This window comes from Schistocerca cancellata, chromosome 8, assembly GCF_023864275.1.
Source record: "Schistocerca cancellata isolate TAMUIC-IGC-003103 chromosome 8, iqSchCanc2.1, whole genome shotgun sequence".
NCBI lineage: Eukaryota > Metazoa > Arthropoda > Insecta > Orthoptera > Acrididae > Schistocerca > Schistocerca cancellata.
This window is the reverse complement of record NC_064633.1, coordinates 157,600,702-157,672,790: the sequence shown is the minus strand read 5'-3', so window position 1 is coordinate 157,672,790 and position 72,089 is coordinate 157,600,702.

Below are 72,089 nucleotides of genomic sequence, written 5' to 3'. Positions count from 1 at the left end.
GCGGATAGATATGTTTTGCGCCTTCCTCTTAGGAGGCCAATAGTGGCTAGAATTCGTAAAACGCTATTTACAGGACGAGATTAGTTGCGATTGCCACGTTCAATGACTTTGTTGGGCTGAAAACCGTAAATTTACAATCTTCTGTTACACCTCAAGCGATAACACCTCAGGTTATTCATTGGAAATGACAGGAAAAATCAAGTGAACTTTGAGGCTTAATTCCATGCGCAGCAGGAAGTAACTCGTCGATCACAGAGTTGCCAAACATACCTTGCGTTGTTGCCAAATCTCAGTTCCATTACGAGCAGGAAGAAGACGTACCGATGCGATCCTACAGCGGGCTGGGATGTGACCATAGGTGGCGCCTCAAAGACGCTGCTGCTACCGCCTGGAATACATAATGCGTCTGATTCGCATTTCTGTAACTAGGTTTAGGGACTGGAGCTTAGTTACTAATACTCAGAACTGACTGCTACTAAGCATCACAAATCAGTAACTCTCATAGTTGTTTTTATATTTCTTTCGTAACTGTACTCAAAACTAAGAAACTCATTCAGGGACGTTTTCGTGCCTCGCCGATAGTCAAGCATAACAAACAAATAAAAATAAAAAGAGAATGAGTGTGTGTGTGTGTGTGTGTGTGTGTGTGTGTGTGTGTGTGAGTAAAAAATTGTTGTAAAGAAATTGAATACTGGTATGTAAGGAAATCTTTCATTTAAATGACTCGTTCCACATCATTACGAAATGTCGTATTCATGATCTATGGAACAAGTATTAATCTAATCTAATCATATCATATTGCTGACTATCCATGAAGAGTCTTGTAGTACCGAAATTTTCGCCTACATCAGTAACCAAATCTAAACTTGAAAATAAAAGACGACAGTTTTTGTAATAAATCGGGATTCCTATCAAGACCCTTTCATCCCTGTTAACTAACCATGAATGATGTCTGATATACCTCAATTCAGAAGTAACGAAGTGTGTATGAATTTAAAGATGAAGCGCATGATGTGAAGTTCTGCTACGGAGATGCGAACCCAAGACGTAATCGGACTGTTAACTAAGTAAAATCAAATGTTACGTATCGGCTTTTCTTGCCAGCTGCTAGGTGTTTAATCTGAAATAAGGACACAAATTTGTGTGCTGAGCGACAATCGCACCGCACTCCTATCGTTCTTCTTTATTGTCCACGAATGTCGCTTAAGTATCAATTGCTTACTCACCAACAGTAAGATGTGTGCGTGTTTGTCCAGAAATTGTTGGCAACATGAACAGACATTAAAAATGCACGTTAATTTTCACTAGCAGGCCGGTGTGAACGTGATAGGGCTTGAAATGAAATTATGAATATTTTTGTACTGGATCAGGATTCGGACCCACATATTTACCTTTAGAGGAGACGTAGAGAAGACTGCAGTCTTGGGAAAAGGAATGAAATGATTGAACTATACTATTCCCAGAGATTCAGATCCTCGAAAGAGGAGATACGAATTCGAATCCCAGTCCAGCACCAAATTTTTCAACGTCTCTGGTTCAATCAAGTAAAAGTAAAATAAAATTTTCTAATGTAAGTAAGTTTACTGGTGACAGCTGACCTCCACCTATGTCATTTTCCAACGTAAACCGGCTCTGCCCAGTTTGGAATGAAGGAACGTGATGTTTAATGTGGATTCTGGATTATAACAGCTTTCTCTTGAGGTTACCAGAGGTAAAGTAAATCTGTTTGTGTCTCTTAAAAGTAAATGCCTGAACCCACGCATTGCACTTGTGAAAGTTCGTTCCACCAGACCATTGTGACCACTTTTCCCAGCCCCAGGAGTGTGCTGTAATGGATGATGTGCTTAGCTTACTAAACTAGTCACAGTGGAAAAAAACGCGAGTCTATTAAATGGTTAAGTAGAAGCAAGCTACTGACGTGGAGATTATGCTTTCTCATGTCAGCAGGATGTAAAGACTCTTCTAGGCGTCATAGCCTCGATTTGAAGCCATTTTGGCCGGCCGATGTGGCCGTGCGGTTCTAGGCGCTTGAGTCCGGAACCGCGCTGCTGCAACGGTCGCAGGTTCGAATCCTGCCTCGGGCATTGCTGTGTGTGATGTCCTTAGGTTAGTTAAGTTTAAGTAGATCTAAGTCTAGGGGACTGATGACCTCAGATGTTAAGTCCCATAGTGCTGAGAGCCATTTGAACCATTTTTGAAGCCATTTTGCGATTTTCACTAAATAAGGAAATTTCTTAGTTCCAGAAAATCCACTGTGAAGTGTGAAGTTACCGGATAATTCGATTATCACCGTCATTATTACTATCATTTTCTTCATACCACTGCTGGAACTCATGTGCTTGAAGATCATTTAAGTCGTTTTTGTCATTATAGAAGTAGTTGCCCAAGAACAAGTTCTTTCCCTGTCTACGGAATCCTTTTCATGTTAATATCAAACATCAGCAATTACTCGTAGATCACATTAAAACTAAAGTAATTGATGAAGACGTTACTTGATAACGAAAACGCGCTGCCTTTCTTCATGTACTTGCGCCTAGAAATGGCTGTCGAATACTGCCAAACCAAAAGCCAAGGGATCTTACTGCCTTCCAATATACGTCACAGTCGGTTCTTCCATATGATTTGGTTCACTTGACCTGTTTCAAGTTGTGTATGACACATAATGTTTTAGAAAATCAATTGTTTTCCTTTGCAATAACCAGAAAGATTTTCATTCTAAGCTATCCAAGTCCAAAATTTTCACAATATTAGTTCAAATTTAATATTCGCTTCCATAATGTAAGGATAGTATTCCACAGTTGCAAAACCCGCATCCGACTCACTGTCCTTACACTTAGTCGCTAGCCATAAATTCTAGCTCAAAGTGACGGCAGTTTAAGTAACCGAATGTAGCGAAGACTGTTTGCCAGTGCTCTTTCTCACCGGAAAATATGCAATTCACTCATTGGGCTAAATAAGTACACTGTAACAGTAATTTCAGTGTGTATGCAATGCATACGGATTGTAGAATTTAGTGGTGCCATCTCTTCCACTTCTGTGTACAATATGCCTGACCTAAACGGGCCCTTTATCATTACAGGCCCTGGGCGGTGCAACATCATATTGACAACTGTAATGTGCTTATACTGACAACCTCATTGTTCGTTTTACCCGATTTTTTTATCATTTAAGAAAAACAACATGACCTTCGAGTGGGAGACATTTCGTCCCCCTTTTCCTTCTGTGAAATTTGTCAGTAAGCTTTTTGCCTTCGAACCAGCGAAATGCGGCAGTGTACGGCTGGTAAACGATTTACAAACCACGATTTAGAGCCGTTAGCACGATTTCTTTAAACATTGGTGTAGCTGAAGGAATTAAGTTTCTTCTTAAATCGTCTTATGCAGCAACGTTCACAGATATCTCAAATATGAAAAGCTCTTTATCCAGGTACGAAGGTTGTAAAACAAACTTCCCACAGTTTGTGTCAGGTTGATCTTTTCGTCTGATAGCACTGCGTAAGTATTTTGTGTAAGAGGTATTAAAGTAGTGTTCCTGTAGCTGTGGGAATCATTGGTAGAAAACGAGTTTCACACCAATGGGTACAGTACTGATAAATATTCGAAATGATTATCAACCTAAGTCGGCGTTCATCCACAAACAGAGGCGTATTTGTAATATTGAAGCTAGACTGTGTATCCTTGTCTTCCCTGAGTGGGCACTGGAAGGCGTTTACACACTTATACGAGGGTAATCCCAAAGGTAAGGTCGCCTAAGGGACACGCAAGTGCCAACGCAGGCACAAACGAGAGATCCTTAATTTTAATGGCAAGCAGAAACCACAATGTTGGCTGCATGGTGGCAAGGTGATAAAGAGCAAGACTATCGATACGAAGGTCTCAGGTTCGATCCCTCACAAGTCCCACGATTTTTATGTGCCGTTTTACACATATTTCCCCTGGGGCAGTGTTTGTTGATGTGAAAAATGCCGAGTTGCACTGTGGTCCGAAAGCCACGTAAAACTGTAGGTTCTCCTATTAACTGGCTAGTTAAGTCAACTCAAAGGTCGGATGAAAGCAGCAGCATACCACCTCCAAGAAGACCGTGTCTATTAAAGCACTGTGGTATTCAAACCACTCTTGCGACTGATGACTGCTTTACTTTCTATGGGTTCCAAAACTAATGATCTTCGGGTTATTAACATAACTAATGATCTTCGGGTTATTAACATTTTTGTGTTTTCATACTGTAGCATTGATACCAGTAAACGTAAGTAACCGGCCGAGCACTGTCACCGTTCGAGCTGTCAAGGTGGTAGACGACGATGCTGTCGACCCCAGTTACAATTTTGGTCACGACTATGTTTCAGTCGAATACCTCTATGGGCCTTTCTGCGTATTTCAAGATATACTTTTATACAGTTGGTCGCTTCCAAATTGATATCTGATAGAGCTGTATTTAGCAACATGAATCAGATATGTTTTCCGTGCAATATATCGGACAACACGTCAGTGCAGCGAGATTTCGTTTATGTGTTGCGCATGGTGCAAGAAATATTTGTGTTTTGCTTGCTTCTGTGATAGGTTTCACCCCACTGAATGCGAGCAAGCTCACGAATAGACTGTCAATAACTGGAATTACGCAATAACACACTTAAAAAATGTATTTTTGCATTATGTATCCCGATGAAAATAACTGTAAACAGGTTATATGCCTACTTGCTTATTATCGCGCTTCTCGATGCTTTCCTCAAAAAATTAAAATAAAAATAGAGAGAGAGAGAGAGAGAGAGAGACAGAGAGAGAAAACAGAAATGTATTTCAAATATCAGCTCAGTGACGCCATGTTCGTCTCGTGATGTAAAGCAAGGATAGTTGATAGGCAATATCTCGTTGTACTAGCGATATGTATGGCTAAGGGGTTCTTTGTTTTCTCTCTGCAAACAACTAGAACAGAATTCAGTAACAAAGTGGTAAGAACACCTACTCAGTGCGCCAATTAAACACTCAGCCATTCTTGGTTATTTTGTTAATCGTCTGTAATGCAGTAAACATCCTTGATTATTGATTTGTAATTACTACCATTGTTATTGTTATTCGTCACCCCCACAAAAGCTTTCCTATCACTCATTGCCGCCGATGCGCATAACGAATGGATCAGGATGAATGGAATGTGGGATGTTTCGTCACGGAGAATATACACATTTATCACGGCGTCTTGTGTCAGGGTAATATGAAAATCTCAATAAGAAAAGACGACAATAACACCCAACTATTTCTGTCCACTTAACACCATGACGTGTTAGCCTTTTTCGTCCTCATTTTAATACCTCGTCGGAACAGGCATAATATTTTGCTTTTTGAACACCGAACAATAACACACAAAGATAGTAGATGGAAGGATACAAAGAAAATGCAGATTCATGGGTGTGGATCCATTTCATCATAAGAAGACTAAACAAGAGGGAAACATTACGAAAGCAATGAATACGCTGGTCAGTATACATTATTTGTATAGATCTGAAGATGAAAAAGCGCAGATCTGCACAGTGCCCGCATCTGCACTTTAGTTTCTGTCTTAATGGGCATAATTTTTAGTACCTTCTCTTCTGAATTATCAAATGAATTGATTATTACGTGGTACAGAATAATTAGGTAACTGTGTTTCTTACAGCTTCCATTCGCACCAACATTTTTCTACGTTCTCGTGAAATTAATGGAATTCTACTTGTATGATCACAAGACTGCACATAGATTCAATCGGTTTCGAGGTGCAAAGTGTTTATTATCTTACTTTTCGTGACAGGTTGGCAAAGTTGATTTCCAAAGGCTTTTTATTGTACTGAAATAATCTTGTGTAACAAAGTAACAAGGTAAGTGTTTTATTCGTATATATTTTGTGGGAAACAGTAATCTTGATGGAAGATTACACACCTGAATGTTTGACACAGCTGGTAGGAGAAAACGCTGCATATTAACCAAACCCCGCACCTCCTCTCCGTATCCTCCTAATAGGACACGAGCACAGGATTCTCCTCCTATAACGCTACAGAGCTGTTCCTAGCACAGCTGAGAATTGGCAACATCGTCACAAACATTTGGCAACACTGTGACAGTACAATCACTTCTGCGTATGGTACTGAACTGACTCGTTAAATTCACTTGATATTCCCTTTCCATTTGAATGACTTGTGGTATATAATCCTCACATGAACTAAGACACTGAGTCAGAAATTCAATTTTTTGGCTAAAGAAATGTTATTCTTCACATAAGTGACAACTTCTAATATCTTTCACGATGCGTTATGAGGCTGAGCGACCAATACTATGACGAGAGTGGGGTGCTTGCAGCAGTTTGTCCGTAGCCCCGTGGTACCGCCTGTGTCTCGTATTCCAACGGTTAAGAAAATCGTGAATTCTAACTGTGGTAGGGGCAGCGCGTGCGAGGTTTTTTTTTGTGTATTATTTCATGGAACTGCGAATTCGCAGAAAAAATTCTCTAACAGAATCATAAGAAATCCTTTACACATCAAATCCTCTTGGCAGCTCGACTGAGTAAGTTGTGTTAACGGTCGTAGAGCTCGGCTTTCTGACTGCCAAGCTGCTATACAATACAAGCGTCCATGAAGAAATTCGAATCGACAGTCAACGATACGAAATTCAATAATGTTCTTCACTTAAGACTCCCATGCCAGGGTGATAAGTATGAAGGAAATAAATTGATTAGCAAATCGCAAGAAAATACTTTCAGCTCAAAGTACAATGGTGAAAAACTTACAATGCTGCACAACAGGTAACGCCTCTTTCCGCTGCTGACAAGCAATTTTTGGGTTTCTAGGAATACGTAACTTTATTTATGAAATGCCACATTTGCATACCTGTTGAGTATGACACAGCATACCATTTAAACACAGACCCAATCGAAATCTAAGTGAGTAGTATTTTACTAATTCGTGCAGATAGAGGCACGCTTGTGTACAGATACTTAGTTTTGTTAAAACATACTTACTTTCGTAGTAAGGTTATCGTGGGTAGTTTTATTTCATTTCTTACAATACAGTGCATAGTTTTCGTAAGATTTCTTTTAGTGTTGTTAAAACAATACTAAACATGAGAGAGAAATTAATCATCAACGATATATGCGAATTCTCTGATGTTATCTATAACAGTCTGACAACGCACATGCAGTTTATTGATTACATGCATGTAGAAAACTTGTTCTGAGTTAAAGCTGTCAAACAAGGTTTGAAGAAGAATGAAATGCCACTACCAGACGACAGCTAATGTAGAAAATACTTTTCTGACTATTTTGGCACGATGCGCTCTCCCCATACATAATACAAAAGCTTCTAGCGCATCTGCTGCCTGGCCGTCTATTAAACCTGAAAAGAACAAAATTACGCAGAAGTTAGCCTTTTTTCCACATGCGACTATTTTGGGTTGAGAAGTGAAGAGAATTATGTTCAAAGTTCCATTAAATTGATAACTTCAGCAGACAGCAGAATTGCGTTTAAAAATGTAGTAGCGAATGTAATAGAACACGCGACGTCTTATCAACAGTGCGCGACGCTTACCGTTACGCTACTAGCTGTGACATAGCTACAGCACCTCTGGAAGTGAACAACAGTTCCTCCAGAACTTCGGCATTCCACAGTGCTGTGAGATAATGCATATGGCCGGATATAGACTTCTGAGAGACAGACAGTTACAGCATTTCTTTTGCACTGCACGATGGTTTCAACAAACAGATAGCGCAATAGAGTAGCTCAAATGGAAAGGAACACTTCCTATTTAAATTTCTGCGTCCTACACTGTTGGTAGTTCTGTGTAGGTGGTACTTACGTTATTTTATTTTGGTGATTACGCCAAGTGCATAAGGTATAATGGCATTGTGGTCTGAAAATCACAATAAACATGATATTCCTTCTCTACCAAGTAGACCTTAGGTGGAACAACATTAAAGTAAGGAATGGCGACAAGTAGAAACTCTATCATCAGTAACCTTTCATATACTAGTTATTTATTTCTAGTGACGAAACAAACCCTGTGTATGGTCACAGGATACTTATTCCATCTTTTATTTGAGCTTCTGTATGTCGATAAAATTGGTTCTGAACTGGGAATGCAACTCAGACCGCCCTTAAAGCGGAATTTGATCCCTTCGTGACAATACAACTCGACTACAACTTGTTGTTTGTTCAAAACTGCAGATTCCTCAACATATCCACATATTGCGCATGAATGGGTTGGAATCCTGGTCCAGCACTAAACTTTTCACTATTTATTATCGAGCTCTACCATGAGAACACTACCGGCCGCGGTGGTCTAGTGGTTCTGGCGCTGCAGTCCGGAACCGCGGGACTGCTACGGTCGCAGGTTCGAATCCTGCCTCGGGCATGGGTGTGTTTGATGTCCTTAGGTTAGTTAGGTTTAAGTAGTTCTAAGTTCTAGGGGACTTATGACCTAAGATGTTGAGTCCCATAGTGCTCAGAGCCATTTGAACCATGAGAACACCTATCTCCCGGTATATAATAATTTTTATTTTTAATGCATTTTCATTCGTTGTCAACACTAACGATATCTGACGTTTTTGACTCCCAGTGAGACACAGAACTATTTGCGAGATCACTTTAAGTTCAAGGATGTTATTCCGAGCTGCTGATGGAGAAAAATTGGTTAAGTGTCGTCCCTTTGTGGGTAGTCAACAACGATATGTTTGAGGTTCGATTCTCAGTCAGCGCTGAACACTTCGTCACATAATTTCTAGTTCAAACATGCTCACATGTCGCTGCTGGTATAACAAACCCATACTTAACGTTCCTTTTCTCTAGAATATAACAGCGATACGTGCCGGGTTGGAGTCCTGGGAAGGAAAAAATAATGTTACGTCTTGTCATTTCATTTAATACATCTGGCTACTGCGGAGAAAATCCGATATGTCAAAGTTGATTGTGCTTCGATAACAATCCGATTATGTTCTGGGTTCGAATCCCTGTCCAACACAAAGCTTTACCTCACTGCATTTCAAGTAAGTCACTTGTGAAGTAGCAATATTTAACATATCTCGTAGTTCGTTAACAGGGACAACAGATGCTGGGTAGGAAGTCGCGTCCGTTAACAATGTGTACGTTATGTAATTTAAAGTTGATATTTGCTAACTGATACTGTCCAAAAATGAGGCACATCACTCTCTTTATGCCTAGTCATGAATGATTGTTAATGTCCGTCAGTCACGAAATCTTAGTCTGCATGATTGGTTCAAATGGCTCTGAGCACTATGGGACAACATCTGATGTCATCAGTCCCCTAGAACCTAGAACTACGTAAACCTAACTAATGTAAGGACATCACACACATCCATGCCCGAGGCAGGATTCGAACCTGCGACCGTAGCAGTCACGCGGTTCCGGACTGAAGTGCCTAGAACTGCACGGCCACCGTGGCCTAGCCTGCATGACCTGGGTTTGAGTCCATATGCAGAACGAGTCGGTTCGTCGTTTCATTTGAAGTTCATACATATTCTCAACTAGCTGTTCGTGAATAACGTAAATTTTTAATGACTTTTGTATTAAATAACAAGTGTGGTGTGTTACTTTGAAGAGGAAGTCATGAATACGACGAACTTACTACGTGCGGTCGTGCGGTAGCGTTCTCGCTTCCCGCGCCCGGGTTCCCGGGTTCGATTCCCGGCGGGGTTAGAGATTTTCTCTGCCTCTTGATGACTGGGTGTTGTGTGTTGTCCTTAGGTTAGTTAGGTTTAAGTATTTCTAAGTTCTAGGGGACTGATGACCATAGATGTTAAGTCCCATAGTGCTCAGAGCCATTTGAACCATTTTTTGAACTTACTACGTGCATTACCTATCTGACGTAATAATGAGAGTGCTAACATTTCAGGTATGTCATTTTTTGCAGTAAATGTGAGCTTACAAGCCTTAAGGACAGTCTTATCTGTGATGAGGTGTTCCCTGATATTTGTAGTATCGTGGTATTACTTTACATCTTTAGTTATTGCGGTACAGAGCAGTGTTTTCTAGTGGTGATTTGTTGGAACCATTTTCAATAGTCAAACGATTGTACCAAGGAGCAATTAGAGGACCTGCTAGGCAGCTGCGTTATGTAGGTCGCATGGGAATCAGGTGAAATGCAATTCAGGTCGTTCGGATACTTTTGAGCACGGCTGTACATAAAATTAGAAGTTAAATATCAAATGTTTTCACCAATAGCGAAATGCTGGAACCTTAATTGACGATAGAATTGTTTTTGCCTGACTGGGATTCGAACCCAGCATCTAGCACCGTCGTTTTCTATCCAAGAACAGACGATAAATAGCTATTGTTGGTTCACCAGTAGCGAGATGGGCGCATATTTAGCTAGACATCAGGCGACGAAATGTTCTGTGCTGAATGGAATTCAAACTCCGCACACGTGGTCATGAAGAAACTTTAACTATCAAATTCGTTTCCAATAATAGCTAGGAATGGCATTTTTGTACTTTCAATGATCTGATGGAAAATACTCTGCTGGCTAGAAGTTGAATCCACAACATGTCGTCGTTGGTGATCACAACGAACATAACGTCAAACCCAAATCCGTTTTCACCTGTAGGATTGAGAGGAATGTTTGAACTTGAAAAGATGTAAGGAAACGTTTGATCTTGTAATGTTGTGATAAAAAGCTCATCATGTGGCTGTGAGTTGAACGAACACGTTACAGCTGACAACGCACGAAGAGACGTTGAAAATGCAACTATTTTTCACCAGTAGTTCGGAGTGCACATGCTAGGGCTTGAAATGAAATAATGAATATTTTGTGCTGATCAGGATTCGAAACCAGATAGGTGCCTTTCGAGGACGCCTAGAAGAGTTTGCAATCTTCGGGAACACAGTGAAATCGAATTCTAATCCCAGACCAGCACCACAATTTTCAACGTCTCAGTTTCAAATAAAGTAAGAGCCTTGTGAACTTACATGGCCATTGGTTCATTAAATGAAATACGTTTTCTAGTTCACGACGGTTTGCTGGTGACAGAGTCTTTGCCTTACGGGGTTTCTCCATCTGTCACAGCTCAAACGAATGCCCAGTCGGCATCGAAGGGATGTTATCTTTACTGCGGACGTTGAACTACGGAGCTTACTGGCGTTCTGCACTTGGCGTTACTAGGGGTGAAGGAGAGCTACTAGTGTGTGTTAAAAATCTACGCCTGACGTGAGATGTGAACCTGAGGTTTTACACATCAATACTAGCTTGGCAGACTTCCCAATCACAATTAGTTTTAGTTTGTGGTTTCCAGTTGCATTTGAAGTTGCGATAACTGTGAGCCGCTCTTTGCTTTTTTTGTGCCCAGGAGCACTTTTTTCTTCACAAGAAGCAAATGTTCTCGCTGGTAACATTTTAAAATTTAGCCCAGTTTCGTCACAGTTATATATTTGTTCATTAGACAAATTTTCGTCAGTTATGATTTTTTTAAACTCGACGATAAATTTTGAAACGACCTGAGCGTTACCAGAGAGTTTTTCTCCACATACGTCTAGTTGACGCACTCCATGCCTCTTCTTCCACTTGCCAAGCCAGCCGACACTAGCGGCGAAATTGTCATCTCCTTCCTGCAGCTGGTTTCTGAAAAAGGAAAGCTTTTTCTTACAAGATTGGGCCAGAAATCGGAGCACCCTTCTGTCTCTGTTGGGTAAAGCACGTGAACAATGCCTCACTTGTTTTTTCGAAGTCTGACTTCTTTATACGTCTTCGACTGAGAGATTCGTGTCCAATTTAAGTCGGTTTCTTCGCCAGTCACCAACAGTAACTTCACCGACACCATATTCGAGAGCAATTTTTTTATTGTTTCTCCTTTGTCAAGTCATCTTAGTGCTTCTAATTTTAGATGCAAAGGCACACATTTCCTCTTTTTTCTTACAGCACTCAGCAGCCGGCAGCAGTCGGGGTATTTCGTGCCATACTGACCACAGATGTTCGTGCAACAGGGCAGCGAGCTAATCGTCGGGCTCGGATTATTGGAAACTCGAACTATCGAGACTCGAACTATAGGACTACTGTACCGTAATTATTTGCTTGTAGTGGTTCATTGTTTCTCCTCTGTTTCCCTTGAATCTATACCTCCAGGTCGTCTCCTTAATACGTTTTCGACAAATCTATTTAAATTGTGACGATTTGGTTCCTCTCGTTTGATGATGTATACGGTCGTTTCACCTTTTCATATTCGACTACGTTTATGAATTCAGTGTTGTCCGGCATTTCAATTTCTCCAGCGTTAAGTGGACGTCCTATTGTGCTCAGACATGCGGGGTAAGGCTCATATCGTCCGAAGGTAATTAATCATGCCCCTCTAGCGTGGAACATATTGGTCTGGAGCGTAAGTTCGTAGCGTTTTGGCATCAGTTTAATAAACGCAACAGATGCACGTAACAAAGACATTAGTCATCAATAACATATTCTCCTTCACTACTTACAAGAGTCTAGCAACACTGGGATAACTTCTCGATTCGGCGACTGTAGAAGTCAAATGCTTTGAGGCGAAGAACTCGTCTAGCCATGTTCTTAGCGCATTTTCATCCGGAAAGGAAGTTCCTTGAAGGTTGTTCGACAGAGTGCGGAAAAGGTGAAAATCTGAGGGCGAAAGACCAGGTGAATAAGGTGGGTGACTTTTGAAACCAACTCCTATACGTACGTTTTTGTCAGTCTAGCAGAATGCGGGTGGGCGTTATAGTGGAGTAGTATCGCTTCACCCAGGCTTCATGGTTGTTGTTCTTGGTTGCGTCTGCAAGACGCCTCAGTTGTTGACGATAAATGTTATAAGTTATGGTTACATCTCCGGGAAGTAATTCGTAGTGCACCACACCGTGCATGTTCCACAAGATGCATAACATTATCGTTTACGGATGCGCGCAGGTCTTCGTACGGTTTGATTGGAATCAACCATTCCTCTGTTTTCCTTGCGTCAGCATAAAGCCACCATGTTTCGTCACCAGTAACGATACAGGATACGAATAGTCGGTGTTGTTCACAAGTTGGTTGATGACGAGCAAGCATAAATGCGCCCCCTGATTTTTGTGATTTTGGCTTAGATCATGCGGTACCTATGCTCCCGAATTGTGAACCTTTTCCATTGCATGCAAGTGTCGTACGACGGTGGAATGATCACAGTTCATCACATTTGCCTGTTATCATGTACACTGACGGGCATCATTGTGGACTAACGCGTTTAAACGACCTTCCTCAAACCCTGAAGGTCATCCTGAACATGGAGAGTCACTAACGTCAAAACGATCGTTCTTAAAACGAGAAAACAATTTTCTTGCCGTACTTTATTCAAAGGCATTATCCCCATACATGGCACAAATATTTCTGGGTGCCTCCGCTTTTGTACCCCTCAACTGAACTCTGACAGAAGAATATGTCGTAAATGTTTCTATTTCTCGTCTTAGTACTCCATTTTCTAGCATCCACTAGTCCTATTACTAGCTCCAAATGATAAGATGAAAATATGTAAACTCAAATAGCAACAGTGAACTAGAAATAAAAAATGACACTCGATAAATAAACCCATAGCAACCGGAATACAAACGTGCAAAACAAAAACACTACGTCCTTATGCACCAACTTTATAAACGAGTTTCTACGAATGTTGTTCTCATACGACAACATTTTGAAAGGAATGTTATCAGGGTACCAGAGTGGCACTGGACAATTGCCGCTACACCCCGTATACCTTGCTGCGTGTAAGTTGGACAATTCACAGCTGAAACCAGATTGTAACAACCTAACAAGTTTTCCAGCTCGTTTTTTTCTGTCTGTATATTTTAAGAAATCTACATTGAAAACTTCGTAAACTATTATTTCTTTCTTCTTGTCTATCAGGTAGCTCAGCAATGAATGTATATTTATCATATATAGTTGAAAGATTCATAGTGGAAGCTTGAAAAAGAAACATATATTTCTAGCTTCTTATTTTCAAAATTTTTGACTTGGTGTCCCAGGTTTTTCGTATGTTACAGCTCCTCCTATTCCGCATTGTCCTTATACGAAAATACTGCTAGTCTATAAGCATTTTATTTAACTCATCATCACTACATTTACAGTGTGTTCGAAAAGGCACAGAACGTCTATCTGTTCAGAATGCTCCAAATGTTCTAAACATACAAGATGTTCATCAATGTTTTTTCCACACCTTTAATGTTCCTATACAACCAATTAACTTTAATTTTCTGGAAATTGTTAGATACGAGTATCTCGTGGGTGTACTCTCTTCTGATATGTTTCAAAATTGCCTATGTGTAACGTGACTGTAACCTAGAAAGTATGCCACTCTGACACCCATAAGAAAGGGGGTATGGCCTTGTATGCTTGTGCCCCATTTCCACTTCCAGCATTAATCTCAGCCAATCCGTATGTTACCGTCGTCGTTACGTCAGGTCGTCTGAATCGGTTAACATTTGAAATGCTTATAAAATGACGAAAAAATAGCAATGACTCATTTTAAATTCTGTAAAGGATTCCGTACCTCTCATTGTTTCAAGGCACACTTGATTTCCTGTTGTTTGCAACATTTATATCATTTGCAGTGCAAAAATTTAGTAACTGTTAATGTAACTTACAGGAGGTCATTACTACACATTATAAAACGTAGGGAACAATTATGGAACCGTGTGGGACACCATTTATGTTTATTTATGAGTGAAGGATTCATGAGTTTCTCGTGAGATTTTCTCACGACTTTTTCTTATTGACGAGCGTTATTTTCTACTTGTCTGAAAACAATTGTTATAAAATCTAAATATTGGAACAACGGCAGCATACTTTCGCGCAAGCTCTGTCGTAACTGAGAGAAGAACGTATGTCTTTCGTTATACTACGAAGTATGAAGTGTCACTGATAGCAGACCTACAGAAACATGGTACAGATATGAAATTAGAGGTGGAATTTCAGATCGAGACGAACTACGTCCCTGCGACGGGAAAATAACGTAATAAATCAGTCTGACAGAGACGGCTTCATTACTCATCCTCCTGAATGGCCTGGAAATGTTTTATGTTCACGGCATATCAGACATCACGCTGCTCGATGACGTTAACGCCTCCCCCCTCCTCCCCCCCCCCCCCGTCCATGTCGTTTATAACCACCACGTCTAGTCTCGTGTACCTGTAATTTCAATAATTTGTTATCACATTGCAATGATAAATGGCGATGCTCTGCTGACAGCTAACAGTATGCGCGGAACGCGCATTTCCACAGGGAATAGTCGCCTATCGATTAGTTTTAGAACTGTATGCATAGCGGATTATAAAACGTTAGTACTTGAGTTAACGGCGACGCAGTAAAACGACAAAGAAGTCTCATGCTGTCTATACTATATCGTTGCATGGGTTAATTAAGAATATTCGACTGGAAACGAACGGAAGAGAGTTATCTAAAAGAGGAGCAAAGTCAGCCCTTAGTAAAGAAAGTAGTTAGGTAACGTCAAGAAGAGTAATACGACGGGACTTCAAAAAAATTGTTTTGGCTAGTTAAGTAACGTTTATTTGATAATGCACTAAACATCAAAGAGGCACAGATGCAGGACACTGCTTTTCAACAAAGTCTCCGTAAACGACAGTAGGAACGTTCTACTAATGTTTCAGTTCCTCGACGACAGAAATCCATTCTTTCATCATCGAGCCATTCGGGGATCATTGCGTGAATGTCATCATCGTCAGAAAACCTGTGATTGTTGCGAATCAGTTCCTAGACTGCCTGGACATTATCTTCCGTGGCCAATGCCGATGGTCTTACCCTATCAACATCTCCCGCGTCTGAGCGGCCACGATCAAATTGTTGACACCAATTCGCTGCGACTAGACGCGACACTGGCTTTGCTCCATATATCGTCAGAGTTTCGTGGTGAATCTGTGCGCGATTTATACGTTTTGACCACAAGAATCGTACCATCACTCGTATTTCCACTTTGGAGTACGTTTCCAGTTGCTGCAACATTTCCCTCCCACACTGTAATGGACCTGTTATCTGTACCACAGCTAAACTTGTCTGTGGTAACCCAGAACATGTACCCTCTTCTCGTAATGTGCCGTCCTTGGTGAGCGATGGTCGTAGCGTGGGACGACATATGTTAGTTACTTTTTTTAGTCCCCTCGTAGTAGTTAACGTTTGATGAGGTGCTTCCTAAAATGAAAGTACGGAGAAAAACACATAGACCAACCTCTCTGACAGCCAAGTACTTGCCTCAATGCTTGCTAAATCATTGTGAAACATCACAAGGTAGCTGATAGCAGAAGTTCAGATCCATAGATATGTGTTGTTAATAATCTTGGAAGAGTATATCCCGTTACTATAATCCAAGTGAATGTAAATCACCAACAAGGTAAGGAGCACAGGACACATCCCAACTAACAACATGTACACACGAATGAAGACATGATCCACTGTACGTTACCTATGCGGTAGAAGTTCTGCCAGTGGGCTCTGCCACATGAACTTCCGCCATCAGCTACCTTGCGATGTTTCATCTTATCTGCAATGATTTGGCAAGCTTTGGGGTAAGTATTTGCCATTCTGTTCCGCTAAGCTGTTGATGCTTTGGATGTCATTTGGAGGCACACAGCGTCACTGGACACTTGATCGCCGTTCATTCTTCTGAGTTTGGTAAGTATATTCTAACTTTATTAATATACAGCAATTGTAGAAGTTTTTAAATCGTTTGCCATTAATTTTATTTGATTCTTATTTGGTATAAGAAAAAACTGCCATCATCTCAGTGCTCAAGACCCAGTCCTCTCCTGAGATTTGTATTCTTTAATTTTCAATCATGTCCATACACACACACACACACACACACACACACACACACACACACACACACACACACACAGTAAACACAACATTCAGAATCCTAGTTGGAGCTCGAACCTGCCGTCTCTAACTCCGGTGAAAGAAAACTGCAACAAAAAGTAGATTGCCTCGAAATCATGAAAAATCTACTGCAAAGAGGTAGAGTAGTTACAAATAAGATATTAAACAAAATATGAAGCAAATATTACATAATTCCTTGTTCATCGACCGTCAGTGGACACTACAATAATGTTTTCGGTAACGAATCATCGATGTGTTAATTTAAATCATTGTAAACATACTTTTGCTGCTGCAATGCGCAACAACTAATAAAGATTTAAAGTCATTTTCATATAACAACACAAGCGGCTATTAAACAGACCTTTATTTCCAACGCGTTTAAATCTTTCTGGTGATGTAAGCAGTAATAAAAATAAAACTATAAGGAGTTATTATCAATCAGTACCGCCGAAACGGTAAAGCTCGAAATACTTGCTGTATACCTTGTGACAATGTTTACTTTCAAATTAGCTGCTGTTCTCTGGAGCATACTCGGCCTTCTCTTTACTTTTGTCATTGATAATGTGATTTTTTTAGCATACTCCCATGTCTTTCTGTCTATCCCAGGCCCGCCGTGGTGGGCGAGCGGTTCTAGGCGCTTCAGTCCGGAACCGCGTGACTGCTACGGTCGCAGGTTCGAATCCTGCCTTGGGCATGGATGTGTGTGATGCCGTTAGGTTTAAGTAGTTCTAAGTTCTAGGGGACTGATGACCTGAGATGTTAAGTCCCATAGTGCTGAGAGCGATTTGAACCATTGTTTATCCCATAGCCCAACGTTATTCTCGTTATCTCCTTCGCCAGTGGCTCTCTTTCTCATTCCTCTAGATTACTTTCTTGCAGTTTAAATGTTCGTAGTAAGTGTCTGCTGGCTACGGCCTTGCCGCAGTGGATACACCGGTTCCCGTCAGATCACTGAAGTTCAGCGCTGTCGGGCGTGGCCGGCACTTGGATGGCTCATGCGCTGTTGCCGTTTTTCGGGGTGCACTCAGCCTCGTAATGCCAATTGAGGAGTTACTCGAACGAATAGTAGCGGCTCCTGTCTAAGAAAACCATCGTAACGACCGGTAGAGCGGTGTGCTGACCGCACGCCCCTCCTATCTGCATCCTTAGCTGAGGATGTCACGGCGGTCGGATGGTCCCGATGGGTCACTTGCGGACTGAAGACAGAGATCTGCTTTTTTTTAAGTTTTTTATTTTTTTTATTTTAGTAAGTGTATGCTGCACCTGCCGGACAGCCATGCGTGTTAAATGGCCATTTCCGGCACGGGGAGATGCGTCGGCCTCGGACCGCATCCTCTCGGTGGATTAACGACGAGGGTCGATGTCAAGCCAGCCTGGATGTGGTTTTTAGGTGGTCTCCCATATACCACTAAATGAATACCGGTTTGAAACCAGAGTCCCGCGCCTCATTTACGTAATTTGCCAACATATAGATAAATCTCGTCCACTTTCATGAGAATAACACTGCACCAGGGGGTAACGGCGTGGCCACAAGGATACTGCCACTCTCGAAACTAACTACGCCAAATCCGTAAATAACCATGCCTATCCTGCTCCGATGCGGGCAAATGGGCAAGAAAAAGAAGAAGAATGGTAACTGCCGGAAAATTATTGTTATTCCTGGAAAGACGTCGTCGATTTCGATCCTTTAATATTGGTGGACAAATGGTTCTAATGGCTCTGAGCACTATGGGACTTAACATCTGAGGTCATCAATGCCGTAGAACTTAGAACTCCTTAAAACTCACGAGCCTAAGGACATCACACACATCCATGCTCGAGGCAGGATTCGATCCTGCGACCGTAGCGGTCGCGCGGTTCCAGACTGAAACGCCTAGAACCGCTCTCCCACACTGGCCGGCTACTGGTGGGCAGTAGATGTGTTGATAATTGTTTCAACATCGTCCGCCAACAGATAGCGTAGTGGCATAGCTACCAGAGTGCCATCTGTGTCTACGTTTCAATAGGTAATGCTTGCAGCGAGAGAGCTCAGTATGGTGTAAAAGTGTGCAGCAAGCTGTCAACCGTTGCACTGAGACACACCCGTGCTTCTTGCAGCAAACTGAGCGAGTTTGAAAGGGATCAAACCGTGGCTTTCTGAGTGGTGGTATGGTCCTTTCGGAGAATTGCCATAAAAATTGGACGTACTGCGTCACTTGTGCACTATTCACGTGAACATTCTCACAGCCATAGATGATGTTATGGGTGTCCATGCGGGTCAGCATCGGCGTGCACGGTTTCACTGGTGCCGTGAGAGGATCACTTGGAATGGCGCGCCGTGGTCTTCCGTGATGAAAGCAGATTCTGCCTGCATGCAAGTGATGGTTTACGACGTGGACCTGGTGAGGGCTTTCTTGTACAGATCGCTCATCCAAGACACACTTGCCCACCCCAGGCCTTGTGGTCGGGGGTGCGATAAGCTACAGCACGATCTCCAGATTTGTCTCCAGTCAATCACGTCTGTAATGTGATAGGACGAGACGTGACTTGTGCTACTCGACAACCAGCAAATCTTACAGAACTACGTGAACAGGACGATGAGACGTGGAATAATGCATCCCGGGACAGTATTCGCCATCTGTACGATCGACTGGATGCAAGCGTCAGCGCCTGCATTGTCTCTCGTGAAAGCTACACCATGTACGACAATGGGTGTTTCAGCATGGGTCGACACCTACTACCTCTGAACCGCTGGTACTATTGATCTCTAAATGTAGTCATTTCGTGTGATCAAATGGTTCAAATGGCTCTGAGCACTATGGGACTTAACCTCTGAAGTCATCATTCCCCTAGACCTACTTAAACCTAACCTAAGGACATCACACACATCCATGCCCGAGGCAGGATTCTAACCTGCGACCGTAGCGGTCTTGCTGTTCCAGACTGTAGCGCCTAGAACCGCTCGGCCACACCGGCCGGATCGTGTGATCCATACTGACATAAAACAACCCTTTTGTTTTACATCCCTGTTTTGAGAGTTCTGTAATTCCAGTGGTATCTAATAAGTGATTTCGCGTAATACATTAAATCTCATAAAATATATTATTCCATTTGGTTGCTAGTAGGTCATGTTTGTCCAATATACACTCCTGGAAATGGAAAAAAGAACACATTGACACCGGTGTGTCAGACCCACCATACTTGCTCAGTACACTGCGAGAGGGCTGTACAAGCAATGATCACACGCACGGCACAGCGGACACACCAGGAACCGCGGTGTTGGCCGTCGAATGGCGCTAGCTGCGCAGCATTTGTGCACCGCCGCCGTCAGTGTCAGCCAGTTTGCCGTGGCATACGGAGCTCCATCGCAGTCTTTAACACTGGTAGCATGCCGCGACAACGTGGACGTGAACCGTATGTGCAGTTGACTGACTTTGAGCGAGGGCGTATAGTGGGCATGCGGGAGGCCAGGTGGACGTACCGCCGAATTGCTCAACACGTGGGGCGTGAGGTCTCCACAGTACATCGATGTTGTCGCCAGTGGTCGGCGGAAGGTGCACGTGCCCGTCGACCTGGGACCGGACCGCAGCGACGCACGGATGCACGCCAAGACCGTAGGATCCTACGCAGTGCCGTAGGGGACCGCACCGCCACTTCCCAGCAAATTAGGGACACTGTTGCTCCTGGAGTATCGGCGAGGACCATTCGCAACCGTCTCCATGAAGCTGGGCTACGGTCCCGCACACCGTTAGGCCGTCTTCCGCTCACGCCCCAACATCGTGCAGCCCGCCTCCAGTGGTGTCGCGACAGGCGTGAATGGAGGGACGAATGGAGACGTGTCGTCTTCAGCGATGAGAGTTGCTTCTGCCTTGGTACCAATGATGGTCGTATGCGTGTTTGGCGCCGTGCAGGTGAGCGCCACAATCAGGACTGCATACGACCGAGGCACACAGGGCCAACACCCGGCATCATGGTGTGGGGAGCGATCTCCTACACTGGCCGTACACCACTGGTGATCGTCGAGGGGACACTGAATAGTGCACGGTACATCCAAACCGTCATCGAACCCATCGTTCTACCACTCCTAGACCGGCAAGGGAACTTGCTGTTCCAACAGGACAATGCACGTCCGCATGTGTCCCGTGCCACCCAACGTGCTCTAGAAGGTGTAAGTCAACTACCCTGGCCAGCAAGATCTCCGGATCTGTCCCCCATTGGGCATGTTTGGGACTGGATGAAGCGTCGTCTCACGCGGTCTGCACGTCCAGCACGAACGCTGGTCCAACTGAGGCGCCAGGTGGAAATGGCATGGCAAGCCGTTCCACAGGACTACATCCAGCATCTCTACGATCGTCTCCATGGGAGAATAGCAGCCTGCATTGCTGCGAAAGGTGGATATACACTGTACTAGTGCCGACATTGTGCATGCTGTGTTGCCTGTGTCTATGTGCCTGTGGTTCTGTCAGTGTGATCATGTGATGTATCTGACCCCAGGAATGTGTCAATAAAGTTTCCCCTTCCTGGGACAATGAATTCACGGTGTTCTTATTTCAATTTCCAGGAGTGTATGTTCGCAATATTTTGCATTTACAATGAAGCCGTAATTAAGAAAATTTATGTTAGCTTTGTTATCTTTCAGTATTTTATATCATATCGTGTATATCCTATGTAAAAGTCTTTTCTATTGTATACGCCAGTTTCAGCATAAAATAAGCAAGGTTTTGTGGTTAGTTACTCATAAAAATATTAAATTTGTAATTGTTAATTTAATAAATCTACACTGTAGTTTTGTTGACTTGATTGTTAACAAACGTATAAATAAGATGAGCACAAGACTTACGGTTGGTCAGTTGGAGACAGTTTTGAGACGCAACCACTGTGTCGCACGTCTGTGCAATAATGTAATTGTTGTAATACAGTATTGTGACTATGTAGCCTGTTACGTGGCGTGGGCTCCCACTAAGAAGAAATGGTGCAGCTTGTCAGAAATAAACCACTTGGTACCTGGAGTATTTCATGGAATTCACGTAACTTGATCCACTTAGCACATGAAATGGACCGAGGCAAAGACTACTTCAGTAGCAGCAGCAGCAGCAATAGGAAGCAGATTACTCCGAGTTACACCGAACTAAGTTACGTATAAAAAATCAACTGAACTACATAAGTGTCACTGCAGAACTAATTATTAAAGTGTAATATTTTGGAAACTGTTCTAGCAGTATACATTTGCATTTGTATCAAAGTAATTCTTTGAGTGGTGGAGGTCAATGTGATCAGTAAGAAACATCCCCATGATCACACGTTTCATGATGTCTACGGAACACAAGAATAACAACAAATTTTTGAGGGTTTTTGTTTAAATCAAATAGTCTCTTTTCGATGTTGAAAATTTTCGTCCCAGCAAAATTTAACTGTCTTCCCCACGTATTAATAATAGTAGTTTCGTTACAAAAAATGGTTGAAATGGCTCTGAGCACTATGGGACTCAACTGCTGAGGTCATTAGTCCCCTAGAACTTAGAACTAGTTAAACCTAACTAACCTAAGGACATCACAAACATCCATGCCCGAGGCAGGATTCGAACCTGCGACCGTAGCGGTCTTGCGGTTCCAGACTGCAGCGCGTAGAACCGCACGGCCACCTCGGCCGGCTAGTTTCGTTACAATATGCACTGTTGCAACAATGAATGTTGAGTTAACTGGAAACCTCTAAAAGGGGGTACTAATTTTTTCCCAGCAGTGTATTTGAGAAAGATTAGAACGATTTATTAATGTTTTGTGGTTCTTACAAATAATAACTGAGAACCACGGTCTGCAGTATATTATAGGCTTTAAGTCGTATGTATAAAGAGAATCTAGCGAAAATTAAAAAAAAAATGGACTGTGGGAATGGGTCCGTTGTAGTCTTGTCTGAAGACTGGTTTGATACAGCTCTCCACAATACCGTATTTTTTGCCAGCCTTTTCGTTGCAACATAAATACTTCACCTCACATCCAGCTGAACCTTGTTACTGCAGGCAAGCCTCGATCTCTATTTGCAGTTTTTAAACCTCCACTCCTGCCTCCCGTATCTAGTGAGTGAAAGAGCAACAGTTTCTGTATATGTAACCCAGTAGTTAATCTACAAGGTGATTCTGAATGACGTTCAAACTTTCAGAGATGGTGGAAAAAGGTAATGTATCAATTTCAGATAAGGAAACCTGGTCCAGAAATAATAAGCCTAATTTGTTCTGGTACCTCCGCATGGGTACCTCTTCTACTGCAAGCTATTTTCTTTCCGTATTTTAGAGGCGGTAGTATGGAAGAAACAAGAAAAGAAGTCCATCTCAGTAGTGCATACCTTAAGAGCTATCAGCAGTTGCTCAGTAGCAGCAGAAGTGATTTGTTTCACAATAGCAAAGATGAACAAGTGCACATAGCTCTTAAGGTATACTGATTACAGCCCGTTTTTAATGGACTTCTTTCTCTTGTTTTGGTCTACACCACGTCCTCGCAAATTATGGAATGCAAAGAGTTTACAGTACAGGAGCAGAGATCCAGTGTCAAAAGTATCAGAATGAGTTTCGCTTGTACTGTCGACTCGGTCGTTTCCGCTCCAGGGTCCCTTACCTCAAATTGATACCTTTACCTCTCTCCATAATACCTGAAAGTTTCTAGCACGATCACGAAATCACCCTGTAGAAACATCGTCCAGTGTAAAAAGACGTACGGTACCCTCTGTTACCTAAAACAATTCCTGTCTTTTCTCCTACTGCTACCTTTACGAGATATTTTGAACTCATAAAACAATTGATTAAGAATGTAATAGCTATGAAACACAAATTAAATCCCTGTTGTTGAGTCATCCAACAATTCGGCAGAATTTAACTCGCTGATGTTGTTGTCGTGGAGAGAAGGTGGATTTTTCTACGTGGGTCGCTGTTCAAAATATTATCCACCCTGCATCGTCCTTACGTCGTAGGAATTTATAAGCAGGAATGGGAAAAACTACCGGTTAAAGCGGATTTCGGTATTTTAGTTCTCAATAACAGGTATTTGTCGGTATTTGTTTGGTCTCGGCTATGACAGGTGTTTTTATTTTTCTACAATAACCGAGTAAAAAACCGAAATATATATTAGCGATTGCAGCTCTGTTATAACTTTCCGTTTTCAAGTATATCTTTTTTTTTGAAAAAAAAGGTGACTTTTTATTCGTAAAATTTGCATTGCATTGAAATAATGTGTCATTTTAGAAAATGTGATAAGTGCTCTTGCAATGAAGTGCCAACAGAAACGACTAAAACCACAAGGCATAAGAATTGTTAAAACATTACTGAGATAATAATGTACCTGATACCATGTGGAATGGTCTATTAGATGGTTCACGTGTAACGCAATGTGCAACACTTGCTCCCATCTGGTCTATATGATAGTTTCTCAACGTCAGTTGCATTACAGAGTGTTGTATCCGTGAAGTACAATGTTCCATTTGCTTTAAAAGATTTAAAACGGGAGAATCCACAACAAACTTGTGACATCATGTAAGGAGAAAACTTAAAACTTAACAGTTCATTCGTAGTTACAACAAAAATAGAGAGCCTCTGATCTGCTGCTTGTGTCTACATAATATGCCTCCATCTATTAGTAGCCCTTGAATACGGACAAATTAACACGAAAAATAGAGTTCTTTAACCTAACTTTTCACCTTCTACCACTGACTTCGTAATTTCCAATAGTGGTGTGGTTCCCGATTGTAATATGATTTCTGAGCAGAGCTTCAAAAAATTAGAACCAGTAGAAGGATACTAGTGATTTCTTGCAGTAATCAACCGTTATCAATGTTCGAAAAAAACAGGGAACAATGGACGGAATATGTTTCCTTCTATTTGCCTATTTAATTTGACTTCTTGATTCTATCTGTCTTGAAACTGAGGGAATTAAAATTTTTCAATTTTTTTTCGATTTCAGCATTTATTACAGGAAATAATAGTTATAAAAAACCGAAAATCGGTTATTTCAGAAACTGGTTATTCTAAGCGATTTTAAAAGTCTGCTTAATCTAACTTTGAGAAAAAACCGGTTGTTTCCACGATAACCGCCATCCCTATTTATGAGGAAGGTTAAAGAAATCAGTATTTCCTTTCCTGAATACTGAAAACTGTCTGAAAATTCCCTATTTGTTCGCCAAAGTGGCATTTAGTTTTGACTGAGTTTCAGCGCCAGACAAACGACAACGTGCCAGGTTCGTGCAAGAGAAGTCAAGCACGTAACACCACTAACAGAAGGGCACGATGCCACAGTAACAACAGTATTATTCATTGTCGTTAGCAACAATAAATACACAATGGTGCGCTGATATTATCAACTCGGAGCCCATATTGAGGTTAATGTGTGAACTGAGACGTGCTCGCTTTGGCGCACCGCGGAGGCCGGACAAAAGGGTGTGGCCGTTGAGGCGTGGAGGCGGCGGGGGCGTTTGTCACTGCCGCAGCGCCATTGTCTGCACCAACACTCTGCAGCTCAACTAATTTGCGAGTCCGACCCGTATTTCACGCTCTATGAATTACTGAACCAACACAAAGCATGAGAATTCTGTGATTTGCTCTCACTATCTATGAAACGATGTCTGACCTGACTGTCAGGATACACGGGTGGCTGTGCATTAGGCTCTTACAATACCGGTTTCAATCACGATACATACATAAACTTATTATGTAACCCCCATTTTTATGTTAATATATCACGATGTGCTCATTCGTAAGCTGGTCGCAAGATGATCATTTAGAGTGCTTTAATACATTACTGTATCAATCCTAATATTAATTTCTATACGTAAGTGATACACCATTATTGATGTTTTGTTCCTGGTATACGACGTAGCCTACTGGTTAAGTGGAGGACGAAGTATTACTGTCGTCTGATGACTGACATCTGACATCTTACTTCAGTAGTCCTCTGTTGTGGCTTATGGCGCTACCACCTGCCAGTATTGTTCAGTCTTGGTCACTCTGAAAAATAGATTCTATTTATTAATCACCTAACGTGCTGGACGGTGGGACGATGGATGTTTAATCCTTCTAAGTGGACGACACACATCGTCGTATTACGTTCTTGAAGTCCAGACTACGACCGAAAAATCCAAAAATCTTTCTTATATAGGAGTGTAAGTTCATATCTAATAGATTTCTTTTTTGCTGATATTCGCAGCTCACTACTCACGTGAGCGCAATGAACGAGGCCGCGCGGAATTAGCCGAGCGGTCTGAGACGCTACAGTCATAGACTGTGCGTCTGATCCCGGCGGAGGTTCGAGTCCTCCCTCGGGCATGGGTGTGTATGTTTGTCCTTAGGGTAATTTAGGTTAAGTAGTGTGTAAGCTTAGGGACTGATGACCTTAGCAGTTAAGTCTCATAAGATTTCACACACATCTGAACATTTTTTTGCAATGAACGAACATTAGGCTGTGCCTGTAATGCCTCAGGAACGAACTAAACAAAATATATGAAATGTATTCGCAGATGCGGGTTTGAACAACTATCAGCTGTATAAGGGAATGACGACAATAAAAATTTGTGCCGGACCTGGAATCGAATCCGGATTTCCCACTTTATGCCAACGGTAGCCTTCACCGTTTTGGATATATTTTTTGTTATTTTTTTCAAAGGAACGTGAGGGCAAAGTAGGCAGGGCCACCATGTCACGTTCCCACACTCCAGGAAACAAGGAAAGCGTAGGGAACGTGAAAGAACATTCCGATGACCGAAGAATATATCTGTTCCAAGTGTGGAAGCGGAGCGGATCAACGCTGCATGACAAGAAAACCCCAACTCTGGCGTGGGTTGAAGAAGATACTGCGAAGGCAAATGGAGAAAAATTGCCTGTGTTTTGGAATTTGGACAACTGCACAATGGCGTTCATTAAGGAACTGCCAAAAACCAAGGATACTTTTCTCACAATCAGCAAACAAGTATTGAGCTGCGTGTCCACAAATCCACTTCACAGAGTTTATCTTCGCTTGCGGGAAGTATCCCGCGTCCGGAAAGAGGACAGTTGAGTAGGAATCTGCTGAAGAGTCGTACGGGTAATTAGGGACAACATCTGTCGCACTAATAACCAGACACCTCTTGCCGATCCGCACACCAGGCGATGCTCGCTGTGTTCATAACATCACAGTCGACACACACAATGAGGTGTCTGCGAGATGAATCCCGTGAAGGTGTTACCGACATAGTTACTTCCCACTGACAGTAAGATACTGTGCAGACTGGGTGTCCGTGTCAAAACAAGGATCGCACACCAATCGCCAAACGGCACGCCAGTAGACGTGGGAATGCTTCCCTTCAACCACATTCAGTGACCTGTTTTACTGAAGAAAGCCATAGATCGCCTTAGTGGATATCAAGTGCGCTGGCATTGTCGCAGTATGGAAGTGGCTCAGGTTTAAGAGAAAGTGGCTGGAGCAAAATAAGGTGGCGGAACACCCCGTAAGCGGTATAGGTGCTGAGAGCGAGCATGATGCAAGGGCCTCCAGCAACAGACTGGTTAGGCATGTAGGACTACGTCGCCACAACGCCATGTGACACCCAATGAAAAGGGCTATTCTTCTGGCAGGTACATGACACCGACCTGAACCGCTAAATCACCCCTGCACCGCGGAAGGTTGAGTATCTTGTACCTTATCTTGAACAGGAAGCCGTGGCAAACAAATGAATCCAATACCGCAAGCATGCAGCGGGCCATGGATTGCGGAACAGGAAGAGTCTGTGCCACATGGGGGGTTATGTGGCGCCAAATACACATTTACATACTGTGTCCGTTGCAGGAGATCAAGTGCTCGTAAATGGTCATCTAAGAGCCCAGCTCGTAGTTGGAAAAGTGGGCGCCGGCAGCTGAAGTTAATAGTGTGCAGCAGATCACTAGCGAAATCGAGTCCTAAGCACGAGATAGTATCAGCTACATGCGAAGGAACAGCGCTGACCGCAGGAAGCCCTGCACCTATAGCCATAGCGCTTGATTTGCGGACGTTAAGGCAGCTACCAGAAGCCTCGCCGTAGGTGGTAACCCACGCCAATGACTACTTGATCTAAGCACCGCTACGGAGAACGATGACGAGATCGTCCGCATTAGCAGTGCAGCTGAATACATGGTCACCAAGAGACATCCCAGACAGGCATTCATGGACACTGCAGAGCAGCGGTTCCATGGTGAAAGCATACAACATTGCCGAGAGCGGACAGCCTTGACGCACTAATCGGCCGATCGAGATGGGAAGAGTGAGACGGCCATTGTAGAGTACCAGAGACGGAGCTCCACGAGGGAGACGCATTACGACGTCGACGGTAGTATCAGGGTATCCCATATTATGGAGCACCACTTATACGTAGACGCGATCTGTCCGATCGAAAGCATGGCTGAAGTCAAGAGCGACCAAAAGTCCAGGCATATGACGAGCGTGAGCAAGAGCGATTATGCCCCGATAGCGACAGAAGGCGGTCTGGATCTTACTTGCACCTCCCAAAGAAATTTGATCGGGGGAAACCACGTACTGGGCAGTCCATTTAAACCGCTCATCCTACAGCCAGGTAAAGATCTTCCTGTCACTGTTGAGTAACGTCAAGGGGCGGTAATCGCATATCTGTGAGGTACCCTGAGACTTGTGGATGGGAATGAGGGAACCAACGAGGAAACCATCTGAAATCCGTGCGACAGATGACATAAGGTCCTGACCAATTTCCGTCCACGCTGGCGCACGAAGGAGGCGAAGTGTCTGACACAACTCCAATGGAAAGCCGTCAGGCCCATGCGGCCTGTTCGTACAACCCGCCTGTACAGCATCATGGACTTCGTCCTCTGTGACGCTAGCGAGCAGACACATTGTCAGATCCATGGGAACTGAGCCACAGGAGAATCTGGAAACCGCCGTAATGTTGTGAAGGTGGTGACGTTCTTCACAGTACAGCATAACTTAATGTGCGTAAAGGGCAACCCTAAATCCCGTCGGGTGTCAAAACGCCGCCCATCATCAATCATATGAACATTAACCAAAGTCCTCCGACTGTGGCGTCGTTCCGCAACGACATGATACATAGATGTATGCTCCTGCACTAACCCGTCATGTATGCGTGCCCTGACCATAGCTCCTTCAAGGCGGTGGCGAGAGAGGGATATGAGCTGTGCCTTGGCACAATGCACCATCGCCTGGCGCTCTGGCGAATACAGCATCATAGTACATTCCCCGAGAATACTAAAATAGAATTACTGAGTTCGTCGCCGCCTCGAGGCAACCTTCCTTCTGCAACCAGTCAAGGCCTTGTGGAGGGCAGGCTTTTCACAGGCTACCTAAAAAGACAGGGCCGACTGAGAGGCATCACGGCGTCGACGACAAACTGTCTACATGGTCTCGATGAGTTGCCGGCAGTTGGGTGGAGTAAGGTGGATCGCGTCCAGTCTCCACGGTCCACGCCCGCGTCCTAACATTTGATGGAAGATATGTGCGTCGTGGTCAGAGAACGCAATGGGCCAGACGTCAGCACCCTGCACCCCACTGCCAACATCACGCGAAATGTAAACACTATCGAAGCGGCTGGAAGAATGGCTAGCGAAATGTATAAACCCTGTATGATTAGCATAACATGCTCCCAAGAATCCACAAGTCTGAGGTGCTGGAGAACTGTTGCTTGCACTGCGCACGGAAAGTGACGTGGTAGTTGGTCTTTGCGTGCCTGGGTGCAGTTGAAATCGCCTCCCACGATCAATGCATCCTATCGATCCAGGGAAAGAGGGTGACTGTCTCCGAAGGTGGAACGTTCACAGTGGCGATCGAACCAGGTGGCGGGTAGACATTGACGGTCCTGACGCCAATAATCGTTAGAGCCAAACCTCTGGCACCAGGGAGGTAGACAACTGCATCAGCGAGGGTACCGTCACGTAAGGGGTTCGCCACCCCTTTGCCTGTAGGGAAAGCATGAGAGCGATGTGCTGTAAAACCCTGGGGAGCACAGAAAGTTGTAATGTGCAACTACTGAAGGAGAGCAACGTCAACGTCCGCGCCATACAGAATATCATGGAGTAAAGCCATTTTGTGGTGCCAGCAAATGATATTGAGATTGACCGTGGCTATGGAATAAGTCTGGGAAGCTGTCATCGCCAGGAAGATGGGCGATACAAACACGGGGCAAGCACAGGGAACTCTCTGTTAGGTCCCTCTGGGAGGGAGCCGATCCCATCAAGGGGGATCCATTACTCGGTACACCTCCAGAATATCTATCGACGTCGCCGCCCAGGAGACAGACGTCTCAACAGACCATTTCAGTGGCACACTATCAGACGTGCACCCACAGCTAGAATCAGCCACTGAAGGGGAGGCAACCGCGTCAGACGAAGACGGGGGAAGGTCGGTGTCCAGAAGTGGACGCTGGCTGGAGATGGAAACGTGGAAGGACATCGCGTCGTCATGTGTCACGGCGTCAGATGACAACGCACCATCAGTAGCAGGGTCGTCACCTGTGCACACATCCGTTGGAAGCAGTTATCAGAATGCGTACAGCGCTGTCTCTTCGGTTTCCTCAGCGACTGTCGCTTCCTAACATGCTGTTCCGTGTCGGATGGCGGGTGGCTATCGTCCGACCTGTGGCCAGATGGCAGAAAAGAGGAGGAAGGTACAGCTCCATGATGACCAACCATGGGGTCGGGACAGACAGCTCGTCCCTGCTGTCGGTCATCGTTCATTTGCATTGCCTCAGGCAGGTGTGTAGGAGAGACATGCGAAACGTCCGCCGGCCGAAGTGGCCGTGCGGTTAAGGGCGCTGCAGTCTGGAACCGCAAGACCGCTACGGTCGCAGGTTCGAATCCTGCCTCGGGCATGGATATTTGTGATGTCCTTAGGTTAGTTAGGTTTAACTAGTTCTAAGTTCTAGGGGACTAATGACCTCAGCAGTTGAGTCCCATAGTGCACAGAGCCATTTTAACCATGCGAAACGTCCGTCGCGTCGTCGAGAGGAGTCGACGCCGGTACCGACTGATTCAGAGGGGGCGCAGTAGGCAGGCAGTGTAACGTCCCCTTAGAAAAATTATGAATTACTATGCCGGTAAACCTCTTACGTTATTTGATTTTCAAACAGTTGAGCAAAACTGAACGTACTCAGACATTTCTCTCTTTACTTATTCTGATCATCACTAAACTGACACACAATATTTTTAGCGCAACGCAATCTGACTTCCAATAATCCCTACAAAAGAATGGCCCCGACTAACATGTTCCTATACCTTTCATGAATCACTTACCTCGCAAAAATCTTCGTTACTCGAACTACTGCAATACAGCGAGCGCCAATACTGCCAGCTAAATAAAAGATTCTAACTACTGAACGCACTAACTACTGATAGGCATAGTTAGTGAAAGATTTTGCTAGAGAACAAACAATCTATTTGCCTTAATAGTGTTCAGAAGTCATAATATATATATCAGTTCATGACAAATTTCCTTTTTCTGACGGACACACGTCCAGATCGTCCGCTCTCAAAATTCCGCCATCTCTCTCCCCACATCCACCACTGCTGGCGGCTCACCTCCAACTGCGCAACGCTACGCTCTGTTCACATCCAACTACCCAACACTGCAATAGCGAATATTCCAACAATCAGTTCAACCAGCCACAGACTGCACACAGCACAGTCAGCGATTTTCATACAGAGCGCTACGTGGCGTTACCAACATAAAAACCTAAACAGCCTACTTACAGCAGTACCGCCTCAATGCGGAAGACAAGAGGTAAAGCATTGGGCGCCGTAGGAAGAGTCTACGTCGGAGACACTCAGAATAGCTGTAGCTTCCTCGGCCACAACCTGAACAGGTACGCTGCTGGTCATCGCACATGACGACGATCATGCAGCCGGCAATAACCAAGAAAGAAGGCACGAGTTTCCATAGTTCAATTTAGATCTGACTGACACCACTGAGGACACGGTATGTTCCGAACGTCTTCCACGTTTTAGCAAGGTGACTGAAGACGTTTCGGTAAGGTTTAAAGGCGTCCACAGCAACGTCAGACGGTACCGCAAACGGGAGTTCGAAAACCCGCAACGTTCAGAGGCCGAAACCAGCGTGATCAATCACGACAGTCCCTGTATGTCCGTCAGAGTATCGGAACCTGAGAGCGTTAGCGTGGCACAGCACAATGTCGATGCACAGCTCGTCATTCGCCAGCTTTATGTACACAGTAGTACTGAGGACTGAATAATGAATTCCGAAAACATCTTGTGGCGGGAGACGCATAAAACGTTCTATTTCATACGCCTTCGGTCGTTCGTCTTCCAAAGCAAAAGTTAATTCAATTGTACCCTGGCAGTACAAAAACGCCATGATGGCCGATGAAGTCGGACTCTGAGGCATGCCTCTACGCAACCAGCACAGCCGACGAGACGCAAACAAGGTGTGGGCGCCTCACCACTGCCGAAAACAAACTGCTTGCTATCTGTCCCCGACCTAAGGACAAACGCAAACTTTCGTGTGTTGTCGTTCCTGCATCACAACCTGTACGCGTACACACATAATGTAATTCCCTATACGAAAGGACATTTTAATTGAATGTCGCCGTACTGTATCGGCGGGTAAACACGATATTGCAATGCCTGTGTTGTTAAGAAGAACAATTTCGGTTACACGATAAATCAGTCTAATCTAAAAGCCGTAAATTCAACTAAATACCTAGGTATTACAATTACGAACAACTTAAATTGGAAAGAACACATAGAAAATGTTGTGGGGAACGCTAACCGAAGACTGTTTTATTGGCAGGACACTTAGAAAATGTAACAGACCTACTAAAGAGACTGCCTGCACTACGCTTGTCCGTCCTCTTTTTACAATACTGCTGCACGGTGTGCGATCCTTACCAGGTACCACTGACGGAGTACATCGAAAGAGTTCAAAGAAAGGCAGTACGTTTTGTGTTATCGCGAAATATGGGAGAGAGAGTGTCACAGAAATGATACAGGATTTGGGCTGGAAATCATTAAAAGAAAGGCGTTTTTCGTTGCTACGGAATCTTCTCACGAACTTCCAATCATCAAATTTCTCCTCAGAATGCGAAAATATTTTGTTGACACCGATCGACATAGGGCGGAACGATCACCACGATAAAATGAGGGAAATCAGAGCTCGTACGGAAAGATATAGGTGTTCATTCTTTCCGCGCTCTGTACGAGATTGGAATAATAGGGAATTGTGAAGTTGGTTCGATGAACCCTCTGCCAGGCACTTAAATGTGATTTGCAAAGTATCCATGTAGATGTAGAAGTAGAAACAGTGTTTTAACTCGCCGCCAAGTACCTGGATACACGTATAAAACGCTCACTAGCGTCTACTTACCACGAGTGAAATTAACCAAATCGAGCGCAAGTTCACAAAACGTCAGTGAAATGCTATTACACGCTAATAATTTTACAAGTTAGCTCAAGCCCCAGTGAAAAATAATACAGTTCACAACGGTTACCACATGATCAAATCAGCAGTTTTTGAAATACTGGTGGATTTCTTCTTATTCCCCTCACTAGAGTATGTTGAAGAAGCTGCATATTAAAAACGATGTTCCAGAAACGTTACAATATTCACTACTGTCAACGTATTAGTTCAGCAAATATGTTGATGTTTAAAATTTTTATTTTATTTTTCCGGCTCAGTAGCACATTTATCTTTATGACACCGCTAGTTTCGATCACAACAGGTCATTTTCAAGTCTATGTAGTTGCGTAGTCAACCTGCCGAATCTACATCTAAAAAATGGTTCAAATGGCTCTGAGCACTATGGGACTTAACTGCTGTGGTCATCAGTCCCCTAGAACTTAGAACTACTTAAACCTAACTAACCTAAGGACATGAGACACATCCATGCCCGAGGCAGGATTCGAACCTGCGACCGTAGCGGCCGTGCGGTTCCAGACTGTAGCGCCTAGAACCGCTCGGCCACTCTGGCCGGCAATCTACATCTACACAGATATGACATGTTCCCAGCGCAGCTACATTGATCTGAAGATGACCATCTGTGATCGAAACTAGTCATGTCAGAGGCAGAAAATTAAGTGATATAAGTTTTACGGATCTTATGCCACCGACAAATCTAAGTCGTAAAACATTCGCGCAGAGGCACACTCCCAAACCGCCGCACTTTCAGTGATTTTTAGCGTCCACCTGCACGGCGGATGGGCTTCGTAGAAGCCCGTCTAGCTACAGACTTCCGATCGTGAATAAAAGAAATTTAATTTCAAATGCCAAATGTCCTGAGTTATTGTGATACAGTGCTCATCGATAGCTCAATAAGGTCGTCATTCGCGCTTTTTAAAATCTATCTTGAGTCGTATTTTATTACAAATATGACTGAAGACATAGCTTTGTAAATACCTTGATCTTTGGGATATAAATGATAGAAAGAAGAACACTTAGTTCTAATGTCTACTGGGCAAGTAAGATATTAATGTTACAAGATTCTTCTTCCTGTTACCGCGGGTGTGTCAAGACTACGCTAACATACATAGTTTCCTCGTTATTACGTTCATTAGATTTATGATTTAAGAGAAAATTACTTATTATCTACGAAGACGTCAGCATCCAAATCTAGTTAAGCCTTTATTGCAGGCTGTTGCATATGTTTGTTTATTTTAATTCTCGTGTATTTTTGTTTCGCGACTAAATACGAGCAAATGTGTATATTATATGGAAACTCATATTCTGGTAGGTTCATATGTGTGTGAAATCTTATGGGACTTAACGGCTAAGGTCATCAGTCCCTAAGCTTACACACTACTTAACCTAAATTATCCTAAGGACAAACACACACACCCATGCCCGAGGGAGGACTCGAACCTCCGCCGGGACCAGCGGCACAGTCCATGACTGTAGCGCCTAAGACCGCTCGGCTAATTCAGCGCGGCCATTCTGGTAGGTCTTGTCATACGTTATCCAGCGACATCTTTTTGCATGGTGGTTATTAATATTCATAGATGTTTCGTATATATTCAGCTTGGTCTCATCATAACGTCTAAAGTATGAAATGAAGTGACGAGTCTTATTGATAGTAATTTCGGCGTTAAATTCTGTACCTAGTCATGGAAATGGATATTGTGAAATTCTGTTGTTCTAACAGTTTTTTACCATTTTGTCTCCCGTCCCTCTCGTTTACTCCAGGAGCCTTGTTTCTTGTTAGGTCGTTCAGTGATCTGTCAAATTCTTCTCACAGTATCATATCTTCCATCCCTTCTCCGACCACTTCTTTTCCCTTTCTATAATACTGACTTACAGTTCATTTCCCTTGTAGAGCCCCCCCCCCCCCCCCCATATATATCTTCCATCTTTGAGCTTTCGCTTCTTTCCTTAGTACTGGTTTGCCCTCGATATTGACGAAATGCTTCTGTTTTCTCGAAACGTCTCTTTTGTCTTCCTACTGGCGGTATCTATCTTTTCCCTGATTATCCATTCTTCACAATCTTGCATTTATTTTCCAGTTATTTCCATTTAAACATTTTGCAGATTCTGCAATTCGCATTTTTCAGACGACTGTATTTTTTTTCAGCTGCTCTGTTTGCAGCATTTTTGACATTTTGTCCTTTAGTCAGTATCTCAAGTGCTGCCCAAGGATTTCTGCTACCCGTTTTACCTATCTGATCATATGCTGCTCTCACCATTTTATTTTTCCGAACTGCCTGTTCATCTTCTACTTATTCGTTATCCCAGTTTCAGCTAGACATTGTCTATGCTCCCTCTCAATAATCTCTCGTTCTTTCATCTTATCCTCGCCTCATCGCCTTAATTTCCTACCTCTTTGCTACTTCTTAAATTTATATTTACAGTTCATAAGCAATGAACTGTGGTCAGAGACCGCCTCTCATCTCCCACTGGAAACGCCTTACAGTTTAAAACCATGTTCTGAAATCTCTGTCCTAGCATTATACAATGAAGCGCCAAAGAAACTGGTATAGGCATGCGTATTCAAATGCAGAGAGATGTAAACAGGCAGAACACAGCTCTGCGGTCGGCAACGCCTGTATAAGACAAGAAGTGTCTGGCGCATTTGTTAGATCGGTTACTGCTGCTACAATGGCAAGTTATCAAGATTTAAGTAAGTCTGAACGTGGTGTTATAGTTGGCGCACGAGCGCTGGGACACTGCATCTCCGAGGTAGCGATGAAGTGGGGATTTTCCCGTACGACCATTGCACGAGTGTACCATGAATATGAGAAATCCGGTAAAACATCAAATCTCCGACATCGCTGAGGCCGAAGAAAGACCCTGCAAGAGCGGGACCAACGACGACTGAAGAGAATCGTTCAACGTGACGGAAGTGCAACCCTTCCGCAAATTGCTGGGCCATCAACAAGTGTCAACGTGCGAACCATTCAACGAAACATCATCGATACGGGCCCACTCGTATACCCTTGATGACAGCACGACACAAAGTTTCACGATTCGCCTGGGCCCGTCAACACCGACCTTGGACTGTTGATGACTGCAAACATGGAAACGTGACTGGAAACTCCTTAAAGCGTTTTAAACAAAACAAATTTTATTAACATTATACGTCTTTATTCTTCATGTCTGCATATTCATTTCTCAACATAGTCACTTTGACGACGGACAGATGTCTCCTAACGAGAAGCCAGTTTGTTGATACCGTCACTGTAGAATGTTCGACTTAGTTGACGGAGCCATAGCCACACATCTGCTTGCACTGCTTCATCACTACCAGAGTGAAGTTCTCGAAGGTAGTCTGTAAGTTTTGAAAATAGATGAAAATAGGATGGAGCCAAGTCAGTGCTATATGGGGAAGGATCGATGGCAGTGAACCCGGATTGTTGTAGATGTCGCAGTGCTCGTATGTGATCTGGCTTTGTCATGCTCAAGGAAAGATGTTTCATATGTGGAAAAACTCTTCGGGTACAACACTCAATTACAGTGCTTTTTTTCTCACACACCGACGTCGTTACTTTACACGCCACCATGTTGTACACTACGATTCGGAGACCCGTAACATGGAGGCCCGTAAATATACAGAAATGAAGAATAAGAAGAATAAACATGTAGAAGAATAGATATGTAGAAGTTAAAAACGTATGTTTTATTTAAAAAAGCTTTAAGAACTATCTCATTAAAAATGCGCAGGCATTACTTTTCAGAAGTCCCTAGTAAAATGACTCGTGATTGCAGATGTCTGCGAGATGTACAGTAAGGTGACAAGAGTCATGGGATAGCGATATGTACATACTCGTATACAGATGGCGGTAGTATCGCGTACACGAGATATAAAAGGGCAGTGCATTGAAAGTGCATTGACTTAGATTCTTTTGTACTGAGGTGATTTATGTGATTCCAAGGTTTCCAACGTGATTATGGCAGCACGACGGGAATCAACAGCCTTTGAACACGGAATGGTTGTTGGAGCTAGACGCACAGCACACTCCATTTCAGAAATCGGCAGGGAATTCAGTGTTCCTAGAACCACTGTGTCAAGAGTGTGCCGAGAACACCACATTTCAGGCATTATATCTCACAATGGTCAATGTAGTGACCGATGGACTTCACTTCAAAACCGAGTGCAGCGGCGTTTGCGTAGAGTTGTCAGTGCTAACAGAAAAGTGACACTGCGGGAAATAACCGCAGTAATCAATGTGGGACGTACTATGATACTGACGCCAGTGCTTTTCGTAACAGCATGATATCGCCTACATCGCCTCTCCTTGTCTCACGACCATACTGTAAGAGCAAGACTGGAATTCGGGACAGTTCCCGCGAAAGGCAGGTCCCGAGTTTGAGTCTCGGTCCGGCACACACTTTTAATCTCCCAGGAAGTTTCATATCAGCGCACACTACGCTGCAGAGTGAAAATTTCATTCTGGAAACAGCCTCGAGGCTGTGGCTAAGCCACAGAGTTCTAGTTCTAGTTCTGCAAGGTTCGCAGGAGAGCTTCTGTGAAGTTTGGAAGGTAGGAGACGAGGTTGTGGCAGAATTGAAGCTGTGAGGACGGGTCGTGAGTCGTGTTTGGATAGCTCAAATGGTAGAGCACTTGCCCGCAAAAGCAATAGATCCCGAGTTCGAGTCTCGGTCCGGCACACAGTTTTAATCTGCCAGGAATTTCCACATCAGCGCACACTCCTTGCAGAGTAAAAATTTCATTCTGGAAACATCCCCGAGGCTGTGGCTAAGCCATGTCTCCGCAATATCCTTTCTTCCAGGAGTTCTAGTCCTACAAGGTATGCAGGAGAGCTTCTGCGAAATTTGGAAGGTAGGAGACGAGGTAGTGGCGGAGTTGAAGCTGTGAGGACGGGTCGTGAGTCGTGCTTGGGTAGCTCAGTTGGTAGAGCTCTTGCCTGCGAAAGGCAATAGGTCCCGAGTTCGAGTCTCGGTCCGGCACATAGCTATAATCTGCCAGGAAGTTTCATATCAGCGCACACTCCGCTGCAGAGTGAAAATTTCATAACGTGACGCAGTGGTTAGCCCACTGGACTCGTATTCGGGAGGACTGCCGTTCAAACACGCGTCCGGTCATTCAGATTTAGGTTTTCCGTGATTCCTCTAAATGGTTCTAGGCAAATGCCGAGATCGGTCCTTTCAAAGGTCATAGCCGATTTCCTTTCCATGTTTGATGTGTCACCGTCTGTGATGAGCTAGATGTCGACGGGACGTTAAACTCAATCTTTCTTCCTTTCTTTACCATATCGGTTGGACATCAGACCACTGGAAAACCGTGAACTAGTCAGATGAGTCTCGATTTCAGTTGGTAAGAGCTGATGATATGGTTCAAGTGTGGCACAGGCCCCACGAAGCCAGGGGCCCAAGCTGTCAACAAGGCATTGTGCAGGATGGTGGTGGCTTCGTAATGGAGCGGGGTGTGGTTAAAGGGAACGGAATGCGTCCTCTGCTCCAGCTGAACCGATCATTGACTCGAAATGGTTATGTTTGGCTACCAGGAGCCCATTTTCAGCAATTCGCTTGCTTCATATTCCCGAATAACGATGGAATTTTTATGGATGACGATGCGCCATATCAGCGGGCTATAATTGTTTGCTATTGGTTTGAAGAACGTTCTGGACAGTTGGAGCGATTGATCTGTCCACCCACATCGCACTGTGTGAATGCCAGAGTTCTTATGTGGGACATAATCGAGAGGTCAGTTCGGGCAAAAAATCCTCAGTGGGAACACTTTCGCAATTATGGACGGCTACAGAAGGAGCATGGCTCAGTATTTCTCCATGGGGGGTTCCAACGACTCGTAGTGTCCATTCCACATCGCGTTTCTGCACAACTCCGGGCAAAAGGAGGTCCGACGCGATATTAGGAGGTATCCCATGACTTCTGTCACCCCACTGTAATGCCATTGGATATTCGGAATCGAATATTACAAGAAGAATTTGACAGAGCTCTAAAAGAACTACGGGACAACAAAGCAACGGGTATTGATGACATCACTGCAGAACTAATAAAGAATGCTGGTGACAGCATGAAAATTATGCTGCTTAAACTTATTAGATCCATCTATAACACAGGAGATATACCGACAGACTTCCAGAGATGTGTAATTGTTCCTATACCAAAGAAGGCAGCAGCTACAAAATGTGAACAGTACCGAACTCTACGCCTAATATCACATGCATCAAAAGTTCTCATAAAAATAATTCTGAAGAGAATTGAAGGGAAGGTGGAGGATATGATGAGTGAAGATCAGTTTGGTTTCAGAAGGGGATTGGGAGCAAGGGAGGCAATTCTGGCACTGAGACTCGTTATCGAAAATCAATTAGAGAAAAATAGAGGAATTTACTTACCTGGGAAGCAAAATCACAAAGCATGGTAGAAGCCGGAAAGAAATTGCGAGCAGAATACAAAAGGCCAAATTTGCATTTAATCGGAGAAGGAACTTATTCACCAGCAAAATCAGTATTAAAATAAGGAAACGTATCATGAAAGGTTTCGTCTGGAGTGTGGCCCTATACGGATGTGAAACTTGGACAACTGGAAGAGAAGAGAGAAGACGGATAGAGGCCCTGGAGATGTGGTGCTATAAAAGGATGATGATCAGCTGGAGAGACAGAGTAGCAAATGAAGAGGTGCTTAGAAGAGTACAGGAAACCAGATCTCTTTGGAGGCACATCCAAACAAGACGAGACAAACTTGAGGGCACGTCCTACGACACAACCAAATTGGGACAATAGCACAAGGAGCTATTGAGGGAAGGGATCGGCGGGGGCGACCAAGGATATCATACATGCAGCAGATCATGAATGACGTTGGATGTAACGCATACGTGGAAATGAACAGGAAGGCAGACAGAAGAGTAGAATGGCACTCTGGTGCAAACCAACCTCAGGGTTGAACACTAAAAGAAAGAAAAAAGAACATTACAAAACTATATTGTGGAATATGCACAACCTGATCCGGTGGCAAACCCGTGAAGACTATTTACAACACATCCGCCGGGAAAACTTGAAGAGTCACATTACAAAACTAATTCAAAAGCATTAATTGTTTTCTGTTCTTTTTCAGCTATCTGTCTGAAATTATGAACGATACGGCTATGCTATTCAGTTTGAATGATTTGTCTACTGCTGTTGCCTTGTTGCCAATCGAATTTTCATTCCCATCAAAAGTTGATTGTTTACATGAAGTTAACTTTCTACAGTAGATAAATTACTACTATATCTTTCTTGTCTTTTAAAATTTCTAACGAATTCTTTCTAGAAAGTGATAACCTTGTTACCTTTTTGCTAGCTTTAATTCTGATCCCAAATTAGCAGTTATAAGGTTCGTACTCATAAATAAACATTGACTTACAAGATTTTCAGTAGCTGCATCGTCTTTTCTTGTAACCGCTAAGTTCCGTCAAAGACGAGAAAGGTCTGAGAGAAGACATATATTGGGGTGACGTAGCCTCACTGATGCTCCAATAAAATCTGCGACCGCTGCTATACCAAGCCAAAAGGGACGATTTTGATAATAGCGTACCACCAAGGTTTTATTGCGGCAAACAGCAGATTAAAACTCAGCGTGATGGAGTTCTGCGCTGGTGGTCTACCGTTTGACAATTTGCGACATTCTGAAGTCCCAACAGTCACGAAAGGATGCTGGGATGGAAGTTTGGTGACCACATTGGGCAATACACAGTTATTACAGTCAACAGTACACGTCCGTTCCAAGTTTATTTTATCAGTGCGGGAGCATTCATATTGTTCCAACACACAAACACATAAAATGCGAAATTATATATACATATGGGGTCAGCTTTTGTCTCTTTAAATGCCACTCTGCCGTACAATACGACCCTAAAGAACAGATCACAGTTCCATACGCTTCAGCATCTAAATGTTACAGTTCGCAGTTGTTCAGTTTTTATAGGGAAGTCTCGCTTATTAAACTACCACTTCCTACACAGTTCAAACCTACGAGCGCTATCTTTCATAATCTTCGGCCTTAACGCAGCATTAATCTCCGTTGTCATAATGATACGAAGTAGGAAATTTATGTACATCAGCTTCCATGTTGCATTCACTTAGAAAAGTGCAACCCAAAGGTCTCTGAGAAAGAACTCCGGAAAGTACTTACAGTCCAAGTTCACATCCGTTACCAACATTTTTCACATTCAAAATAAAATGTCCATGCAACGCTTACGCACCTCTCCCGCATCCTCCTCCCGACACGGCAACTTCGTTCTCTTGTTTCAACAACAAAATCTCTTGAGTCATTGCAATATTTTGCTTGGACAAAATGTATGTCTTATCGGTTGATCATATTACCTAACCTACACAATAATGTTTTCAAGTCATGTTATAATTAGGTGAAGACAAGAAAAATAGAACATAATTCTACAGTTTATGGAAGGCATATACTTATAGCTTAAGGGATATTTTACACAATAAAAATGGAGGAGGAATAAATGACTGCATATACAGATTAGTGCAAAAACGTTAAAGAAAGCCTTTGTTTCAGGTACCCATCAATGGTTGGTGTGAATAAGCCAACGCAACAAATATGGATTAAACAACTATTTTGCAATGTCAATCATTGCCGTTATTTTTCAATACAAATTATTTTTAGCGGTCATTAATAGTTCTTGGTTATCTCTGATGTGATTGACTGAGAGAGAACAGACTGTGGTGGGTGCCATATTTGACTGTATAGTGATGAAGGCAATGAGCTGTGTTTCATGGTCTAGTGTCGTAACTCGTGAGCAAAGAAAAACTGGTTTTTCAAGCAGCTGGTGTATAAAAAATCTGTAAAGACGATGCCATTTTTGGGCATTATCTTAAAACAAAGTGGGGGGAAACAGTATGACGGTTTACAGTGTTTCCGTTCTCGTACCTTACAACTGAACGCAACATGGCGAGTGTAGTTGAACGTATCGCTTCGTAGTATCGTACAGAGTTTAGTATCCCAGATAAGTAATTACTGCGGCTATGAGCAAGTTCCATGAATGTGTATATGCAACGTATGTGTCTTGTTACACATTTCGCACATCACATATAAAACTTATAGCGTGCATGCTTATGTTATGGAAGTGAATAGTAAAATTACTTCACATTAGTTGACCGCAACAATGTAACAGACTTTCAGAAAAGCATGTGATATTTAACAACATTTGTGACTAAAAGGCAAAATCCACTACTGAACGCAAGATTGTTGAGGGTAAATACAACGACTCTCAAGTTAGGCTTTATATTCTTGCGCAAAAACTAATAATAATAAGCTGTCATTAGTAACGAAATTGAAAACATACATGAATAACAAAGTAAACATCTTTTTTCTGCACAAGCAATATTTATTCGCGAACGCCTTGTGATATGATACTCACCACGAGTTCCAAGCTATAATCGCCACAACGTAATTAAGGTAGATATAAACTAACAAGCCTTCAAGGAAACAATTGTACTCATTATTTTCCTATAATTTGATGTGTAATTTTATGTGTGCTGCTGAGAGTAGAAACCAAATAGACAGTAACGTTGCCCCGATTAGAGGTATTGTGTATAATTTTCGCTGGTCGCAATGGCAGTGAATTCAGAAGTTAGTCATTTTCGCCAAGATGGCAATGTAAGGAAGACCTTTGTGGTGTTAGAACGTTCTACGTGCATGAATAAATCACAGAGGCGCCAGGGAAGTGGTTCTGACCATTAGCAGAAGACAGCGTCCGGCATCTAACGCAAGTAATCAGCCCGCCCAAAACTGTGCAGGAAAACAGAGTTAGGTTGGCTATGAAAAGTAGTTCCCTCTGCGAAGTCGTCCGTTTTTCCGGTACATGAGCAGTTCAAAAATGGTTCAAATGGCTCTGAGCACTATGGGATTCAACTGCTGTGGCCATCAGTCCCCTAGAACTTAGAACTACTTAAACCTAACTAACCTAAGGACATCACACACACCCATGCCCAAGGCAGGATTCGAACCTGCGACCGTAGCAGCAGCGCGGCCCCGGACTGGAGCGCCTAGAACCGCACGGCCGCCGCGGCCGGCCATGAGCAGTTAAAGAACCTCCAGAGCAGGAGCTCTGCCGCACGGGGACCCAGGTTCTTGTGCAGCGTCGGTGCCTTTCCGTGGCTGCTACAGTCAGTCTCAGTCAACATGGTTCTATCGTTCAGGCGCCATGTTGAAAAAAAAAGTGACAAGGGGTAGGTTTTACGGCCAACCGGTTCGGCTAATATTTGGCACATCGTCTGTGTACAAAATAAAATGAAAGACTCGATGATATTTTGGACAGTACCCCTCCGGTGTTTTGAGAAAACCATCCCTAAATTACACGACACGAATAATAAAAAAATTAGACAAAAAATTTCTGAAAGGACTTTGTTTATTAAACAATTAAAATTTTAAGCCTTGGTGATTGAAAACAATTTCGAGTAAGACGCTGCGAATTTGTCGCGAGGGACCACAGACAGCCAGTAGCGCTAGGCTTGTTAACAGTCAGGTGCCGGACAGAATCTAATTTCGAGGCTTCAAAATTGCATAGTGCTTCCGGAAACCCTGCGGGAATTGCGCAGCCGCGCGGATGCAAAACTATTCATAGCATAATTCACTGTCAACTGTCGGCAACGATTTTTCAGCCGATGTTGTTGTATGTCTGGTCCGCATCAAAGTTAATTCCCAAAAATAAATATTTTAAATGTAAACCAAGACTGTTTTCCTTTAAATCTTCAGAATTTACGCGAAGATTTGATTCGTTAAATGTTCTTGTTGCCGCGAGTATCTTTATTTCCAGTGTATAAGTGCCGAGTCCATTCAGATAACTGTTCGAAGAAAAGTGAGGATTTGTAACAGAGTGAGTGAAATAAGCGATGTAAAGTGACCACCATTAAAATTTTAATTATTTACTGATCAAAGTCATTTCGGAAATCTATTTGCCTTCTTTCTATTTTTTTATGATTTTTTTACCCCCGTTTTAACCCTGCTATTCCTACCAGATTCGATATGGAAAACAATTTCAATCAAAGTTGGTGAATTTGTTTGGGACTCGAAAAGGATTTCTGTGCCCCCCCCCCCCCCCCCCCCCAAGTCCTTGCTTCCCACCCCAGAGGTGCTTTCGTTCACGAGCGTCTACCCTTTGTGTATATGCCTTTGATGACTCCATTTGCGACGAGAAAAATGTTCATTTGTCAATTAACTATCAATTATCAATTCCGTCGATTTTGAGATGACTGCGCATACTGCAGTTAAAAAAAGAAAAGAAAATATCGCATCACGAAGTAATTACCGGAATGTGGTGGAAATCAGTTAATGCGATGTACATATACAGGCAAACAAACGATTAGAGTTTTTAGAATTTCCGAAAAATTGGAAGATTTAGTCATGAGAAAGAGCTTCACCAACTAAGAAAGTCATTTATTTGTTGGTCCAACTCTGGCCGTTATGCAAGCATTTATTCGGCCAGGCCTTGATTGATAGAGTTGTTATATGTCCCAAACTTTCTAATAGCTCATTTTCCGGCGGAGGAAGCGTCTTATATACAGTCTAACGTACAATACTCAACAGTACGGTCCGTCTTCAGTTATCCGAACTACAGAAGTGCAGTTATATGTGGCCATCAGATTTATTGTTACACCTTTACACCTGAACTAAAACTCAAGGCAACTTATTAATTAAGTGACACGCGTATCAAGACACCTACAGAGTGAGCAAAGATGCCGGATTTTATTTAATTATTGTCTTAGTTTAAAAATTTATTGTTATCGAGATGGACTAGGCTGAGCAATAATGACGTAATAAAGTGGTGAAGAGACTTGGGAATGTGTATCCCTCTTGTTTAATTCGCTCTATGTTGAGAACTCAAAACAGACTCACGTCGTTAGGCATCATTGCATTGAAGATCAGCAAGCAATGAAGTAATTTTTTCACGATAAAGAATGACAGCCAAAACAGTTGCAAGATAGAAATTTATTAAAATTCTTGACCAAGGTTTCGGTATATATAAATATACCTTCATCAGAAGTAAAAATCCTGAAGAGGAAGACACTTTCATTAGAAAAACCTTAGCATCAGAAGTGATTTTTTTTTTCTTTATTGACTTTCAATTCCCCCCGAAGGGGGCGGGCCGGCAGCAGCTTACTACGCTGCTCTACAGCCTACAGACTTTTTTTAAATAAAGGAAGAAGAAAGAAACAAGGAAAAACAGGCGATAAAATGGCGATTTAAAGTGAAAAATGGCGCAAAATTGCGGAAAGTTAAAACAGAAAGCAAACGGGGTTGGCAATGTAGATAAAAGACACAGGAATCAGACAAGTAACACAGTAGACACACAATTAAAAAACATGGCGACAGTCTGGTTTCTGTTCGCAAGTAATAAAAAGCACACCCAGCGATAATATGATGGCTGTTCGCTACACTTCCCAAAAGACACAACACGGAGCACGCACTGGAAAAACACACTGTAAAACACTGCACGAAAAAGGCGGTACAAAGATGGCACTCCCGACCCAAGGCAGATGGGGGGGGGGGGGACCTGGAGTAGGGGGAAAAACAGGGAGGGAGGAGAGGAAAAAACGAAAAGGGGGGGAACCAAGGAGGGAGAGGACTAATAAAGGGGGAGAAGGACAGACGCGAGAGGGAATGAGAGGAGGCAGAGGAGGGAAATGTAAAAGGGCGCGGGGGAGAGAAGGGGGCAAAGAGAGGGGAGGTGGGGAAGAAAGAGGATGGAAGGGGGGAGAGGGAGCCCAGGAAAAGGACAGAGGAAAGGAGGGGGAGTGAGGATCAGAGTTGATAGGAGGGATAAATGGAGGGAGAGAGGGCATCATCTGGGAGGGGGAGTTGATGGAAGCCACCTTGGGAAAGGAGATGTAGGGTGTAGAGATGGAGGGTAGGGGGGACACAACGGTGAAGACGGGGCAGGGGGTGGGGATCGGAGAGGGGAGGAGCAACCAGGGGGTGAAGGGGTTCAAGATGGCGGGAGGTGTAGAGGATGCGGATATGTTCAAGGAATAGGAGCAGATGGGGGAAAGGAATGAGATCATAGAGGATCCGCATGGGGGACGGGAGATGTATACGGAAGGCGAGGCGGAGTGCATCACGCTCAAGGATCTGGAGGGACTTATAGAATTTGGGGGGGGGCAGATATCCAGGCAGGACTGGCATGACAGAGGATGGGACGGATTAAGGATTTGTAGGTGTGGAGGATGGTAGAGGGGTGCAACCCCCATGTCCGGCCGGAGAGGAGTTTGAGGAGTCGGAGGCGGGTGTGGGCTTTGGATTGGATGGAGCGGAGATGAGGGATCCAGGTGAGGTGACGGTCAATGGTGAGGCCTAGGTAGGTGAGGGTGGGGGTGAGGCGGACAGGACGGGCACAGACAGTAAGGGAGAAATCCAGGAGCCGGAAGGAGCGAGTGGTATGACCTACGATGATTGCTTGGGCCTTGGAAGGGTAGTGTTTCAGGAGCCACTGGTTACACCATGCAGCAAAAAGGTCAAGGTGATTCTGGAGAAGGCGTTGGGACCGTTGGAGGGTAGGAGCGAGGGCGAGGAATGCGGTGTCATCCGCATATTGCAAGAGGTGTACTGGAGGGGCGGGTTGGGGCATATCTGCCGTGTACAGGAGGTAGAGGAGAGGGGAGAGGACAGAGCCCTGGGGCACACCTGCAGAGGGGTAGAATGTGTAGGAAGTGGCATCATGGATAGTAACATAGGAGGGGAGGTGGGAGAGGAAGGAGGCCACCAGGCGGATGTAGTTGATAGGAAGGGCGTAGGTTTGGAGTTTAAACAGGAGACCGGGATGCCAGACACGGTCGTAGGCCTTTTCGAGGTCAAGGGAGACAAAAATGGCGGAGCGAAGGGAGTTAAGCTGGAGGGAGAGGAGATGAGTGAGGAGGAGGAGTTGGTCATCAGCAGAGAAGGAAGGTCGAAAGCCACATTGGGTGTTTGGGAGGAGGTGGTTTTGGCGGAGGTGGTGACGGATGCGCCGGGAAAGGATGGATTCCAAGAGCTTGCTGAACATCGATGTGAGACAGATAGGACGATAGGAAGAGGCATCAGATGGAGGCTTGTTGCGTTTGGAGAACATCAGGATACGGGAGGCTTTCCACACGTCAGGACAGAAGCCAGTGGCAAGGATGACATTGTAGAGGGTGGCAAGGAGTGAAAGGAACGAGGGAGGGCAGTGTTTGAGGTGGCGGTAGGTAACGCAGTCGTGGCCGGGAGCAGTGTTGCGTTTGGTGCGGAGTGTGAGGCTGATGTCCTGGGTAGTGATGGGAGTGTTAAGTTCAGATGGTGGTGTGTGGCCCAAGTACTGGAAGCTAGGAGCAAGGGGAGGAACAGAGGTATTCGTACGGTCCATGACATCAGGGAAGAGGGAATAATCAAAGTGGGGATCATCTGGGATGGAAAAAACATCAGAGAGGTGGGAGGCAAAGTGGTTGGCCTTACTGAGGTTGTCAGGAAAGGGATGGTCATTAAGGGTACTGGGGGGTGGGGCGGTTCCCAGTAAGGCGGTGGAAAGCAGACCAATACTTGGAAGAGTTTATGGGGAGCGTGGTGTTGAGTTGTGTACATGTCTGGCGCCAGCCACGGCGTTTCTTCGCAGTAAGCAGGTTGCGGATATGTCGTTGTAATTGCCGGTGGCGGGTAAGTGTATCCCGGTCACGAGTGCGGAGAAAAGACCGGTAGAGGCGGAGTGACTCTCAGAAGTGAGAAACTCAAAGTCTTAAGTAACAGTGAAACTACCAGCGTAATACAGGCACAAAATCTTTTAGTTACTTACTAAAATTACATCATGCAATTGAGATTAATAAAACAATTGTGCCAAAGGCGTCGTCAATAATTAAGACATCTTCTCCATTTGTACAACATGACTATGTGCACAGGGTCAATGCGAACAGTTTAGCACCAGTACTTAGCCTATGAACTATCGAGACAAGAGTGTGAAAGCACTAGGGCAGATGGTTTCGCCGAGAGAGGGCACTTGTGGTATGTGCCAGACACTCGCGCATATTAAAATCCATGAATACCTACATAAGCGCATCAAAATTATTAAAAGTTGTGCTAATTCAAACTTTCTATCTTGGTAAATAAAACATATCAGACCATTTAAAAACATTTATGTAAAATAGAAAATATGGAACCAATTTACCTGTGTCCTAGTGTCAAACAGATGAAGCTTGCGCTATGGAGCACATCTAACGAGAGAGGGCACTAGTGTAATGCGCGAGAATCTCGCGTAAGGTAGGTGGTGAAATACATACTAGCGAAAAGAACCAAAATGTTACAATAAAACGAAACCATCTGTCGTTGTGAATAAAACATACTAGTCAATTAACACACATACACATCGAAAATCACAAACAGCAAACATAATAAAATATTTTTTGATGTTTGCCGCGTACGCGGCAATAGCAGCAGCAGCAGCAGCAGCAGCAGCTGCGGCATTCCTGCCAGCCGTCGTCAGCATCAGCGCCAGCGCCAGCAGCGTGGGACTCTGGTCTTCGTCCGTCTTCGTCTTCATCCGTCTTCGTCTTCATCCGTCTTCGCCTGTCCCCAGTTTTTTTTTCCTTTCCTTTTCATTCTGTGCATTTTTGTTTATCCCTGTCGTCATGTCAGCCCCCACCACCACCACCACCACCACCACCACCACCACCACTACCACCACAGCCATAGTTTATACTTTTTATACTTCCCCCTCCGCCGCCACCACCGCCATTACATGGTGTCCACAGTCACCCTCCCCCTCTTTCCATCCCTCCTCTTCTCACTCTCCCTTCGCCCTCGCTCTTTACCGCTCCCTCTCCAGCTTCTTCCTCCCGCTCCTCTCCCTCTGATCCTATCTCCCCCCTCCCGCAGCCTGTCATTGCAGCTCCAGCTAGGGTGGTGGCCTGTCGGGCCACTGCCCATGCCCAACTCTCCCCATCGCCTTCGCCATCACCACCACCACCGTCGCCGTCGCCATGCCTTCACCGTCACCATCTCCGGCGCCGACTGCTGTGTCCACGCCAGGACCTGCCCCTTCCCGCCACCTCCCTATACCTCCCGTCCCTCATATCACCACCCACCCTTCTGCCGCCGTTAAACGCCCTAGTGGCACCACCACCTCCTCCGCTCCCAAAAAGGCCCCGCCCCGTCCTCCCCCCCAGGATGCCATGGATGTCTCTCCTCCTGGACCTACTCCCTCCACCTCCTCCTCATCCTCCCCCCCTCTTTATACAAATACCTCCTCTCCTGTCCCAATCCTTCCCTTCTTGAGGCCTGGAATCTCTCCTTCCTCCTCCGCCAACACTTCCCTGCTGCCCCCATCTCCCTCCTCACTCCCAGACGGGAATCCATTCTCATCTCCTCCCCCAGCCCCACCCTCCATACTGACATCCTCTTCTGCCTCCCCATCACCTGTTTTGGCCCCAACGCCTCCCTCACCCCTGCTCCTTCTCCAACTCCTACTCGCCAACCCCAACCCCCTCGTCGCCCACCGACCCTTACCGCCGTGATCACTCGGCTCAGTCCAACGATCACAGAGGAGGAGGTGTTGGCGGACCACCAGCACTGGAGGTGCGGGTGGTCTGCCACATTTTCAACTCGGGCAGCCCCACCCGCCTTATGCGGGTTTTCTCCGAGGACGACCCCTCCGTTGACTGTCTCCTGAAGGTTGGTGCCCTCCCCTTCAACCAGCGCTATAGGGTCGACCCCTCTCGTTCCCCTCCTCAATCCCTGCGCTGCCAGAGGTGTCTGTGCTATAACGCACACCCAACAGCCGAGTGCTGCGAGGCCCCCACCTGCCCGCATTGTAGGCAAGTGCACTTCCTCCGGCAGTGCCCTAACCTTCAATCCCCTCCCTCCTGTAATACCTGCAATCTCTCCCATCCCACCTACTCCCAGAAGTGTAAAGCTCGACCTCCTCTGACCACTCCTGAACTCACCATCCCTGTCCGTCCTCTGGACGCCCCCACCCCTCCTGGCAATTCCCTTCGTCCCCCCCACCGCTTAGGACATCGTCAGGTTCCTCACCATTGTGCTACAAAACGTCCACCCTTTCCAGCGCCCTCACACCCTCCAACAGGTCTCCCTCGCCACCCGTTCCATTTTCCACTTAAATATGTATGCCACCTACTCCAACAACCAGGCCCATTTCACCTTCTCCCGTCTTGACACCCTTGTCTAAATTCCTGTCATGGCGCGACAGCACCGTAACCTTTTCAACAACATCCACTCCCTTCCCCCCCCTCCCCCAGAAGAACCTCTTCCTGCACACCCTTACCACCCACCGTGTAGATGCCTTCCTCCTCAATGAAACCTTCCTCAAACCCCACCACACTGTCCACACGTCGCCCTAACTCCTTCACCGCTCCGATAATCCCCTCCCAATTGCGCGTGGAGGAGTTGCCATTGGTCACCACTGCCAGATCCCAGTTTGGCTCCAACCTCTCCTTCCCAACCCCACCGAACACCTGATCCTCATTCTTCCCTGGCCTTACCATCACCTGCCTCACCATCTATGTCCATACTAACGCCCCTGTTCCCTTCGACTTCCTCTACCACATTAACCATACCTTCTCCTCCTATGTGATCGCCGCCGACCTCAACATCCATAGTCGTTCCGCCGCGCAGTTACGGCGGTGGCATTGGTTCCTCTCATCCCTTCAAGGCGACCTCATCCCCATCCCCCAGCACACCCGTCCCAAATCCAACTCCACTCCCGATGTTATCCTTTCCTCCCCTAACCTCATTGGCAACATAACGGTGGATGTCCTGGAGCCTATTGGTAGCGACCATCTCCCTGTCCTCCTCACCGTTTCAGACGGTCGTCGCCCCCGCCCCGACCCTCATACTGACCCTCCCCCAAAGTATGTCCATGACTATTCCCGTGCCAACTGGAATGCCTACCGGTATACCCTCTCCACCCAGGTCGATAACCACCCCTTCACCTACTGCCACCCTGACGATGTAACCCATGGCGCCTCCTTTCTCCAGCAGACCTTGTCTGAGGCCGTCGAGGCCCATGTCCCTACTGTCGCCATCCACCTCCACCGTCCTACCCTACCCCCACAGGCTGTCCTCCTCCTCCGTGAATCCCATCGTCTCTACCGTGCCTTTCTCCACACGCGTGACCCAGACACACTCCGACGCCACCGGCAACTCCAGCGACACATTCATAATTTGCTCGCGGTTAAGAAAGGCTGGGACTGGCGACAGACATGCACTCGTTTAAATGATACCCTACCTATAAACTGATCCAAGTTCTGGTCATCCTTCCGTCGCCTTACCAGAACTAAACCCTCCCCCTACTATCCTCTTCTCCATAATGATCATCCCTTCCCTGACACCCTTAGTAAGGCCAATCACTTTGCCTCTTACCTCTCCGATGTCTTTTCCATCCCCGATGATCCCCAGTTCGATTACTCCCTCTTCCTGGATGTCCGCGATCGAATTGACACCTCTGTCCCTCCCCTCGCACCTGGTTTCCAGTACTTGGACAACATGGCACACACGGAACTCAATGCCCCTATCACTACATAGGATCTCATTGCTACCCTCCGCACAAAATGCAACACCGCTCCTGGTCACGATTGAGTCACCTACCATCACCTTCATGAAGCTTCTGTCTCTTTCCTCTCCACCCTGGCCAGGCTCTACAATGTAGTCCTATCCACCGGTTACTACCCCGACCTGTGGAAAACCTCCCGTATCCTGATGTTCCTTAAACCTGGTAAACCGCCGTCCGCCATCTCCTCCTACCATCCCATCAGCCTTACCGCAGTCTTCAGCAAGGTCCTGGAATCCATCCTCACCCGCCGCATCCACCAGCATCTCCGCCAGCACCACCTCCTTCCCGTTACCCAGTGTGGCTTTTGGCCATCCTTCACTTCCGATGACCTTCTCCTTCACCTCACTCATCTCCATTCTGAACAGCTTAATTCCCGTCACTCTGCAATCTTCCTCTCCCTGGACCTTGAACGTGCTTATGACCGCGTATGGCATTCTGGTCTCCTCTTCAAGCTCCAAACCTTCGCCCTTCCCATTAATTACGTCCGTCTGATCGGCTCCTTTCTCTCCCACCGTCCTTCCTACATCACCATCCATAACACGGATTCCTACACCTTTTTTCCCTCCGCCGGTGTGCCCCAAGGCTCCGTCCTCTCCCCCCTTCTGTACCTTTTATATACGGCGGACATGCCACCGCCGTCACCCCCCGTCCACCTTCTCCAGTTTGCCGATGACACCGCCTTCCTTGCCCTTGCCCTCACCCTGCAGCGCTCCCAACACCTTCTCCAATCCCATCTTGACTGGTTCACCGCTTGGTGCAACCAGTGGTTGCTCAAGGTCAATCCCTCCAAAACCCAGGCGATCATTGTAGGCAAAACCACCCCTTCCTTCCGCCTCCTTGATTCCTATCTCACCATCTATGGCCGTCCTATCGCCGTCACCCCCATCCTTAAGTACTTGGCGTCACCCTTGACCGTCGACTCTCCTGGACCCCCCCCCCATATCCAGACAATCCAAGTCAAGGCACACTCCCGACTCCGTCTCCTCAAGCTCCTTTCCGGCCGTACATGGGGTCTGGACCCCTCCACCATACTCCACACTTATCAATCCCTCATCCGCCCTATCCTTTGTTACGCCCATCTGGCCTGGATCTCCGCCCCCCCCCCCACCTTTTATAAATCCCTTCAAATCCTTGAACGCTTTGCTCTCCGCCTCATCTATTGCATCTGTCTCCCCTCCCCCACATGGATCCTGTAGGATCTCATTCCGTTCCCCCACCTCCTCCTTTTCCTTGATAGGATACAGATCCTGTAAACCTCCTGCAAACTCGATCCTCCTCACCCGCTTGTCTCGCCCATCCTCTCCCACCCCCGCCCGCTGCAGCGCCTGTATTCCCACGTCCCACCCGGTCTCCATCTCTCCACCCTCCTTACCCTCTCCCAAGGTGGCTTCCGGCAGCTCCCTCTCCCTGATGATGCCCTCCTCCCCTCCATCTACCCCTCCTACCAACTTTGATCCTCCCACCCTCTTCCTGTGTTTGCTCCTTTGGGCACCCTCCCTCCCTTCTCTCCCTCTTCCCTCCCTCCTCCATTTCTCCCCACTCCTCCTCCGGGCTTCCCCTCCCCTGTCCCTCTCCTCCTCCCCCCATCTCCTCAGCCATTGGCATCCTTGTTCTCCACTCTCCCCCACCTCACCCTTATTCCCCTCTTGGCAGGTCCGCGGACTCTCACACGCTAAGTGGACATTTGCGCGCCGGAGATCATCGCCATCAGTGTCTCGTGTGTGCCATCGTGTTTAGTGTTCAGTGTTCACCGTCACACTCCATCGCTCACCAGTGCCATCGACATCTTCAGTGTTTGTGCTTCGTGTCAACAGTTTGTAGTGTGGATTGTTATCAAGTGTGAACGGCTTCAATTTTTTTATATTCATGTGTCTACTGGTTTTTTCACCGCCGTTTTGTTCCAACTCATGTGTCTTCTCTGTTTTCATCATTGTACTATCTTTGGCTGAAGAGCGGCGTATTGTGCTGCCAGCCTACCTGTTCTACGGGTTTTAAAATCACAATAAAGAAAAAAAAATCACTTTGGATGCTAAGGTTTTTCTAATGAAAGTGTCTTCCTGTTCAGGATTTTTACTTCTGACGAAGGCATATTTATATATACCGAAACCTTGGTCAAGAATTTTAATAAATTTTTATCCTGCAACTGTTTGGCTGTCATCCTTTATCGTGAAGAATTTCAACAGTTGCTGCTGCAGCAATGTTTAAAATCTTGAAATTGTAATTTTTGCCTGAGAAACATTCATAAGGCGAAAATTATATCCTACTCGTAATACAAAAGCGCAAATTTTATTTACCACTTGTGGATTTAATTTCAGATACAGAAAAGGCTTATCGAGTTTGAAGTCATTTTGCTTTATCACCCAATTAATTACACAGAAGATATTTTAAGTTCTGGAAATCTTTTTAACTATGAATAATGTTAACCTTTGAACCCTGGATCTCCAGCTTACATGACACACTATCTATCCAGCTGAGCCATCAAGGACACAGACAGCAGTGCGACTGCAGGACGACCGATATTTGTGACTTGAGTGGTGTCAAGCGAGAGCTCACTGGAGAGCAGGATGGAGGTCTCTTGTGTTTTCTGTTCAAAGCTGGTTCTGCCATGGTGCCAGTGATGGCCGTGTGTTGGTTAGGAGGAGGACAGATGAGCGCCTGCAACCAGCCTCTAAGCGGCTTGGACACATTGGACCTACTCCTCGAGTAATGGTCTTGGCTGCGATTTCGTATGGCAGCAGGAGCAATCTCGTGGTTATCCCACGCTATCTGACTGGAAATTTGTATGTCAATCTGGTGATTCGACCTGTTTTGCTGCCATTCATGAACAGCTTTCCAGAGGGTGTTTTCCAACAAAATAATGCTCGCCCACATATCGCTGTTGTAACACACCGTGGTCGACAGAGTGTCCCTAATCAGCATTAACCGTCCACGTATTGACTGACCAAGGGTAGTAGGCATGGAACTCCATCCCACAAACTGGCATCCGGCACCTGTACAGTACTATGCATACACGTTTGTATGCTTTCATTCAACATTCTGGCGATTACACCTGTTATTAATGTACCAGCATTTCACATTTACAATGACTTATCTCACTTACATTAACCTGTAATCTTGCAATATTAATCTCTTAAATGTGTTACCTTGGCACATGTATTCCTGAAATTTCGTTACTCTACATTAATTACGTTTTGGCGTTGCAATTTTTCCCGTCGACGTATTTATTATAAAATATATGTGTGGATGGTATTATCGGCGATTACAGTCTTTAAATTCTCATATTATTACATTCCATACTTGTGTTAATTCTTAATTGTTACATTTGATCCTTATGTTTACTCTTTAAGGAGATTTGGTGTTGTCCCGTAGTTGATACCTCTCGTAGGAACATTCGAAACATAGAACTTCCAAAAAACACGAGCGTCGCTTGAAGGCAGGTTTGCCACAGCGACAGTTCTTTTTATGAATCTCACTCTGGAAAGAAATATTGTTGACATCGCTGAAGATATGACGCATTGACAATAATAGCGCTGCAAACTAGGCATAACGGATCACTTTTCCGAAAGTTGGCACTTGGGACTAATTACCGTATGAATCGAGATACACTACAGGAAACTCGTTGAAAACAATTTTAAACAACTTTTCCATTCTTTTTTTTTTCATTTTTTCGTTCATTCACCAGACATACATTTAGTAAGTGAGTAACGACAACATTATTTCAATACGCATTGGAAAACATCCGTGTAGTAGTCTTCTATGGACATGGGTGAATATTTGAAAAACATAAATTAAAATAATAATGGAGTTTCGAACACGGGGCGCAAAAGTGTGAAGTTGCGACCTAGCAGCTGTGCCACTTCTCAGCTCAACGAATTATTCGCTGAAAGGTATTTGAAGAACCTCTAAAACTTTGACATTCATTTTGTCAGAAACGGTCGAATGTCTACAGATAAGACAAGACAAGTTTTCTCTTATTTTGACTCCTCTCCCATCGAGCGAAGTTTCTCGGAAATCGGTTATGGTAATTTTCGTGTTGTCTTTGTTAGTAGAGCAGAGAAGATTTGTTGTTCTAAGTTGCCTCTTCACATGCGCTTGAGGGAAGAAGAAAGGAAGACTGAGGCTTAACTTTCCGTCGACATTGAGGACATTTGAGACGGAGTACATGCTCGGAATGTTTCAAGAATGGGGAACGAAATCCGCTGTGCCCGTTCACAGGAACCAACCCTACATTTGCCTGGAGCGATTTAGGGGAATCACGGAAAACCATCTGGATGGCTGGGCACTGATCTGAACTGTCGTCATGGTTCGCCTCGATAGTTGCGGGCTCACCGCGGCAGATGGCCAACCGAAGAGGCCCGGGTTTGATTCCCATGCGGGTCGGAGACTTTCGGCGCTCGAGGACTGGATGTTGTGTTGTCTTTATCTTCTTATTGTCATAGCTGTCACGAAAATCTCCTGCATTGCGTCACATGACAAGTCCCATTCAAGATGGGAGGTACAGCTCACTCTTATGAATTGCACAGAAAATGCAGGTTTATTTTTCACCTCTGTTACACAGAGCCATTCATTCATGGCTGTGTGCGCCGCCTTAGAGGCGGGTGACCTTGAACGAGGTTCCGCTCGGCGCCACCAGGCCGCGGCGGATCGCCTAGAGTTTTAACTAAAGGCGATCCGCAGAATTGCTCCGTTTCCGGCGCCGCCATTGCGGTTTATCGGCGCGCTACTTCCTGCCGCGCCCACTCCTTACCAGTTGCAACATCCGCTTGGGGCTTAGCAAGGCAGCAGCATCTCATTCCACTCGAGGCAGCCGCACGTAGCACACAGCCATGCCGTACAGGAGGAGAAGAGCATATCGTCGTTCCAGAATGCCTGTCCACAAGACTGTTAGCAGCTTTGATCTTACACCTAACGACGTTTCTCAACAAGAATTACTTACTGGTCCAGTTACTTTTGTAGGATGACTATGGTCAAAACAGGGTGAAAAAAGATTTTTGATACAAGGAGGCAAAAATAATGAAGTGTTGTAGATGGCGGAGCAGTTCTTTTTTAGCAGTTTATATTGGCAAGCAATATATCTTCTACTCCACTTAGTGAAAATGACACATAAATTATTCTGCACTTTACGGTCAACCGGCGTAGACTTTTGCTCCAATACTGTCTAAAAACGTTTATATCCAGCACCTTGTTCTGCACCATGAACAGCAGCAACAGCAAGCCTAACAGAATTTTGTTTCTAATCAATCGCTCTGCAGGAGAATGTGGAAAAAAAGTTTCTAAGTGCGAATCTCTGCTCGGTACAAAGTTACGATCTTTTAGGAAGTTTCATTGATAGTATTTCTTGCAGCACAAAAGACTTTTTTCCAGTGCAAACAGAGCGTTTGTGATGATAAAATTGTAGAATAAAATGTAAGATATAATAAAATTACATTTCATATACAACTAGTTACCTACTGTTGTACGTGAAATTCATGACTGGATAGCGCAGAAAAAATAATACGCAAATACGAACGACTTGCGCTACCGTTAAAAGCTAAAGACAACTAGGGTGTTGATATGGCAAGTATACGTAACTCTGAAAATAAGTGTGCAGATCGTCCTAAAACAAACCAATACTGGAGATAAAACTCTACACATGGAAGAAAATTCTTTCTGTCAAGCTATAGGCGAGACACTACACTTATTTGAAAACTATGTGATGTAAATTAGGTATAACAAGGAGTAATGGGAATGAAACAGAGAAGTAGGAGAGCGCTTGAGAAGTATATTTGATGACTGCAAACGCATCGATTTCACGATACGTTCCACAGTGAGCAGAGCACCGTAAGTTATTTCGCATTCTACCAAAATCAATTATTAGCTTTAAGTATTCGTATAATTCTTGCGCACTCCTTCTCACCGTACGGAGAATGTATCTAAAGAACAGGGGTCACTCACTACCTTGAACTTATTACAGCCGTAAGGTACAGAGTTCAAGAAGAGTGTGACGAGCCTACTCGGAAGACACTTCTTTCAGAAAAGCCCGTTTCCGCTGCGCTTCTGTTACTTAGATAACTTGTACGTGAAGGAAGTGAAATTATTCACTCTTAGCACTGTTTTCATGTTTCTACTTCTCATTTATTTTTCTCAATATGTCACTGCTGAATACTAACAGAGCTGCCTGTCCAAAAACGTATAGTGTATGATCATCTGCAAGGAATAGCAAGTAACTGAGACATTTATTTCATGTGCACTTTTGCGAGTAAAACTGTTCCCATGCACATTCTGTGGCATAACTTCGCTACTGTAGTTACTAAGTCGTGATGAAAGTGGTTTATCTGTTTTTACATGCACGAATGTTTTCTTGTAATTAAAATAAGCCGGCTTCAGTACCGGGAATGTACATTTATTCGGTGCATACAGGTCATCCTAATGACACGGAAGTGGAAGGCACATGAAAGAAACACACATACAAGAATCTTCCACAGAAACGGTCTTGACACGTGCGGGCCACAGTGAAGCACGGTCTTCAAAGTCTTGGCTCGTGTACCACCACGTTCAAATTGTAATGGCCTGCGGCTACGTGCCGGCTTTACGAGGGATAAGGGCAGTTTCAGAGCCTCGCCGTAACGCTAAGAACAAGGCTCGTAAATTTTCCCTGCGTGCAACATGCAGCTGAGCCACCAGAAGCAGCGGCAGCTCCCGTAATGGGTCTCCCATGCTCCAGTCTTTGCTGTGTTCGTGTCTCTTCTCTCCCTTATGCTCTAGTACTTACAGATACTGACATTTTGCAATAGGTGGCATCATGATCAAAAGTATCCGGACTCCTGACTGAAAATGGCTTAAAAGTTCGTGGCGCCCTCCATCGGTAATGCTGGAATTCAATATGGTGTTGGCCCACCCTTAGCCTTGATGACAGCTTCCACTCTAGCACGCATAAATTCAGTCAGATGCTCGAAGGTTTCTTGGGGAATGACAGCCCATTCTTCACGGACTGCGCTGAGGAGAGGTATCGATGTCGGTCGCTAAGGCCTGGCGCGAGGTCGACGTTCCAAAACATCCCAAAGGTGTTCAAGAAGATTCAGGTCAGGACTCTGTGCAGGCCAGTCCATTACAGGTAAATTATTGTCGTGTAACCACTTCGCAACACGCCCTGAATTGTGAATACGTGCTTGATCGTGTTGAAAGATGCAGTCGCCATACTCAAATTGCTCTTCAACAGTGAAAAGAAAGAAGGTGGTTAAAACATCAGTGTAGGCCTGTTCTGTGATAGTGCTACGCAAAACAACAATGGGTGCAAGCCCCCTCCGTGAAAAACACTACTACACCATAAGACCACCGCCTCCGAATTTTACTGTTGGCACTACACACGTTGGCAGATGACGTTCACCGGGCATTCGCCATATCCACTCTCTGCCATCGGATCGCCACATTGTGTACCACGTTTTTACACTGTGCAATAGACCAGTGTTTACGCTCCTTACATCAAGTGAAACGTCGTTTGGCATTTACCGGCGTGATGTGTGGCTTATGAGCAGCCCCTCGACCACGAAATCCAAGTTTTCTCATCTCCCGCCTAACTGTCGTAGTACTTGCAGTGGATCCTGATGCAGTTTCGAATTCCTGTGTGATGGTCTGGATAGATGTCTGCCTACTACATATTACGACCCTCTTCAACTATCGTCCGCAGCTCGTGGTCGTGCGGTAGCGTTCTCGCTTCCCACGCCCGGGTTCCCGGGTTCGATTGCCGGCGGGGTCAGGGATTTTCTCTGTCTCGTGATGTCTGGGTGTTGTGTGATGTCCTTAGGTTAGTTAGATTTACGTAGTTCTAAGTTCTAGGGGACTGATGACCATAGATGTTAAGTCCCATAGTGCTCAGAGCCATTTGAACCATTTTTTCAACTATCGGCGGTCTCTGTCAGTCAACAAACGAGGTCGGCCTGTACGCTTTTGTGCTGTAAGTGTCCCTTCACGTTTCCACTTATCTATCACATCGGAAACAGTGGACCTAGGGATGTTTAGGAGTGTGGAAATCTCGCGGACAGACTTATGACACCCAATAACCTGACCACGTTCGAAATCCGTGAGTTCCGTGGAGCGCCCCATTGGCAGTAAGTACCAACACAATGCACCGAATACGAAAAACGTGTGTTTTTGGTGTGTCCGGATACTTTTGTTCACATTCTATCATGATCTTGTGCCCTAATTAGCTCTTTCTTTTAGAGAAAATTTTTGAAAAAGAAAGTAAATAAATGAGTTCGTAGACTCAGAAGTATTCAGTGATGCCTGAGTGGATCCGTCTCAAGTACACATCACTGTCGACAGTGTCCACTATCCGATGGTAGGTTAATGCCAAACATGTGAACAATGTTGCACAAAGATTGAGACATATCCTGATAAGATTTCAATGTGGTGCAAAGATTGGTACCTTCTTTTAAAGCTCCAGAAATGTAAATTTGTGCATTTCACTGGAAGTGCAAGGGGCGTTCACAAAGTTTTGTGCAGTCGTCTCTAATTTCTTTATTTTTTGGAGGAGGAGAATGAAATTTTTGTGGACATACTTGGAACATTTACCTATACATTGAGCCCACTCAATGTAGTCTCCCTCAGCTGTGACACATCTGGCCCAACATTATTTCTATGATTTAAATGCACTTTGGTAAAATTCTGGGGATTGACCTTTACACCATCGCTTGCTACAGGAAATAAGATATTTCTCACTATCATGTGTATAATGGCACAGGTGAGCTTTCAGACGACCAAAGAGGTAAAAATCAGACGGAGCCAAGTCCGGACTATAGGGAGGATGGGGAACAATTTTCCAACGCATTTTCCTGATTTTCTCCTGCGTCATAAGGGCTGTATAGAGTTTGGCATTGTCGTAGTGTAATCTAATGAGCTGACCCTGAAGCTGTGGTCTGTGGGTCTTGATGGCACGCCGCAGCTTGTCCAATGACAACAGTAACGGTCCCGGTTAACTGTGGAGCCAGATTGCAAAAAGACAATGAAAATGACACCACAGTGATCCTAGAAGAAGGAGGCCATCAGCTTTCGGCCTGCTGTTCGTGAAAGTCTTAGTTTCTTCTTTCGAGGGGAACCCGGATGACGGCACTCGATGGATTGCGTTTTGCTCTCTGGTTCGGACAAAAACAACCATGTTTCATCCCGGATAATGACGCCGTCATAACTCTGTTTCCACTCTTCAGTAAAGGTCTTCATGAGACCCTCGCACATATTCTTCCTCATCGTTTTCATTTCTCTTGTCAATAATCTAGGCACCCCACGTGCACAGATTTTTCTGTACCCTAGTGACTGTATCAGTGATGCCACACTACCCGATGACAAACGAGTCATTTCAGCAAGCTTTCGTGTCGTCACACATTTGTCATTTTGGGTGATTTGATCAGTAGTCTCCTTATTCACATCACTCACTGCCGTCGATGGTCAACCGCATCGTGGATTGTCCAGTCGAGAGAAATCACCTTCTTTAAACCTCTATAACCACCGCTGGATACTGCTGCGATCCACTGTGTCCTCCCCATGAACAGGGAGCCACTTCCTGTGAGTCGATGTGGCAGAGTCATCGCCGGTCTTGAAGAGGAATCATCACCGACCGTTGTCGCAACCTGACATCTACTTCACGGTCCACTATGGCTCATCTGTAAATAAAAGAAAACACTTTTATACACCAACTTACAGCTAAATATTTCAAGTACGTTCACAAAAAATGTAATCCTTCTCCTGAAAAATAAAAAAAAAATCGGAGACAACTGTGCAAAACTTTTTGAACGCTCTTTGTAAAAACAAAATATATTATGATTACATCTTCAATGAGGCACAGCTGGAATCATTTAACTTGTAAAAATACATGGGTGGAAAAATTTGTAAGGATATGAAGTGATCACATGAGATGGAGTGATCACATAGACTAGGTCGCTGGTAAAGCACGTGACGGGATACGGTTCATTAGTAGTATAGTAGGAAGACGCAGTTAATTTACAAAGGACATTGCCTTCAAAACACGCTACCGCCCGATCCTAGAACATTTGCTGAAGTATATGTGACCCATGGTAGGCAGAACTAATAGGGAATATTGAGCGTATATAAATAACACCAGCATGGTGGGTCACAGGTTTAGTGACTCACCGTAGAAGATTACAGAAATGCTAGAAAACATGAATTGGCAGACCCTTGAAGGTAGACGTCAACTATCCCACGACAGCATACTTGCGAAGTTTCGAGAAGCAGTATTGAATAAAGGATTTATGAATACAGTACAGCCCCCCACGAATATCTTCTGTAGGTACCACACAGGCAAGGCTAATCACCGTGTGTAGAAAGGCAATTGAAGCAGTTCCTCTTCTTGCGGTCCATAAGTCAATGGAACGTGGCGCACTGGGAGAACGCTAGTACCGTGCACTTTACACTGGTCTGCACAGCATGGATGGATGTACGAATGTTGGTCTAGTGTAACAGAGTGTCGTTAGTCAGTTGTAGCTACATCCCATATACAGTGCTGATAAACCTTGTTCCAGAACTTAAAAGACCTGTTTGCTGCAAAATTTATTAGTCGATGGTATGTGAGGTAATGAAAAGAACATACACTGTACTTGTCTGGAACTAGAGGTTAACAAAAGAATTTATGGGGGTTATAAATAGTTGTAAAAACATCAAAATTATACAGTATGCACTATTTATTTTTAATAACTTTGGGCTCCTCGACTAGTTCGGTTCTTATTGTACGCTGATAAACAGCCTTCTGTTAGAAGACACGATTTCAAATAAACACGTTTCTGGAAACCACATAATGTGCCTACTAAATATTCCATCCTTAAAATGATAGCAGGCCCATAATTAGTTGAATCAGGTATTTAAGCAGTAACTCCCAACTGACAATGAGGTCTCTTTGTTTACTTCCACGGAAATTTTATGTTATAGCTGTAGTGATCGCAGAGCTGTGCGTCTGTAGTAATAACATTCCTAGGCATGGAGGTAACAATACTAGATTATACGGCTCATCGTTTATTCTTATCTATCGGAATTAACCGTTATGTTAATTGCAGATAACACTTGGTCTACCAAGGAAAAGGCAGACATAACTTATCAGAGAACACAGAAGGAATGATTATTGCATATAACGCAGGACAGACGAGAGAAATACTAACGATGTTATACGGCAGTAAAATGTGGCAGATTACCTCAGTGGCACGGAGTAGTCAGTGGCCGGAATGCGGTCGTAATTACCAGTTGCCGACAAAAGTTCTCGATGACTTGATTGCCGCAAGTAGCGAACAACATGGTCCTTAACTTAATGTTGGTCCGACTAATCGGCTATCTCTGATAGATCCTTTTAGTGCCCGTTTCACTCTAAAGGTGAAGACCTCAGACAGGGCCAACCAATTCGCCTCGTATTTGGCATGTCGCTTGTGTACAGTCTAAAATGAAAAACTCTAAGAAATAGTTAAAGGAAAGAAAAAAAAGAAAAAAAATTATGTATCACGTAGGAATTATCCAAATAAGACAAAAATCGATAAATGTGATGCACATGTACATGTGCACACAAACAAATTGTTACAGTTTCACAAAAATTGGATAATTTATTCAAGAGGAAGAGCCTCACAAATTGAGCAAATTATTTTAGGCTTGGCATTGCCTGACAGAGTTGTTGGATGTCCTCCTGAGGGATTTCATGCAAATTCTGTCGAATTGGCACGTTGTATCGTCAAAATCCCGAGGCAGTTGGAGGACCCTGTTTATAATGCTCCAAAATTTCTCAATTACGGAGAAATCCAAAAAAATTGTTCAAATTGCTCTAAGCACTATAGTACTTAACATCTGAGTTCATCAGTCCCCTAGACTTAGAACAACTTAAACCTAACTAACCTACGGATAACAAGTAATATACACTCCTGGAAATTGAAATAAGAACACCGTGAATTCATTGTCCCAGGAAGAGGAAACTTTATTGACATTCCTGGGGTCAGATACATCACATGATCACACTGACAGAACCACAGGCAACAGAGCATGCACAATGTCGGCACTAGTACAGTGTATATCCACCTTTCGCAGCAATGCAGGCTGCTATTCTCCCATGGAGACGATCGTAGAGATGCTGGATGTAGTCCTGTGGAACGGCTTGCCACGCCATTTCCACCTGGCGCCTCAGTTGGACCAGCGTTCGTGCTGGACGTGCAGACCGCGTGAGACGACGCTTCATCCAGTCCCAAACATGCTCAATGGGGGACAGATCCGGAGATCTTGCTGGCCAGGGTAGTTGACTTACACCTTCTAGAGCACGTTGGGTGGCACGGGATACATGCGCACGTGCATTGTCCTGTTGGAACAGCAAGTTCCCTTGCCGGTCTAGGAATGGTAGAACGATGGGTTCGATGACGGTTTGGATGTACCGTGCACTATTCAGTGTCCCCTCGACGATCCCCAGTGGTGTACGGCGAGTGTAGGAGATCGCTCCCCACACCATGATGCCGGGTGTAGGCCCTGGGTGCTTCGGTCGTATGCAGTCCTGAGTGTGGCGCTCACCTGCACGGCGCCAAACACGCATACGACCATCATTGTCACCAAGGCAGAAGCGACTCTCATCGCTGAAGACGACACGTCTCCATTCGTCCCTCCATTCACGCCTGTCGCGACACCACTGGAGGCGGGCTGCACGATGTTGGGGCGTGAGCGGAAGACGGCTTAACGGTGTGCGGGACCGTAGCCCAGCTTCATGGAGACGGTTCCGAATGGTCCTCGCCGATACCCCAGGAGCAACAGTGTCCCTAATTTGCTGGGAAGTGGCGGTGTGGTCCCCTACGGCACTGCGTAGGATCCTACAGTCTTGGCGTGCATCCGTGCGTCGTTGCGGTCCGGTCCCAGGTCGACGGGCACGTGCACCTTCCGCCGACCACTGGCGACAACATCGATGTACTGTGGAGACCTCACGCCCCACGTGTTGAGCAATTCGGCGGTACGTCCACCCGGCCTCCGGCATGCCCACTATACGCCCTCGCTCAAAGTCCGTCAACTGCACATACGGTTCACGTCCACGCTGTCGCGGCATGCTACTAGTGTTAAAGACTGCGATGGAGCTCCGTATGCCACGGCAAACTGGCTGAAACTGACGGCGGCTGTGCACAAATGCTGCGCAGCTAGCGCCATTCGACGGCCAACACCGCGGTTCCTGGTGTGTCCGCTGTGCCGTGCGTGTGATCATTGCTTGTACAGCCCTCTCGCAGTGTCCGGAGCAAGTATGGTGGGTCTGACACACCGGTGTCAATGTGTTCTTTTTTCCATTTCCAGGAGTGTATGTACACAAGAACCATGTTTCTTTCCCCTGTTTGTTCTCTGTTTTTCGCCTGTCTGTTCTCTATCTCCTGTAGATCGATGTATGTATAACTAGGTACCTGTATGAGATTTAAGGTTACAATATATTGTTAATTGAAAGTGTCTTACGTCTCCTTCAAAAAATTCCTCTCCCTCCACGTGAAATTTATTTAAATATAATAATAATAATATTGTTGTCGATTGCCCGTCTGGCGTCGACTGTTTGGTTGCTCTGAGTCCGCCATTACGTGTACTAAAAAATACTACAGTGTTTCCGAGCTTCACTCGCAAAGGAAAATAATTCTAAGTGCTTTTATGAATTTTTACAGTCAGTTTTCAATATTAAAGTTAGTTAATATTTTTGATTACGAAACTTATTCGGAGATTTAACACCGCAAGGCTTAGGTGAGGCTTTACCTCGGGTTTAAAGTATTTCCTTTAATTCCAAGGGTTACAAGTTAACTCAATTCTTAAAGAGATAAAGTAAAAGAAATTCTTTGCAATAAGCAGGTGTTTGTACCATTCTTTCTTTATGCGTAACATTATATTAATCTGCTGGGAAAAGAAATCATTTCATGCTCTACATTATTGCCGAGTTGTCATTCACTGAAAGAGATCGCAACATTTCCATTAATAATAAATAACTTTTTGCCTGCTTATTGAGATTGTCACGCTACGTATATTTAAGACGCATTTACACGCGCTCAAAATACGCGTGGCGTTCGAGAAACAATATTCATAATTTAAATTGCTACGTTGGATTATCATCGCTGTAGGTTGCGAGTGACGCCTGCGCGCCTATATCAAACCGCACGTAGCAATCTGCACTGACGTGTACGGAATAGCTACATTAATTGAACACCACAACAATTACGCAGAAAGGAGGTTATATATATACGATCTAAATTTCTTCCAGCATGATCTTTGAACGTAATGCGTACAATGTTGAGCTTTTCTGTTTGAATGTGTTCTTTCCGCGGTCCTTACAATAAATGCTGAGATTCTTTTGTATTTAGTTAGGCACCAGTACCATTGATATAATTTCGTATAATGAACTGGTCTCTTTGTACATCATTGTTGTTTGTTACCATTCTACCGAGTCGACTGCATAAGCGTGACAGATAGTTTTGTTGTCGAAAATGCATAAACTTGGCAATTCGAAGTAGAACTTTTTTAAAAGTGGCTCCGCGAAATTTGCATATAAGGTCGTGGAGAGTGGACATCCCTGTCTTATCGCCCGTTTTATGCGGACAGGCTTTATTAAATGGCCTTGCATTTAGGGTGTGTTCCCCGTAATTATTTTTGCATTATTTGCAGGAAGGCATCGTTAGACCCTTTTCGTTTCATTGCTCGGAGCAAGAAATCGTTGTGCACTCTATCGAACACCTCATGGAAATCATTAAATACTAGGGCTATTTTGGTCTTGCAAACCATCGTGAAGTGTGCGACTCCTCTCTTCTCTGCCAGCGTAGTTAGCATTAAACGTCTGGTGTCAGCGCTGGAGTGATAGTGCCCAGTCACTTACTGTAGTATAGGTTTTATCCTGTTATTCATTACGTGCCTGAATAATTTCAAATCTGAATTCAGCAGCGTGATTGGTCGATAATTTAACATGGTGGTAGAGCGAGGGTTTTTTGATATAAGAACTATTAAAAATTCTGTGAACGTCGGTGGTGAACTTTAGTTGGAGAATAATTTGTTGAGCATCTTTGTAGTTCTGCACTAATGATGATCCAGCAATGAGCATGAAACTCAATTGGCTGCCCATCTAAGCCAGTGCGTTTTTTGTTTTGGGGTACCGACAATTATTTTCTCTATTTCCGCGGAAGCTTTCCGATTCGATAGAAAGGTCAGTAAAATAGCTCAAAATATAGTCCTTGATAGCGGTCTGTTTTTTTTTTTTTTTTGAGCTTTTCCTTATCACAGAGGCTTATCTCCAACATAATAATTTACTTGGAAATTATAAACAATAAACGTTGTTAAACTATATTCTCAAAATATTCCTCCAGGTGTTTCGATCTTGTGTGTCCTCTTCCTCTGCGAACATTCTCCTCATTGTGTGCTGTGCATTCTGGAGCCAGGTGGTCATAGGTCGTCCTCATCTTCTTCTCCCCTCCGGTTCCCACTCCAGTATCAATTTTGGTATTCTGGTTTCCTCTATTCGTCGTACATGCCCGTACCACTGAAATTTCTTCCTATCCATTACATTTTTTTTGTGGATCCAGAAGTTTGTTAATTACCTGCTCTTTAGATTGTTTAGTTTCGCTGGAGGTCGGTTCATTAGGAACATCACTCAGCTTTCGTGCCCTAGCTTGGATACCATCCAAGGATGGTCTAGCGAGTGCAGTTAATTTGGCTTCCGTACGATTAATTCCTTGAATATTTGAAATTGCTTTCGTTTCATCCTTGTACAGTAAAATAATACTCTTGTGTATGTCGCCTACAGGGCGATTTTTGTAAAGTTCTTAGTGCGTTTTTGTAGACTTAGTTTTCTTAGTTGCGTCCACTATAATATGCTGTACGTATACGTAGGTAACAGTCGAATACATTTGTTCCAAGCTTCTCCAGCGGCTTGAGTTAGAGAAGTATTTTTTTTAACAAGGAGACATTCATATGCCACACGGCCCTTTCCACAAATATATTTTATCTGGCGAGTTTCAGAGATATAAGATATGTACTATGGTCGGAGAAACTAACTCGCCATATTTTACAACTCTTAACTTGACTTATGAAATCCTTATGAATATAGAACCTGTCGAGTCTACTTGCGCATGCATGGCTTGGATGCGTAAAACCGGATGTATTCGGACGGAGATGTATCCAGGAGCCTTTTAGCTAAATACCTTCTGCAGTTTTGTAACTCGTGGTAAAAATTTTAAATGAGTCTTTGATCCAATATATTCAGCACATAGTTAAAATCTCCCCTAGTTATTATGGTAGCGAAGTTATTATGGTAGCGTAATGTCAGAAGTCTTCGTCCAGTACTTGCAGAGGGTGCATAAGCGTTCAACAGTAGAGTTACGTGGAAAACCTTTATGAGATTCCTCTGCTGATCGTAAAAGTGCCTGTGTTTTGGGTTGGATGCCTTGCTTGAATAAAATATCTTTGCCGCTTTTATTTCCTGTATTTAAAACCGCATCGTTCCCTACGATATCGGTGATTTTATGGGTCATCACTTCCTGGATGAAGATGATCCGTAAATCCTCAGCGTATACGAGGAGAATAAGATTCCCCTGTCGACAGTGGGCAGAGCTGTGTGATATGGGCGAAAGACGACACGGCAGGTGAACGCTCACGTGCAAGACACCGATACACTACTGGGTAGAGATCGACCGCGATCAAGCAGATGGTGCCGTCGCAGCGCCTGCGCAAAGCGAAGGCCAGCTGCTTTTTTCCCCCGGAGCTATGGAGAGAAGGTGCGTTTTGGAGTCGTGGTCAAAGGCGGAAGTGAGAGCTGTTATCCGCTATGACTGGGCAAGTGGAGTATCAGGCACAAAAATTCATAACCGCCTTGTTGAGGTGTATGGTTCAGGTGTGATGTCAAGGCTAATTTTCACTCGTTGCTTTCATATGGCATCATATTTTGGGGTAATTCATCACTGAGGAATAAAGTATTTATTGCACAAAAGCGTGTAATCAGAATAATAGATGGAGTCCACCCAAGATCATCCTGCAGACATTTATTTAAGGATCTAGGGATATTCGCAGTAGCTTCTCAGTATATATACTCTCTTATGAAATTTTTTATTAACAACCAAACCTAATTCAAAAGTAGTAGCAGTGTGCATAACTACAATACTAGGAGAAAGGATGATCTTCACTATTCAAGATAAAATCTAACTTTGGCACAGAAAGGGGTGAATTATACTGGCACTAAAGTCTTTGGTCACTTACCAAATAGTATCAAAAGTCTGACAAATAACCAACAAGTATTTAAGAAGAAATTAAAAGAATTTCTGAATGACAACTCCTTCTACTCCATAGAGGAATTTTTAGATATAAATTAAAAAAAATAAAAAAATAAAAAAGTAAAATAAAAATAAAAAAACACAAAAAATGAAAAAGTTGTTATATTAACTTAAGTATGTTGTTAAATTAGCTTAATTATGTCATGTATTGGAAAATTTGACTCGTTCCACATCATTACGAAATATCGTATTCATGATCCATGGAAGTAGTATTAATCTAATCTAATCTAATCTAATCTAATGGTGCGGAGATGGTGCCAGCTATTCAGTGATGCACGTCAGCAAGTGCAGGACATATCGAGATCTGGACGGACGTGCTCGGCCGCTACAGATGCAAATGTCAGGAAGGTGGATGACATGATTAAAGAGAACCGGCGTATCACCATCGATGGAGTAGCGGCAGAAGTTGCAATCGGACATGAGCGAGCTCACAAGATTATCCACGACGTTCTTCGATACTGGAAGGTGTCAGCACGATGGGTGCCCCGCCAACTGACCCCGACACACATGGAACAACGCATGGCGTTCAGCCTGGAACAGCTTATGTGTTACCATGAATCTGGCAATGACTTTGTGTTTCGGATGGTCACGGGAGATGAAACGTGGGTACACCATTACAGGCCCGAATCGAAGGCTGTATCCATGGAGTGGAAACATCCGTCATCACCGGTCCGAAAGAAGTTCAAAAGCACTCCGTCTGCAGGTAGAGTGTTACTCACCGTTTTCTGGGACGCCAAAAGAGTTTTGCTGCTGGACTTTCTGGAGGATGCAACCATCAATGCTGGGCGGTACTGTGCGACTCTGTCGAAATTAAAAGAGGTGATTCGGAAAAAGCGGCCTGGCCTTCTCAGATCTGCTGTTGGATGAATGCAAGACCACACACGGCGACGACAAAGCAAAACTCTTGGTTGGGAGCGCCTACACCATCCGCCTTACTGTCCGGATCTCACACCAAATGACTTCCATCTGTTTCCTGCTTTGGAGAAGACCCTTGGTGGAAGGCGCTTTGGCAGTAATGCTGATGTCAAACAAGCCGTTCAACGCTTCTTCCATATGCAACGCCCTGATTTTTTCCTGGAAGGCTTTTTGAAGCTTATAAAGCGGTATGACAAATGTTTCAATGTACTTGGAAATTATGTAGAAAAATAAAGATATGTCTTATCTTTAATGTCTCATTCTCTTTTTTTCCTTTCACACACAACTCTGACCACAGTCGATAGGGGAAACTTATTTTCCAACTCCCCCAAGTAGATAGTCTGCTAATGCTTTAATTGTTAAAACTATGACTCAATTCTGTTGACATTTACTTCGCAATTTCATAATACAGCATGATGTTAATGCTGCTATCTATTGAATCTGTTTAACCTCCCATGTCCTCGCACAAGTTCAGGATAGTGCCTAATGCATTCGAGTCAGTCCTTGCAATTTTTTTGTTTTTCTGCCAGTCGACATACATTGCATCGATCTCATCGGCCTTGTTAGATTTTAGTCCTGTCTCACGTCCTTGCGTCTGTGTGATTTCCCCCTCTTTTATCAAAGTTTTATGGATCCATTGCAATTTATTGTCGACGTCTTGTAACTCTTCCGGCGTTTGGTAATGCGCAGGCCGTTTTCGTCTTTCAGATTTCTGTGGTGGGTTGTTGCTTTTCTGATTGTGTGATTGTCATGTTTGTGGCCTCATGGACAGGTGTGACATCTTTTGATGCTGTTATGGTAGTCGGCCTTGCTGTTATTTGCACTTGAGACTCGTGGGGAGAGCCGGTAAGCAGCCCGACAAGTTTGTTTGGTTTCTTTTAGGGTTCCTCCGGAAGATGTTTGGCAATTACAGGAGATAGTGTTTGCACTTTTTCCCGTTCCGACCTGGACGCACTCATCTGAGTGCTCATTCATCGTAATGAAATTTCAGTTACTGGATCAGTCGGAAGTGTCTCAGTACTCGCTGTTAAGGTATTTGTTTCCACAGGACATGCTGATTTTAAGTGGTCGGTAGATCCCCAATTAGCACAGGTGCGCAGTTGTCCGTCGTAATTATATTACAAACGAGGAGAACACGGCAAGTGCCACCACTCGATTTCCCAGAAATTAAGCTCTGTGGAACAGGAATCAAAATATGCTAAATCGTGTCTCACCTTATTCTTGGACACTTGACCGTTTCTGAATAAACGACGATCAAAGTTTTAGAGTTTTTTCCGAGTTACTTTACGTGCCTTTTAGCGGTATCCTCAGACGAAACGGTGGCACAGTGATTAGCGTCACAGCTTCTTAATTTTGCGTTCCTTGGTCGAAACCCGATTATTACTCATATTTTTGTTTTTGATTTATGTACTCATGTCTGTAGAAGATTACTACATGAATGTTTTCGAGTGTATCTTGATATAACGTTGTAATTATTCGTCCACTAATTCTATGTCATGTGAATGAATAAAAAAAAATCAGAAAATTATTTAAAATTATTTTCGGTGAATTTTCTACTGTGTACCTTCATTCATAATTAATTGCAAGTGCCAGTTTTCGGAAAAGTGATCCTTTATGTATGGTTTGGCTCGAAATTATTGACAATGTGCGAAAGCTTCGCAGATGTTAACAATGTTTCTTTATCGCGTGAGGTTCACTTGAAGAAATATCGCTGTGCAACCCCGCATTTGCGCGATGCTTGTGGTGTCCGAAATATCTGTATTTCGACTGTTTCTCCGCCCGACAGCATCCAAGGGAATGCATCAAGTCAATCATCAATGTGCATGATGTGCGTAATAGTGGCCTGCTAAGTTATGTACATCAAACAGCGCGTGACGTAGATTACAGTGAGTCGCGATGCATCGGGAATTGCTTCATCATTCATTGTAAACACACACACACGGAAAACAAATGTAGCATTCAAGATTTATAGATGTGAAAGTAGATTTTTTACTATGATGGCAGTTAAACTAAATACATGGGACTGAGCGGATTCGTAATATGATTTATGATTTATGATCCGTAGTGAGTGAAATACTCAAATATAAAAGAGGTTGTTACACACAAGTAGTTCCAATCGTTTCATTGACTCATT